General features: G+C 48.5%; 3 protein-coding genes across 17 annotated transcripts in view; all 3 read right to left on the bottom strand.

Moving 5' to 3' along the window:
• Positions 1–1,799: 1,799 nt before the first annotated feature.
• On the bottom strand, positions 1,800–10,413 carry LOC115335395 (Krueppel-like factor 15). 4 transcript variants are annotated; one of them, XM_041119943.1, is made up of 4 exons: positions 10,336–10,413; positions 8,763–9,502; positions 4,939–5,977; positions 1,800–2,190 (listed from the first exon to the last, which is right to left on the bottom strand). In XM_041119943.1, the coding sequence occupies exons 3-4, from the start codon at positions 5,868–5,870 to the stop codon at positions 2,013–2,015; spliced, it is 1,110 nt and encodes a 369-aa protein (XP_040975877.1). In that variant the 5' UTR covers positions 5,871–5,977; positions 8,763–9,502; positions 10,336–10,413; the 3' UTR covers positions 1,800–2,012. The 4 variants fall into 4 exon arrangements, with proteins under 4 accessions (XP_040975877.1, XP_029856845.1, XP_029856847.1 ...); XM_030000985.2 differs by having other exon boundaries at positions 9,952–10,384; XM_030000987.2 differs by having other exon boundaries at positions 8,780–9,502; positions 9,952–10,384.
• A 167-nt stretch (positions 10,414–10,580) lies between these two features.
• On the bottom strand, positions 10,581–42,279 carry SLC45A3 (solute carrier family 45 member 3). 9 transcript variants are annotated; one of them, XM_041119940.1, is made up of 8 exons: positions 42,201–42,270; positions 41,760–41,946; positions 41,545–41,654; positions 22,775–22,839; positions 22,268–22,695; positions 21,178–22,011; positions 19,360–19,625; positions 10,581–15,775 (listed from the first exon to the last, which is right to left on the bottom strand). In XM_041119940.1, exons 5-8 carry the CDS (start codon positions 22,437–22,439, stop codon positions 15,320–15,322), a joined length of 1,728 nt encoding a protein of 575 aa, XP_040975874.1. In that variant the 5' UTR covers positions 22,440–22,695; positions 22,775–22,839; positions 41,545–41,654; positions 41,760–41,946; positions 42,201–42,270; the 3' UTR covers positions 10,581–15,319. The 9 variants fall into 9 exon arrangements, with proteins under 9 accessions (XP_040975874.1, XP_029856544.1, XP_029856547.1 ...); XM_030000692.1 differs by lacking the exon at positions 22,775–22,839 and adding an exon at positions 17,955–18,066 and having other exon boundaries at positions 15,588–15,775; XM_030000684.1 differs by lacking the exon at positions 22,775–22,839.
• A 14,925-nt stretch (positions 42,280–57,204) lies between these two features.
• Positions 57,205–60,948, bottom strand: part of NUCKS1 (nuclear casein kinase and cyclin dependent kinase substrate 1) — a 20,502-nt gene continuing 16,758 nt past the window's right edge. For 2 of the 4 annotated variants that reach the window (XM_030000026.2, XM_030000027.2), the window contains exon 8: positions 60,553–60,948. This exon is cut by the window's right edge and continues 1,810 nt beyond it. The gene's annotated coding sequence lies outside the window, so the exon portion shown is untranslated. Of the gene's footprint in view, positions 59,582–60,552 lie in introns of those variants that run through there. The other 2 variants (XR_005931329.1, XR_005931328.1) reach the window with 2 other exon arrangements.

Genomic DNA, 60,948 nt, shown 5'->3' with positions numbered 1-60,948 from the left:
GTTTTTACAATGAAGAATCCAAACACCAAGCCAGCTTTAGTAGCGTTTCTCCTCTGCGGATGCATCATTTCTGCACACTGAAGTTTCCACTTTAGAGACACTTTTGCCATTTATAGGGGCCAAAGGCATGGGGGAAGTGGACCCTTCTCTTTGGTGCTGGTATAGCGACCTGCAGCACCCGGTCCTGGGCTGGACCGTGGCCCTGCAGCATTGGAACAACAAACAGCAGGAGAAAGAAGTTCATCATAGGGACCCTCAGTGTACCAGAGAAACTCCACGGTGGAAAGTGCCCTACCCCATCCGTCTCCAATCTCCGCAGCAGCAGCATCTCCTTCAGGGGCAGCATAAGCATCCCTAAATATTCTAGACTAAGAATAAATTAAGTATTTTCAGCTCCCTTGCTCCTTCTTTTACTGAAGCCACACTGCAGTAGCTTCTCAACAGAGCTGGAAGAGCTCCAGTCACTGCACTGGGGAAGGAGCAGCCACCAACAAGCCACACAACAGTTTCACTAGGACAGATTGCTTTACAAGCTCGTGTTTCTTGCACAGAAGTTTGGTATCTCCTCCAGAGATGCTTGTACCAACCCTTAGAGCAGGACACCATATCGATCCTGACCAGTCTGGCTTTTTCCTTCCCTGGAGTCATCAGTCGAAAAGGGCTGCAGGGACCAGAGAACAACCTCTTTGCTGTACAAACATGCCCTCCACAGGGCAGGGAAAAGAGTTTAGCTTATTTCCCTGCCCTTATTTTGGGTATGACCCAACACTCCACACTAAAGCCAGCTCAAGGGCAGCTTGAGACAAGCACGTGAAGTCCTGCTCTGGAAGAGTGTTGGGGTAACAGCAGAATGGCACGAGCACACCTGAGCTGAAAAGAGCCTGCAGGTGCTAAATATCAGCTTGAGACATGCTGGCAAAGCCACGTAGAAAGGGCACACTGCCTAGCTCAAACTCCTGACGCTTATTCTTTGTTTGTACAAGCACCTAATTCCCTCCCAGATGTTTGCAAAAGCTCGGGAAGTTGGCACAGTGGCAAGGAGTTGGCCTTTAATTAACCAGAAGTCAAATACAAAAAGGACGTCAGCAACCTGTGAGCTGCACTGCTCCCCTTGACCAGAGCGCACAGCTCTTCTATGGGTCCATACATGTTGGTGTCTCTCCATACCGCTGTTCTTTCATGCCAGTCTGTAAAAAAGGACTTTTCTGGTGCTGCTTACGTTTCTCCTGATCCCATTTCAACACGCACCATTGAGCGAGCTGAACAGATGCGTTTCCCACCCCCCTCAAACCGTAGCCGCAACGTCACGCTCCCCAAGGACGCCAGCATGCCCGATACCAGTCAGGTGAAAAACCACCAACACAGAAAAGCAGAGTTAGGGACAACACAACCACCATCTCAACCACAACGGAAAAGCTGTCCCCAACGTCTGCCTTCAGCCTCCGCAGCCGCTGCACAACACACAAACACCCGCCCCGTCCATCCACGGTTCTGCCTGGCTGCCATCGGGCCAGATGGGCTCATGCACGTGGGTTTCTGAGCAAGTCCAGCCAGAACAAATCTTCTCTGGCTGTCTCCGAAATGCTGCTGACCCAGAGCCTTGCGATGCCGGTGTGACTCGCAGCTGCAGCAGCCCAGGGGATGCCCCATGGTGGGGATGGAGAGCTGTAAGCCAGTTCTTGCCTGTCACGCTGCAGCAGGCAGGCGACACCTACAAGCTGTGCAAAGGGATCTTTTGTAAAGCTGTCCCCTACCCCAGCCCCCACTCCCTTACATACACACACTCACCCGGAATTAACTTAGGTTTCCATCACCTATATTTGAGAGAGGGACAGTACTACCAGAAACAGGCTGTGAATGAATCCAGGTCATCCTTGAATAGAGGTATAACGCTGGATCTCCTATAATTCGTTAGAGTCATTTCCCCCTTTTCATTAGTGTAGTGTTTTTTGCATTGTTTGCCTGGCTTCAGGGCCTCCTGGACTCAGCCTCGCAAGGATGAGCAGCGAGACTTAATTTCTGCTGCTGCCCTGAAGTGTCCGCTGGCCGTAAGGCTGGCCCCGGTGGATCTTCACATGTTTGGCTAAATGGTCACTGCGGGCAAACTTCTTCTCGCAGGCAGCACACTGGTACGGCTTGACACCAGAGTGGGAGCGCTTGTGACGGGAGAGCTCATCCGACCGGGAAAACCTGCAGGAGAAGGGAAGCATGGTGGATCCAGCCTTCGCTGCTAGACAGGACAGGGAACACGAGGACCCTGGCAGTGGGAGGCTGAGGTCTGTCTCTGCCCCAGCCTCTTGGGGTGACCCTAGGCAGGTCGCTTCTGCTCTGCTCCATCCAATCTCCCAGTGAGGCACAGGTACCCCAGGCTCCTGCTGGAGGAATGGAAAGGAATAAACCCCTCCAAGGGGTGATTTAGAGATAGGAAAGAGAAAAAGAATTCACCCACCCACTGAGATCTTAATTTCTTTCCACTGCTCTTAAAGAACACTGTCCACCTACTTCCTTCATTTGTTTTCAACTTGCTGAAACCTTTTGGGGGCTGACAGCCCCTAGGCCAGATGGTGAGAGAAATTGCTTTTTGGGGCATCAGCCTGAGCTGGCAGTGACTAAAGGACACGGTTCAGGAGCCCAGGTGGAAAGGCTTTACTACAACTCCCACATCTAGCCAAGAAGAGCATCACTGTTGAGGGGAGGTTTGTTTTTCCTGAGAGAGCATGGGTTCTCCCTGCAAACTCTGAGCATCCCCTTGTTTCTCAGAATGGCAGCGAGTTTTCACTGTCAGCCTGGGCTGGATTGGGAGCTGGGGAGAGAGAAGCTGCCTGTGAGCTGGTTTAAATACCAAGCACAAGGGAGGAAAAGCAAACGCACCCGGCCTGGAGCACAGCAGCAGAGGTTTCCATGCCGAAGCAAGTTGACTGCTGTTCTGAGGATGCAGTAACAAGGACCACAGGAATACCCAGCGTTCTGACTGCTTGTCTGTGCAATTCGCACATCTGGAGCAGATCAGCTGAACAGCCTGGAAAGTCCCTTTAACCACGTGCATGTCCCACTTAATTCTCCTGCACCCTTTCTTCCACCTGGCACACACAGAACCAGACCTGGGGGCACCTGCAGCAAGTTGGTCCGCAGGTGTTTTGAGTGCCACCTCGAAGATCTCAACAAGGCCTGGGAGCTGGTGTGACTTCAGTATGCTTTGCATGTCCGAGTGTCAGGGGAGTGCTGGAGAGGAGGACTGGACAGGATTTACTCCTGTTCTGCCTCCAAGGAGCCAACACAGATGGCAGGAGTATTAGGACGGAAGGGTTTTTCCATCTGGCTGAAACATGCCCACGCAAAGAAGCACAAAGCAGGGAGCTTCAGATGTAACCCCAGACTCCCAGCGATAGGATTTCAAGCTCACACCTGGTACAGTAAATACTGCGGCTGCTCACAAAAGGCTCTGCAAAAACAAAATGTGTCCCAAGGCCATCCTCAGGTCTTCTGTGCAAACCACTGACTTCTTTTCCAGCTTTATTGCGAGAAGCGAGTTCCAAGGTCTCAGCTCCTCATAGAAAGCAGGGCCAGGAAAAATGACATATATATTTGTAGTTAGGGCCACATCTAGAAAAGAGAGCACGGCCCAGAGAACCCCAGCCGAGTACATCACTCCATAGTATAACTGCTCCCATGGAGGGGGAGGGCAGGGCAGCAAGGGAAGCAGAACACAGCGGTTCAGTGGGCAGCCTGCAGGATGCTATCGTACAGGGTAGCACCATCCCCTTCCTCCTTCCCAGAGGGAAAAGTGATGCTTGTGTGGTTGCCATTGTCACGTTCCTCAGTCCCCAGGGTCTGAGCATCAGGTGCAGGAGGGTTTCGCAGTACCGGTTTGTACTACAAAAGGAGCCAATGCCTATAAATCTGTACCGCGGTTCTAGGTGAAGTGGAGGGACAGACAACTGCTGATGGCAAAGGGACAGCAGCTTGGCAAGAGGGAGTCCCGAAATTCAGATCTAGTCTCATACCTTCCAGAGTTTCACCACCCTGAGACAGAAGCCATAACACACCATCCGGGGAAACAAGGCAGCGAATGTATGCCAAAGCATTGCATAAGAAACGAGGAAAGCTCAGTGCTGCCAGCACCAGTTTTCTTTGTGATACGCTTTGAGATCTGCTGATGAAAAGTGCTATGCAAGACCTGAGGACTATCAGCCCTTCTTGCCAAAGGCTGTACTGAGCATCCTGCCCCCCAGGACAGGTACACGGTACCAGGAAGAGAACACCACAGCAGAAAAATAATCAGAGAAGTGCAGCAAGATTAAAAAGCAGGGTTAATTTAGGGAACACAGATGAAAGAAAATGACAACCATCATCATGCACAGAGCAAACAAAAGTAAATGCAATATGGAGATACGCTACAGGCCCACAGGTGTCTGAAGGATACAAGCAGCCAGGGCAGGCAAACAGCAAGAGAAAGCAAAGGGTTGCTAAACATTAAACACAGAACTACGCACTGGCTCCTGAGGAAGCGGTGAGACTCCTATTTCCTGGGACAAGTATTAATGGGAAAAGCCATTTTTGTAGCCCAACTGCAGAAATGATCCTGAACTAGACAGAGAAAGCTTGTAAAATTACAACATCACTTGGAAAAGCTGTATTGCCAGAGGGTGTTTAGGCATCCAGTTCAAGGGGGATTTGGGGTGTTTGGGAGAGTGTCAGCTACGCTTCCCCAGCTGGAGGTTTCAGCATTTTTGGACTCAGTGAAAACTACCCAAAGCGCTCAACAAACTTTACTCCTCCAGGCCTCCTTCCAGCTCTCACCTATAATTCACTCAGGAAAGAAAACTTGTGATTTTATCCTGGATTTTCACGAGCCAAGAGCTCTCCCGCATCTTGGCAAGCAACGGCAGGCCTTTGGTGCAGACACCCGTTTGCACAGAGTCCCCGGCTCCCACTTACCGCCAGCCACAGTTGGGCCAAGCACAAGTGTAGGGTTTCTCGCCGGTGTGCCGACGAAAGTGAGCCTTGAGGTGGGAACTCTTGGTGTACATCTTGCCGCAGCCCGGGTGCGAGCACTTATGGATGCGGACGAGAGAAGGGGGGGCTTTCTGATACTTGGGGTTTGCCTCCACCTCTTGCACATCCCCCGGCACCCCCGGCCTCATGGCGACTGGCAGGGGGGCAATTTTGACATACTTTTGGTCCATGATGGTCACAGGGGGCTGGACCTGAGGGAGGAGGGACAGGTTTTGGCCCTGCAAGCTGATAACCAGCTGGGCCACCCTGACACCACCGGTAGCACTCTGTGCTAGCGGGCTGCCACTGTCCATCTGGAGAGGCTGGATTTGGAGGACAACAGGAATGCTCCCAGCGGCTACTGCCTGGTCACTACCATCAGCTGTCCCTCCAGGCTGAGCAGCGTTTGAGACATCGTCTTCTTGAACCACACTGGAGACAGGCTGTCCCCCAGAGCTACCTAAGCTGATCTCAGATTTGAACTCGACTTTCCCTCCAGCTGGGCGAAGCTCGCTTTCTTCGTCTTTGAGGAACTCGGCCTTCTCCCTTAGGAACTCCTCAATCTCCTCCAGGGTGGGAGTGAAGTCCTGGGAGAGGCTGCTGCAGAAGTCAGGCAGCCTGAGGTGAGCCTCGCAAATTTGGGGTTTTGTGTCTTCCCCCTTTGCACCGGCCAGGGGGAGGAGGGTGCCTTCAGGGTGGCTGGTGCTGCCTGCAAGGAGATGGCCAGAGCCTTCTGGGTGGCCGGACGCCCTCCCGCTGCCGTGCCCCGGCAGAAGGGATGGTGGCATGCTGCGTTGCAGAGCGCTCGCAAAGCTTTCGAGGAGGGAAGAGCTGGTCAAGGAGGGTAGCAGCTCCTGGCAACTCACAGAGACCATTTGTTGACTCACGTCCTCTACCCCCACAAGGCTCTTGGCTCGGCTGGATCAGAAGCTTCTGTAAGAGCTCAGCTGGGGCTCCTGAGGCTGGGGAAGTCTTGGTTCATCTGCAAGGGAACACCACCAAGGTTATTTCCAAATTAAAAAACAAACAAGAAAACCTCAACCTTTGAATAAAATGGACTGTGCATTAGAAAGAAAACATCAAAACTAGTCAGTGGCCTTTGTTTTTACAGAGTCTGTTGCTCAAAAACCACATGCTAACCATTTTCCTATGCAGGACGCCAATAGGCTGCAAAGAGCTAGATTCCCCCCAGAAGCAAACTTCTCTGGGGAGTTTATTAAGGTAAAAATACGCAATGAAACACTTCATCCCTCTTCCCACTATGCCAGAGGGCAGGTATGGGCTGCTAGATGGCAGAGAGGATGACTTGTGGCTTACAACTAGGAGTTAATTGAGATCCAAGAGAGGGTGCTGGTTTCTCCACACTGCAAACGTTGGTACAACCACAACCTGACGCAGACCTATCATGGCTGGAGTAAAGCTAACTAGTTTGGCAACAGATAACAAGACAGCTATGAGAGTGCCTGCTGCCAGACTGCTTGGGGCTCTGGTGAGCATTCACCAGCAACCACGCTGCTGTGGTTACACTGGCTATCAGTGCCTGAACAAGTGAGTTTAAAACCAGTTCAGGCAGGTCTGCCCCAGCTCAGTCACACCTCCAGAAAGCATCGCAGACAGTCTGGGGTCAGCTCACAGGGCCCTTGAGGACACCAACACCACGTTTCAAAACAGGTGAGAAAGATCACAATATCTCCAGGTTAGACCTGTGCAGTGTCCAGAAGGTGACTGCTCTCCCACGATTCAATACATCAAACCGCACAGGCCCTGCTGTGTGGCTCGTGGGGTTGTGAGCACAGTGCCTGAGCGGCCACACACTGTCCCTGCCCCTGCGAAAGGGCAGCCTCAAGGCTGCATCCTCCTCCTGCAACACCTAAACCACCCAAGAAGGCAGGATCTTTTTACTGTTTACATTTAATGCAGCAAGTGAGTTTCCAAGATAAAGAAAACCTATGCCAAAGTCCCCTATGAATCTTTTCCAGAATAAGTAAGTCCATGAGATTTCTGCAGAGCTGCAAACCAGTCAATCCAGTCCTTGTTATCACTGCTTCCTGAGAGCTCGGAAAGGGAATTTTTGAGAAGCAGTCTGGATGTGATATAAAGGCTCTTCCCCTTAAGAAGAAATAATCCCCACGTTGTTCAAAACCTGCGAAGAGCAAGATGCCACATTGCTCAGGGCCATTTGCAGTGCTGCCCACAGTCTGTCTCCAGCACAACTCTGCATCAACAAGTCATGATGAGCAGAGACCGTCACTGCTCACACGTGAGGTAAGAAAGGTGTTTGGGCCAATCTCAACCTTCAGGCTTCAAGTTTTCATCACAACACAAATTCACGCTCTGAACCATCACCTTCAAGGCAGCACCCAGTTCCACTCCTTCCTCCACACCAATTTTATGATCTCTTTCTGATCTCCGCTTCTCTGACTCTTGTCTCCTCTTTCTACAAGCTTCAGAGGCTAGAAAAGCCTTCCCCCTCTGGCTACAAAACACTTCTGTTTACCTCTTCCAGAAAGTCTTAAAACCTGATTTTCCAACAAGGTCTCCTTGCAGAGCAGCTCAGGAAGTCTCCATCCCTTCAGTGTGCCCCCAGGACAACTGAATTAAACTATAAACTCCTTAGCTCAGGAGCCTCATTTAGTACATATCTTGCAAATTCAGAGTGAACAGTTCTGTTGAACTAACAACACGAAGAAAAGCACGACCAGAGGGCAGGAAGGTCTGGTGGTTAAGCTGCTGGCTTGGGACTGAGGAGATCCGAGCAGGGTCTCCTGCTGTGCTGCAGACTTCTCATGCAACCTTGGGGTAGTTGCTGGAGTGCTCTGGACCTCAGTTTCCCATCTAAGTGGGGGCAATAGTAACATTCTACCTTGCAGAGCGGTGCTAAGGGGAAATGTGTAACCTGGTGGCATGCTCCATTACTAACAGACTTTGTAGATACCTGTCACAGATGTCAGTGCCTCGTCAATCCCAGGCATTTTTGCAAAATGCACGTCAACAGTGCTGTCATCCCAGATAAGCTACTGCAAGAAAATGGAGACCTGACTTTGGCCTTCAGCGAAGCATACTGAAAGACAAGGTCAACGTCGTTTTCAAGCTTCACTTTGCATTTCTATTCCTATAGTTTTTCAATTCCCTAAGAGCACTCAATTACTGCATGAAATCAGCAGATGTGCAGTTTGAGCACACAGAGAGAAAGTAATTTGCCCAAGGTCAGCCAACAAGCAGGAGCTGGGAACTCAGCCGAGGGTTATGACTCTCCTCTTGTGACTGAACAACACGAACAAACACCTGTAACCTCTTCAGAGCCGTGAATTACATTCACAGCGTCCGTGCAAAAACCTGGACGCACGAAGCCTTTCAGGACAACTCCAACATGCTAAATAAGTCAGACACTTACAGCCAGTGCCACGTGTAGCAGATCCCCCAGCGATAAAGGGGGGTGCCCCACGCTTCGACCCGGCCAAGGACAAGCCAGCCTGGCACGACTTCTTCTCCCCAAACCCCACCGCGGGGAGCAGGGCCAGGAACAGGCTGGAAACCCCCGGGGCCGAGGAGACCGAGTCTGGCCCGGTGGCTCCCTTCACCCCCCCCCCACCCCCGGGTCAGGGCAGGGGGGAGAGAAAAAAAATTTTTAAAAAAATTAAAAAAAAAAAAGAAAACCCGCCCCAGGCCGACCTTGCCCCCGCCGAGCTGCCCCTCCGCCGCTGCGGGCAGCCTCCCGGAGAGAGCTGCCCCCCCCCGCCCCCGCCGAGCCCCCCGCTCCCCCTTACCCGGCTCCGGTCCATACCGGCGCGGCGGCTCCCGCGGCGCGGGGGCGGCTCCCGGCCCGCCCCGCCCCGCCGAGGGCTCGGCTCCGGTAGCCGGTCCCATTGGCGGCCAGTGCCCGGCCCCGCACCGGGCTGAGCTGGCTGCCCGGTGGGGCGGCCACGATAAACCCCCGGACCGGGGAGGACAAGACGGGCCGCCCGGATTCGGGTTGTCCCGGGTCTGCTGCCTCGTCCCGACTGCTGGAGCCGGTCCTTGAGGAGATGCCTCGGACCCCGCTGCAGTTTGCCGTCGTTTCCTCTCCCTGATAATTTACGCTGGGAACAGTCCGGATTTCTCCAACATTTCGGGGAAAAAAAAAGTCGAGTCCTAGCAGGTAGCAGCAGCCACGGCTGCTGCCGGCGTCCGTTCGGATACAGGTTCTCGTTTCAGGAGGAATAGTTTTGGCAGGGCCATAGTGTTCAGATGTTGCTGCTGTGATAAGGAGGTGCACGAGGTCTTTGGCCCTCACGGTGGCTTTGCAGGCAGCTTGTGGCTTCCAGAGAGAGTCCTGGCAAGGCTGAGCTTGAGGGTGGCCTTGGGGCTGCCTTTGACAGCATAGGCTGCGCCCCACCGAACCCCGCAGAGGAGCGGACTCGCAGGCCGCCCGGGAGCAATCCTCTGCCAGCAGCAGTGGCTTTCCAGGCTCACGGTGGTCACTCTAAAATGCCTGGTGTTCCTTACGGCATCACAGGAGCCATGCACCCTGTGACGGAAAAAAGCATGAGAGTAACAAAAATGACAGTGTGCTGCCCCATGCACAGGGCAAACACACTGATCGGAGAGAGGAGTCATGTTTGCCTCTGCTCCCTCGAACCACTTATAGGGTTTGATGGTGACAGGGGTTTGGGGTTAAATCTTTCCAAGCAGAAGGACAATTTTGAGGCAGGCAGTGCCCCTATAGGAAAAGAGAGTTTCTCATATCTACCACAGTGAGCCCCATCAACCCAAGGAGGTGAGCGCAGTTTCCCTGCTTTGTAAGCAGCATGAGATTCTGAGCCTGAACAAAAAGTCCCAGACCAGAATAAGGCCTCACATTTGAAAAACCAAACCAAAACAAAAAAAAACCCCAACAGTGAAGGGGCTTCATCATTTGGAAAGGGCAACCCATAGCTATTCCCCCGACTCACTGCTGCGCCCCTGGGTGTCACTTACCCTGTGTCTCAGCTTCACAGTCTTTAACCTAAGTGCTGACAATACTTAAAATTCCTTGCAGGGACAGGGAAAGTCTTAGCTCTTCAAAATCCTCAGGTACTACCTACTGTGATACTGCGGGGTTCGAACACGAATGGCTTCGCTTTACACCACGTCACAAAATTACCGGGGATAACAAGAGGGAGCAGTTCTTCCTCTAGGTTTGTACAGCACCTAGTGGGGTAAGCGGGATGTTCACGCCAGGGATCCACAAGGAACAACGCTAAAGCGAGTCACAGGTAACAGCAGGCGGCTCTGCGCCTCCCTCTCCGCCTCCTCCCTGCAGACAAGGGTCGGAAGCAGAGCCAGCCCCTTCCCCGGGTGACCGACGCTCCGAGATCCCACCCTCAGCACACGGTTTGGTGTCCGGAGGGTGCAGGACCGCAGCCCGATGCTCGGTACCGGACCCAGAGCGGCCCGGGCGGAGGGATTGCTGCGGGTGGGAAGACCCCGCCCCGCCGGCCCCGCCCACGGCCCCGCCCACGGCCCCGCCCACGGCCCCCGCCCACGGCCCCGCAGTGGCGCCCCCCGGCGGCCGCCGGTGCAGGGCGCGCGCCGCGCCGCCGTCCGTTTCGCGACACACACGGTCGTCCCATTTAAACACCTTTTATTTCCTCCTTTTGATAAAAATTTATAATAGCCTTCCTCTTACATCGTATACAAAATATTTACTCTACTGAATAAATAAAACATGAACATCTCGCAGACAGGATATGATCTCGAAAGAAAAAACAGCGTCCACACATCCTTCCCTAACCTAGAGATTCGCAATCGTCTCACATTAGAAAGACACCCTCCCTTCTCCCCTCTGCTCCCCACCTCAACACCCCCATCTCTCAAAAGGAAAGGAGAGGCACAGCAGGATTCACCCGTGAGAAGAAAGCAGAAGCGCAGCTACTACCCGAAACAGAAAAACTCACGGTAACCGCCTCTGGAGAGCTTGTACCGATACCTGTCCGTTGGACAGTATAATCAAGTCCTAGAGAGATTTCTATGTTCACACAGGTTATATCAGTAACAGCATCTAAGGGATGCGCTTACCTTCACTAGAACATGCCTGTGTCCCTTGCCGGTCTATGTCTGATCCCAACACAGAGAAGCTGTTCTTAGCAGAAGCACACCAGGTTAGCCAGAAAGGACAATCTTACAAAGAAAGGAGCTTCTCAACAGACGCTCTGGAAAATCCCTTTCCTGTCAGCCCCAGCGACAGCCTGAACTAGGAAGAAAGGCTTTTGGTAATAACAGAGCACACGGACAGGGCCACTGCAGTGACAGCAAGCCCAACATCCCTTAGGGGTTTGGGGAAGGCAGCTGCCGACGGCCCAGCTCGGGACCTGAGCTCAGACTACGCAGCCAGCTCTCACGACACGGCTGGGATCATGCTGGCATGAGGTAGCAAGCATGAAGGGTTATGAAGTGCTTTATGGACAGGGCAAGGCCACAACGAGGGGCACGCTCCCACCCACTGCCAGGGCAGCGTAGTGCCAAAGGCCCACGACCAGGGCAATGCCAGCCCAGTTCCAGCCAATGTCCCATACCAGTCCCTCACATTGCTACAAACCTCAGATCTCCCCTGAACCCCCTCTTCCCCCTGCTCCCTCGCCCTGATCTCTCCCCATTCTCCTCTCAGGCTGCTGCCTTGTCTTCCCTCCCCGCTGAACTTTTGCGCAGAAAGCTGCTCCCCTTGTTCCCCAACTGCCCACCACCCACCCAGGACCTGACTGCATGTGGCAGTCCCCTACAGCCCTCCTCTCCTTCTGCAAATAGCCCCGCTCTCAGGGCAAATAGCCCAAATCTTCTCCTGGTGTAACAGGAGGGTAAGAAGGAAAGGAGCAATTACTGAATTTGCTGGGTTTCACTCCAGATGGAGAAATGGGAAGAAGGGTGCCAGGGGGAAGGGAGAAATCAGAGTTTCTTGGTGGATAATCAAGTAGTTCTTCTCATACTCGCTGAACTGGCTAAAACAAGAGCAGCGCAGCCAGAGGACAAGTGGATAAGGAGCCCCTGGTTCAGACTAGATCGTGTCTCTCCAGCTAGATCGGAGAGCTCCAGAGAACGAGCTCTGCTATCAGCCCAGTCACAGGTCAGGCCAAAGCAAGACGATGGGTGCTCGTCTGGGATGCAGCAGCAAGGAGCGAGAGCAGCTGGCTGCAGAGCCACAAGTTCAGTCGCTCAGCGGTCTTTTCTGAACATAAATGAAGTAAAGGCAGGCACCTCCCCAGAAGCATACCTGAATTATGAGAAAACTGGACAAACCCAGCCTGCCCTCTCCTAGGACGAGTGAGATCAGAGCCAGCACTCTGGATGCAGATGCCAGGCTTGCCGAGGAGATCTGGGTGCCAAGTCCGTGAACCAGTGCAATGAAGGAGATGGGAAAATAGGGAGGCTGAAGGCACACTTGATCCGTCAGTGAAAGACAGGGCTGAGACCCAGCCTGCACCAACTACTCCCAAGCCCTCCAGCTCAGCCAAGACACAGAGCCTGCTGCAGGTGCCATGAGCCCAAACCTACGAGTGTCCACCAGCTACAGCTGGGCTATAGCTGCACCAAAGCCACCTCAGCAGATGGAGGGCTGGTCATTTGGGGTAAGTCTTCTCCTCCTGAGGGACAGATACATGTTATGGATCAAGAACTGCAGCATCTTGTTCTCTCATGTTCCAAACCAAAGGACACTATAAAACAAGGCTGTCTCCCCCTCCAGCCCGCTGCTTTATCACTTGGATGTCTGTAATGAAGGATTCAAGGACTTTTCATCAAACCCGTACACCTGAAGTTTGGTGTGGAAGTACTCCTTAGGCACGTAAACAAATGGCTCATTTATCAAAAGCACTTAGCATCGTAGCAGCCTCCATGTGTGAAGGTTCCCCACATTTTATGTAAGAAAAAATACAAATAAAGGATTCTTCAGCACTCAGGTAAGAACCTGTTTGAAAAATCTTGGGTCAGAGGTTACTGATCACTAGGAGCATTCATCCAAGAAACACCCCACCTTTGGCAATAACATTTTGCCTCAAAGACTTCCTCCTGAAGCCTTAAGTGGACAGAGACCAGGGTAGGAAGTACAGACGAAAAACTGTTTCCGTAGGTGGTTAAGCAGCTGCCAAATCCATCCCCAAAACAGCCGCATTTCAGCACACAAACCTTGTTGTGGGAAAGGGAGGCTGGTAGGCATATAATTTGAGAAGAAATAAAACAAAAACAGTGACCCTTTACGGGAAAGAAATGTTGAAAAAACCTAGCAGAAGCCCTCTCAGGACCCGTCTGCAGACAGCAGGGGAGTAACCATGCTTCCATGCCAAGGAATAGTCTGACAAGACCTTGCAAAAATAGCAACATTTTGCCCTTCAGCCGAACCTCACAAGTGCATCTCAGTGCCCACACACCTCCGCAGAAAATTAGTCACAAACACTTTGTTTAGACCAGCCAAAGTTAAGGACTGTTGAACAACTTCTGCATACTCACAGCCTAGCCTCCAAAGGCCCAATTCATGCTTTCCTCTACGCATTGTAGGCAGAGTTTGGATCATTTCAAAGTCTAAGTGCTGACTGTGGGACAGGACCTTGACTCCTATTTGGTATATGGGTAGTCTTCGAGTGGTAGAAATCTGCCACCAGCGGAATTATTCCAGCTGGTCCACTCGTATGGAGAATGGTACTGGCCAGAAGGACACACAACTGCAGCCACTCTTCTGCCAGTGGAAGGTGACTCGCACCTGGGAGCTAAACAATCTGAACAATCCAGGAGCATTTGGTCTCAGTGCTATGGAAGCAAGAGGCACTTTGCCTTACTCTAACAGGTAACTGTGTTTACGCTGTTCCTCAGTAAGAATCTTGACTCCTGTCTGGAAATAAAATAAAATAAATAAATAAAAGCCCAAAGAAGCATAACATAGTAAATATGTAATCCAGATCAGCAAACCACAGGCACAAACAGCATCAAGAGGTTCTGTCCTGCTCCTTCTTTTGCCCAGCACACCAAGAACTAGGCTTACCCTGCTCTGTAAGCAGCTGCCAGAGTGGCTGTAGGCACATTTCATCCTACCCACCTCCTGTTTACAATGCTGCTTCCAGCAGCCTCTCAGGGCATGCTGGCAATGTGTTAACTCAGCCACTGTGCTGGGTACTGGGACACAGTCTGCTCTGCAAGGTGCACTCCTGCCAGCCTGCAAGCACAGCCGAAAGCCTTTCTGTCTGGAAAGAAGAGTCTGGTCTAGAAGGTTGCTTTAGAGATGCATCTTTGAGGGAAAACAGACACAGCCAGCGATCAACTCCAGGTACCTACTACAGCAGTAACTGCTGCTGAGTTCAACTAGTTGTCAGTGAACAAGCAATTCCTCCAGCTTCCTCAGGCCAGGTACACTTGTTCCCAGGTAGCCTTGCAGGAGAGCTCTTATGTCCTACTTCATTGTCACAGGACTGAAAACCCTCTGAGAATAGATTTTCCTTGTGATATGGCAGCATCTTTTAGGGGCCACGTGTGGAAGAGGCACAACAGTCTAGATCTGTTAGGGGGGAGAGCAGGCGGCGGTTCTGAGCGCTGAGGAGTGAGAGGTCAGAGTTACTGACAATCGTGTGAGGAAAGCTAAAAACAATCATTTTTAAAAAAAAATTAAGAAGTCCTTTCCATCTGATGCAATCTGGTACATAGGTAAAAGATAAGTCACCTTTTGGAATTGGTCCTAATGAAACGTTATTTGTTTTTCCGAAACAAGACATTGTAACTTTTCTCCTAAATGGTTTCTCCCAGTCAGAACAGAGGTGGGGAAGGACGGAAGCATGCACGCACCCATATGCACCCCCTTTGCTCCATGGCCAAATCTTAGCCACCCATCTTTTTTTTTCCAAGTAGATCTCCTCCCAGTGTCCTATTTGCAGAAGTATTGCTCAAGAAGTTGAGTAAAACTACAACAAGCAGGGGAAGAGGATACAGCTGTAACTGGAAAACAGGAGAGCCAATGATTTCCTCCCTCCCCATACTACTGCCTCTCCTGCTCAGAAACATGACCCGTTATTAAAAGAAAAGTCCATTTCCTTTCTCCCCCCTGTATAACCTCCTTTGGTGCTGGCTGTGCAGCGCCTTCTTTTCATAAAGGCACCTTTGGAAAGCACTGATGGCCCAAATCACAATGCCCCGATGCCTCCTATTTACACCTGAGATTAGCCCTGCTGCACCTCTCCTGTCCCCAGCCCCAGAACCACGCTCCAGGGCTACAGCAACAGCATGGGGACAGCAGGTGCCACACGAGGCTTCGCACAAACGGCCATGCGAACAACACACATCTCGTTTTGTCACGTGCAGGCACCCGCGTGCTGCCCGTGTGCCTTCCACATCACACTGAATACTTCGCCATGTCACTCTTATCAAAGACAACTTTGGTTGCAAAGTAAATGGCTACCAGGCCAAAGCCAGCAGCTGACACCATGTAGGCAGTCACTGACTGCGTAAACTGGACGATGGACCCCATGAAGAGGGAGGGGACAACCTGAGAAAGGAGGAAAGCACTGTCCAAAATAGCCAGGTCCAGGCAGATCCCTCGGCCAGGAGCCACTGAGTCCGGTTCTCCCACCATCATCATGAGCGAGACGTCGCAGGAGGAGCTGACGCACAGAGCCGAGCCGGCGGCTGGAGGAGAGGAGGAGGGAGAGGAAGAAGAGAAGAGGCTCCCAGCATGTCCATTCTGGTAAGGCAGCTTCTGGCTGGGAAGGTGGCCTTTAGAGAAGGCTGATTTCTTCTCCAATCGAGCTGCGTCTTCCTCCTCTTCGCTCTTATATTTATGCAAAAATACCTAGGGGAAAGAAGGAGGGCACGTGAGGAATGAGTCGGTAGGGTGGAGCACAGCAAGCGAGGTGGGGGGCAGAGGGAGCCCCGTTTTTTGTGCAAGAGAGCAAAACCACTCTGTGCTTTGCGTGCATTGGGTCAGGGTGTTAGAGGTGGGGAGTGCCTGCAGTGAGCCTGGCCCACGTGAGATGGCCTCCAGGAGCCAGCCTGGCTTTTCCCGACTGGCACGGGATTCAAAGCAACCCTGACTCACCGGGGGAATCTGGCCAAGTGGTGCCTTTGTTGTGTTGAAGCTGTGGGGCTCAGCAGGCTGCTGCAGCCCAAAGCCAGCCCAGGCTCTGCCTGGGGACATTGTGCACTGAGCCCTGGGTTGTCACCTCCTCACTGGGTGCCAGGGGAATCTGGGCACCAACTACAGCTCAGCCCATCCTGAAATCAGCTGATGCACACTTGCAGGACAGGACTGAAGGGCCAGAGCCCACTTTGGATGTATCACAAAGCCAGATAGTCCACTCCGGTGCAAAGAAAAGTGTTTATAAAGCAGCCGACTGGGAACCCAAAACCTTCCCGCAGAAGAGCCCAAAGAGCAGATGAACAGTTCAGAGCCCTGGATCCACGGCCACTTCTTAGTATCTGGAATACTTAAAAAGTGACACCAGCTGAGATGGCACAGTGCTGGGAACTCAGGAAAGAGCTCTTTTCTCAGCTCTGCAACAGACCCTGCATGCATGACCTCAACTGAGTTGCTTCATCTGCCTGACCTGAGCCTCCTTGCTCGGGCTAGAAAAGGGGGGCAGGGGGAAGAAAAATCTTTTTCTTCTCACCCTTTTTTGCCTCGCTCTGCTCAAGCTGTGAGATCTCTGGGGCACGGCTCACTCGAGCAGTATTCACACAGAATATTTGGATCAAACAGCTCTCCACGTTAACGCCAACAAATAATGGGCAGTCATGTGCAGACAGTGAAAACACTGCAGAGCTCCAGCTTTAAAACTCCAGGGCATTTGCAATTATGCATAACCACCGGTCTGCATGGGGTAGAGCAGATAACGAAGGACACGTTAATCCATTATCCGCATGGTGAGATTGAACAAACAAAGAAAATAAAAAGGAAAAAATAGCACCTGGTTGAGAACAGAGAGCACTCTACCCAGCTGCAAGGCTCAGAAGGGCTTGCCTGAACTATCCTCCCTTTTGCAGGAGGGACCCGGACACAGAGGAACGGGAGGGAACCGCTGGTGCGGGAGTGTGGGCACTCCAGATCTGTTGCAGGCCATCCCAAAGCTTTCCGCAGTCTTGGCACCCACCCAGCTACACCCAGCCCTGCCCTAGTGTATGTCAGCACCAGCCAGTCTCTGTTCATGCTGCCCCAGGCCATGGCTGCGGATCGGTAGCACAAACAGTTTCAGATTCAATCGGAGAAGAGAAACCAGATGAGAAGAGCTTCACTAAATAGCAATCATCTTCCAAAAGCTTTACCTGGGCTCTGCTCAGCTGCTCACTATACCTTTCAACTCCTCAATTCTGCCTAGGCTCATGAATTTACGCTTAAATGCATCAATCCAGGACCGTCACTTATTTTATGTGGAGCTTAAAAATCCTCCCACGTGCCTCCTATTGCCATCAGACTTCAAAGCAACTCAAAACCCAGCACAGAAAGGGCATTGTGTGAGCCAAACTAGGCTACCCCCACAGTTCCAGCCCTTCATATTTGACACTGATGTTCCCACAAGCCTGCTCAGCTGCCCTGAAGGCCTGCGCCACATTTTCTTGGTTTCTATACTTATCCAGGCTAGGACTTCAGAGGTATGAGTTCTGGCAGCGGTGTTTGAATACCTAGTGTGGAGAATTAATTTAAATCTAGAAAGAATGACTTAAACACTCACAGGAATGAGCTTAGTGAGAACTTATGCTTTAAAATCACCCCTTGTAACACAGGATAGAACCACATGAGTCACTGGTGTCTCAGTCAACAGCTTCATCACCCTCTATAGTTGATGGGGAGTGGTGGGAATGAGGAACCTAGCTCTCCCTAATCTCCTGCAGAAGGTGTGAATGCCCACCATGCATCTCACCTCTACCAAACTTTCAGCCACGGTTAGAACATGCAGATCTTTTCCTCCCATTCTAGACAAGGGTTAGTGGCCATGCGAAGAGGAGAGGGCATGCAGGAGAACAGAGCGACTTACAGAGCCTGTGCAAAGCAAGGAGCTCCAGCTGAGGTGGCCTTGCAGGCTTTTGCCAACGATCCCGCACAGAGTGGAAGCAACAGCCACTTTGGATGCCCCTTCTGCCGATTCGCTTCGGGAGGAGTGTTTAAAGTTAAAAAAAAGTGAAAAAAGGAGAGGGAAGAGAAGAAGCAGGAACGAGGGAAGGCAAACAAAAATGATGACAGATATCAACAGTTAAGAAAAAAGAAGAGAACAGAAATGGGGCAGATGGAGAATTTCCTGCAAAAGGCATTTTAGAGACTACTTCTTGTGGGGTCTCCCTGCAGCCTGCTGCAAAGTAGTTGGTAAAGGAAGGAGGAACTTTCAAATTAGGGCAACAGAGAGACCAAACCCAGCTACACCCCACACCTCACTGTACTAAGAGTGTTTCCCCGTCAAGCCTTTGGCAAACAGTTGGGCATGTGGCCTTCACATTCTCAGCCTGTGGAGTTTGGTTTTCATTCTGTTTATATTATGTCCATGGGAGATCCCAGCCAAACTGAAGTTTTTGCAAAGCAGAACACTCCCTTGTACCCCTATTTTGACAGGGTGCCTGGTGCAAATTGGGATGGGTTGGACAGAAGTATTTGTTCAATGTGAACATCTGGATGCCTGTGGTAAAAACTCCTACTTATTTCACTGCACAGTGAACCGCCTGCCATTGGGATGAAAGAGCTGCTCTCAAACCACAAATTAATTTTGCATTTGCAGCACAAGAGAAACTCCTATTAATCCAGTGTGCAACTCAGGAACCTCCTAGGACTTCTCCACAAGGATAACATCTGTGGGACAGGATTACTAGCTTTTGTTTTGGTGTCAAAAGTTTCACAACATTTATTTTTCTTGGAGCTAGGGGAATAGGAAGAACCTCAGTTTTCATTTTACTGATCTTCATGCTATGGACACAAATTGGAAAGCAGGACCTCTAAGGGCTGAAAATTCTTGAGTTTTTTAGCACCTCAGGTTGGCAGTGCTGCAGATGTGACTTGGTTGCAAAATGCACACAGTTATAACTAACCTGCACCAGTTTCCCTAAAAATATGCAGAACACAGAGGAACATAGGAGATCCCTTCTGGTACACCAGTCCTAGCTGATTTCTCCCATCTTACTCACTCCCTACTTTCTAAAATTGCATAATGCTTGTTGTGAGCAGGGGATGCCTAAGGAAGGAGATGCTGAACTCTCTTATCTCCCCCATTTCAGATGAATCTTCAGAGAAGACACAGCCTGGAGAGAAGAGGCACACGTGCAAAACCTTTACACACAGGCATGTGTTTCTCTTCCATGGGCTGAACTGACTGTACCAGCTGCAAGTGGCAAAAGAGGCTGGCCAAGCTGTCCTCACAGCTGCCTGGCACATAGCCCTCTGGAGCAGGTCCCTACCTGTTTTTCGTGATGATACAGTGATGCCAGTGTGTATGGCAGGATCTGGAGTGCAGAGAAGGTGAAGCCCGTCAGAGCAGCTGAGATGGTAACAACAGTGACGCTGTGGGAGAGGCACATGACGAAGGCAGCCACGGGGAAGAACACCACGCTGGCCAGGTAGACCGCCCGCGTCCCAAACTGCTTCACCATCCGGTCCATGATTGTCGAAAAGAAGATGGATGTGATGCATTGCAGGAAGAGGCCCAAACTACCCATCCGGACACCTGCAGGTAAAGCAGAGGTGGTGACAGACACTGCCCTGACTGCATCCAGGCTTCACCCAGCCAAACACCTTTGGGCCTCCTTCCCTCTCCTTCGGTGCCCAACTCAGTACAGTCCGCGCAGAGTGTGGCACAGCTGCAAACAGCCCTGACAACAACGTGGCTGGGTCAGGAAGCAGAGCAGCATCCCCTAACATACCGCAGGGTTGCACCAGCCAGACTGCAGCTCCCACCCTCCACCAGCAGCGAGTATTTCCTACACGTGCTCCTGGGCACCCCAGTCTAACCAGAGGGGCAATAGGAGATAGGAATAGGAATGCCATTCTTGTCTTTGGAGGTCGTTGTTTGCACCTTCCTACTCTTGCCCCAGGATCTGTCACCTGCTCGTGAACCAGGATCTGTTGTTATCTGATGTGAAAACCAGCAACAGAACAAAAGAAACAAGGGATTGTGCTTAAGCCAAGGTAAAGTATACAACATCCACTAAATGACTGCAGTATCCGGTAGCAATCCGGACCTTACCCTTTGCAAAGATCTATCAGATTTCAAGGAATTAAACCCTTTAACTCTTTGCAGCAAGGATCATTACTCAACACATGTTTCTATGACAGCTAGCACAATGGAGTCCTGACCTGCTAGAAGCTATACAGTGCAAGTGTTAAATAATAATTAAGCTCCCTCAAAGTTAAACAGACACTCAGCACAAAGAGGCAGTGTACTGCAGAGCTCACAGAGGCAGTGAATGGAAAACTCAGAGGGCAAGATATACAGCTGGAGGAGGAGGGCCAGGTAGGTGCCTCCAAGAATAAAAGACTTAGATCAGAGAGAGGAAAAGAAGGGCTAGGCAGCGAGTCAAGGCTCTGGCACAATACAGCAGCAAAAATGGGACAGCAGGCAATAACAGTAAGCAGGTAACGTGCTGCAGTGAGCAGTATCCCATGATGCAGACGTGGCAGCTATAGACTCTAGTGGCAAGTGCTATCAGAAAGCACTGGAGACAGGGGTGAGAACTGGAGAAGCTGCTCAAGGGCTCCCTAGATACAGATGTGAGAAGGGAATCTCACAGTAGCATGAAAGGCAGATGCAGCAAAGCCCACCTCACTGCTACTGACTGTGTCCAGGCTCTCCAACCCCTGCTCTCCAAGGGATGGGGAGCACCATCACACCTCATTTAAAAAGGAGGGAAGAGCAGTGAAAGGACCTGGCAGCGGTAACCACAGCTTGCAGACAGAGCCGGATATATCCTGTTCCGCATGCAACCTGCCAGACCGTTCTGCCACTTAACAATTCAGCCCCAGGCCAGGGCTGCACTGCCAGATCTAGTTCTGTTCTGGGTAGCTTGGAGAAGAAAGAGGCATTTCCCTATTTGGTCCTCCGTGCAATGCTCTGGGGGCCATGGGGGAATGTTTTTTCCTGATTCATCTTCAGAAAGTCTAGTTTCCTGTAACTTTTTTTTGCACTACTAGCAAAGCTGAGCCCATTCCTAGCTCCCACTAAACGCTCCAGCCCAAGGTAACAGGAGCTGCAGCTTCAGAGCAGCTGGTTTACTTCTCACCTTCATCGTAGTGGCGTCTGGCATCCGTGCCCGGCTTGGCTCTGGGGACGCCGTGGTACAGCCCTTCCCCGACAAAGTCTGTGTAGAACAGCATGAAAGTCATGAGTGCCATCCAGCTGCAGAGCTCGGCCACGAACAGGCGCCGGATGACCTTGGGGATGCGGCAGTAGAGGCTGTGAAGCCGCGGCACCAGTGTGCAAAGGTTTCTCAGGGCCTGCAGCATGTGCCTGGCCTGCAGCAGACATGAGCTCCTGGAGACCTGGCAAGAGCAGCAGGCAGGAGGTGAGGACTTAGGGGGAACGTCCTTCAGCGCGGGGCCATCCAGAACATCTGCCTGGGTGGCTGCCTCCTCTGTCACGAAGAGCGTGGCCAGCACACAGCCGAGAAAAATGATGGCAAGGAGGCTGAAGAGGCACGTCTCCTGCCCTCCCAGGTACGGGGCCAGAAAGCTGCCACCCCAGTCAATGGCTGGAAGCAGGTAGCCGATGCAGCCCCCCAAGCTGATCATGAAGGCATACAGGGAGAAGGCCTGGCGGCAGTTGTCTGGCTCCTGGAAGAGGTCTGAGAGCAGGGCCTCCAGTGGAGTAAAGCAGACCTGGCCGCAGAAATCCAGTAACCCGATGCCCAGGATGAGGAAGGCAATCTCCAGCGGCCGAGTGTTGAGGGCAAACAGGCTGGCCAGGCTGCTGGCATGTGGGATAACAAAGAGGCTCAGCAAGACCCCCAGGCAAAGCATCCAGATGAAAGGTCGCCTTCGACCATAGCTGCTGTGCCAGTGGTCGCTGGCGGATCCGATCAGTGGGACAAAAACCAAGCCAAGGACAGGTCCTATCCCTGGAAAAGAGAAAGAGGTGGTGTTAGGGGCACAGATCTGGAGAACACTGGTCTATATGCACTGTAAAAAAAGCCTGGGATGTTTCAGGAACTCAGTAAGCTTCACTGCGTGACAGCCCCCTCCTCCAAACACAAGGCTGCCCTTGGTGTAACAGTAGCCCTGCACCCACCCCGCAGAGACAAGCCCTTATTTGCCCCTGTCCTCCAGACTCAAAGGGTAAAGAAGGACCTCGAAGACGAGAGAAAAACTGCCTACCCAAAACCATGGTCATGAACTTCTCCTCCACGCCCACTTCCAGCAGCAGCGGCGGCACGTAGGTTATCCCTGCAGCCAGGCAGACCTCCAGGCCGAACGTCAGGGAGTTGACCAGCAGGAGCTGGGTCTTGCGGTTGTGGAAGAGCATGCTGACCCAGGCTCTCTGAGCCATGCTGCCCCGACACCCCTTACTGACAGAGGGCTGCGTCGCTCCGGCTGCGGCACTCCCAGGGATGCCCCACAGGCAAGGTCTGGAGCTTCCCTTCCTGGTCTGCTGGACAGATGCTGCCTCCCATTTTTAGCGATGGTGAATGAACCGTTTTTTCCTCTTCCTCTTATTGCAAGATGTGGCCCCAGCAATGTCGAATCCAGGCGTGGGCAGGCAGGGGTCCCGCTCCGCGATTCCCCTTCTGCTCACACGCTGTGGTCTGAGAGAAGAAAGCTTGTTAGACACAGCGGGGTCCAGGGCATGGGAAAGGGCTAAAACCAGGTAGGTACCCCACAGACATGTCATCGCTGAAAGAGACAGTCCCCAAAAGGCTTGCAGGCACGGGAGGATGAAGAGAGGACATCTGGGAGAGCAGCAGAGTTAAAAAACATGAGCTACATTGGTGCCAGGTTTCTCTCCAAGGGCTTGTGACAGGTGAGACAGGCACCTGTCAGACATGGTTTGGGAAAATCCAATCCCGCCTTCAGGCTAAGGGAGGTCTAATGACCTCTCAGTGTCCTGTCCAGCCTCATCTTATAGATGGGCAGTTGTAGCAGAGAGACAAAGGATTTAGGGTCCCCTCTCCCAGTGAAATCAATTAAGTGTCCCTTCAAGGATCAGGGCTGCAGGCACTTGCCTGCAGTCACACAGGGTCATCTCTAGAGACCCACGCCACTGCCTAATGACCGGGGCATCTTCCACGGGCTCCCAGGGAAGCAGTTTTGCCCAAATCCTGTCTCCAGCCCCTGGGACAGGGCACAGAGAACAGATGGTGCCTCCATGGAGTTTCACAAACAAACCTGACCCACTTTAGCCTCATCTAACAGTGAACGGCAATTACCTCACTCATTAGTCTGAGTCATTTATTTGCCCTGTAACATGCTCCCTTCTCTCCAGCCTTCTTCAGAGGGGAGAGGCCAGCAGATCAGGACAGGGGCTAACCAGCTAAGGGAAGAGTAACCAGATGCCTCTTAGTAACCTGTTACGAGTCTGCCGCTGCGTCAGTCTACAAACGTAAGAAATCCTGCAAGGTTACCAGCATCTAGGCTAGTCCACCAAACTGCCGTCTTCCTACAAGCATCTCAGGAAGATGCAGTTGCTGGGAAAGGTAGAATGGGTTAGCAAGAAGGGTGACATTAAGCTCCTGCACAGACATCGATTTAGGAGTAAAACAAACTGCGGTCTAATTCTCAGGATTCACATGGTCTAACTTCTCACTCTAAATGAGCCACCACCAAGTTTCTCTGTGGGGACAAGGCATAACAGGTCCTGCTGGCCTGAATGTGCTTCAGCTTATGACCCACTTCTGGACTGTGCAGTGTGCTCCCAGTTTGCACAGAAGCTTCTGGCTTCTGCCTCCTGTCCCACCAGAGCACAGCCCCCAAGTCCTTTGGATGAAGGAGGCTGAACAGAATGTGAGACACACAGGCGGAGGAGTTTATCTCCACTTGCTCCCTCCCTGGCTGCGGGGAAGCTGTAACTGCATACCTGCCTGCCTATACACCCCCTCCATGCCAGAGCAGCTAGCTGGTACACAGTTTCCCTTACTTAGCTGCAGAGAGTGAACCCATCAGAAGAAACGAGGTAAAAATCCAGTTTTGCAGCCTGGTCCCTCTCTAAATTCTTTGCCCCGATTACAGGGGAGAGGAAAAGAGTCCTACAGGGAACATGTCCAGGCCAACACTTGCCTCCCTCCTCAGCAGCTGAGGCAACCAGTGCTGGAGACCATGCCTGGCAGGGCGGGTCAGACCTCGCAGAGCTGGAACGGCTGCTTGTCAGAGGTCCAAGCGGGATGCAAAGTGTGTACGCAGGAGGAGCTGCTGAACCACCAGTGTGCTGGACCATAGCCTTGCCACTGTGCAGAGATAAAACTCCATGTTATCACCAAACATGGTGCAAATGGTGTTCCCTAACTTCACAGAGCACATACATTTGACCTCCATCACTGCACAAGTGTTAGTAGACAGGTACAGTTGGGACAGTTTCCGCATTCTCACTTTTCTGTTCCTTCCCCTCTTGCCATCAGCCAAATAACCCACACGGAAATGACTAGGTGAAGCTGGAAGTGTGGCGATGAGGTTTTTACAAAGATGCAAGCATTGCTCTCCGCCTCTTGCTGCTGCGGAGGAGAGGCACCACTCCTGGCCTGAGGAGTTGACAGGCTGCCAATTACACACAGTAAGTACTGATTATTATTTCCTCCCAGGACCCCTCACCTTTCCCCTCCACGCTCACTTGGACCTTGACTGTCGCAAAAGATACCACCTTTTAACAACTGTGAACATTTAAATGACTTGCCCAAGGTCAAATAGCAAGCCAATGGCAGAGAGGGAAGAGCAACAGTTTTCCTTTAATCACTAGACATGGCTTCAAAGGAATACTCAGAGGCCCCAGATATGCTCAGCATTACTTCAGATGCACTCTATCTGCAAGGAAGCGATTGGAGGCAGCAACCACCTTTCTTAGATGTGGGCTAGACACAGGATGTCTCAGCCTTGTTCGTTTATGATGGGTGCCCAGCTGGCTGACAGCCTTGGGGTAGGAATTTAAGCTGCAGCCCTGCAGCTCCAGCAGCACAAGCCTCGGTGCTGTTAGCTGGAGGAAGCAGACTCACAAGCCAAAATTAACTGAGCCACCATCACTCTAAGCTAGACCTGGAAAGGAGATGTAATGTCCACTCTCTGCTGTAGTCCAGGGTCTGGAGGGCTTACAGAGGGGGACTTATCCCAAGGTAACCCCTACACATTAAGTAAAAGATGTGTCTCACACACACACACACACACACACACAGAGAAAAAAATGGTTTTCTTCCTTTTTGTCGCAGTGACATCTCTAGCACTGGGGAAGAAGCAGGAATCTGTCCCTCTCCCCGGCTGCCTGAGAATTTCAGTTTTGAGGCAGAGAGGCTGACTTTCTTATCCGTAGGTAAGAAAAGACCTGTCTCTTCCCCCCTCCACACCCTCAGAGGGCTTTAACAAAAAAATAAATCCCAGTGTACCCAGAAGCAATACTCATATACAGCCAGAGATGAGAAGTTGTCAACAGCAATCAAGTCGTAGACCCTGTTGCAACAGATTATGAACCCTTTTCTATTTAAATTGCATTTTGTCCCAGTACCCATCAATTACTTTTTTTATTTTGTTCACAGAATACAGAGAGACGGATTGGCTTAGCTGTTAAGAAATGCCAGTGCAGACCAGGAAAATCATCTGAACCGTTGATCTGTAAGGACAGGGGCAGAGGGATGGAGAAGGAAGATTTGGGAAGCTCACCGGAGCCAGGCTGAAAGGAAGCCAGAAGCCAGGACTCACCTCCCTCCACGCAGAGCAGTGACAGTCCCCGCCGCTCTGCCGATCTGCGCTCCCCAAAGCCAGCCCAGCCCAGGTACACAGCATTCAGGAAAAGCTACTTAAATAGTTTGCAGGCAAGCAGAGGTGGAACCGAGCTGCAGGTACACACGCGGGTTTGGTTTCAGGGCCCTCCCTGCCTCCTGATAACACGGCATGCCGGTGTGTTATTAGCACCACAACCGCACCTGCGCCTGGGCCCCTCGCGCAAGGCGCTGAGCAAACACAGGCTGCGGGCACCAGCCCTGCAAAACCCACTGTTCGTAGAGTGCTTCGCCATTGCTGCCCCAAACCAGCTCAGAAGGAAACTCCAGGTCTGGACTCACGGCTGAACTTTGCCCGAAGCCCTGCCCTGGTGTTAGCATTTGTCACCTTTCGTTGCTGACCTGCTGGCACTTCACAAACAGCCAGCAGAGAGAGGTTTAGTACACGAGATTATTATTTTCTTTTTAAAGACAATGAGATGTTCCCTGCAGCTTTGCAGGTAACAGTCTGGCTCTAAATAACAGTCCCAGCAGCAAAACCAAACGCTTCATTTAAATTGCTAATCTCTTCCAGGACAATTTATCTGGCAGACGATGCAGGAGGACTGGTTTGCGTCCGGTGCTCTGTAACTTTGTCCTGATGTGGAAGGAGTCAGTTAGGCAAACCATCTCCTAGCTGGGAGATCCTGGTCTAACAGCAGCATTTATACATCACACCCAAGTGAGCTGGCAACAGCCTGTCTAGCCCAGTGGGATTTGGCATCTTGTGATGGGGAGACCTTTCACAGTCAGACGGGGGGAGTGGCTGGTCCAAAAAGCTGCATAACAGCAGGCACTTCTCGCCCTCTGGCCTCAGTTTCCCTGAACTTCTACCATAGGGACAGTATTTGTTCTTCCCTACGGAGCACAATGCCAAGCACCTTGACAAGGATAACAGCCAGCCCCCCCCAACAAGGGGCATACCAGCCCTTCTGTGTAAGATTTTCCGCGCACAGAAGCAGAAGGGAGCCACGTGTGGGGCTTTTTCACAGCTGCTCACCGAGCTGTCATGCCACGGGGACATCATCTGCTGCTGAGCATTCAGGCTCTTTCTCTGCTCTTCCTCTCCCCCGCCAAGGAGAAGTAAAGCATCTTTAAACCCAGGGTTTCTGTTTTACTTCTAAGCTTGCAAACCGATTTTTTCCTTTCCTTTTTCTGCAGAGAAACAACAGATCAACTCAGAGAGGCTGGTTCACCTGGCAGCCAGGTAGGAGGGCGGGTCCTGGGGGCAGGAGCAAAGCAGCACACTGCCGGACAAAGGCAACCCGGAGAGGAGAGGGCTCTCTGCCACCCACCTGGACAGAGGAGCCTTTTCAGCAACGGCAGCCAAAGCAGAAAGGATTGCACCTCCTGCAGTCCTGGTGTCTCCTGCCCTCTCTCTCCTTTCCTGCTTAAGCACCCAGAAGGACAGGGAGGAATCCAGGCAGTCTGCCTCTGCGGAGTGCGACTCACCTAGCAGCACTAAGAGGGAGCAAGGAGAAGGAGCAGGGATGAAGCCAGGGAAAGCGGCTTCCGAGAGTCCGTTTCTCAAAGGCAGTGGGCCAGCAGATTGGATTCACACATTTCCCCTACTCAGAGTTTGTTCTCTGTTCACGTGCTACAGAAGTTTTGACAAATGTGTTCCTGTGCTCAATGTGGTACAGAGACGCAGCAAGGCCCTGCTTGAGGAAACCCACGATCTGAATTTGAGAAAAGCACCAGCAAGTGCACGGACACACACACGGAAATAGGACTGAATTTACTAGCGATGTCAGATGTACGGACTCATTTATGAGAAGCAACACCATCGCCAGTGGAAGTTCAGTTCCCACTTCCTTTCTCTCAGCCGGTGCAGTCGTTGCTCTGTGTACCCTCGCTAACGGACTTTGAACCACACCTTTCACTTTTAGAAGAAACAAACCCTGAGACACCTGAAGAAAGTGGACTACGTGCAGGGCGCTGACGAACATGCACAAACAAAGACTGAAAGAAGTCTGTCCTCCTCCCAATCTCCTCAAATCTTTTCAACATAGGATCTGACAAGTAATCACATCTAAACAGTGCTTAGACAGAATGAAGATTGAGGGATGGACATTTTAAAAATGAAATTTGCGTGTAATTACGTGACCGAGAAAAACTCATTTATTCCTTAGAAGAATCCATACCCTGCCACTCCATAATCCTTCCAGTCTCTCACATGGGTGCAGAAGGGACAAGAGATGTTATTAAACGTGGTAGCAGCCTCTCTAATTTATGGCAGCCGTGCACCTACCCTGCAGTTCAACAAACAGCCACAGTAATGATCAGACAACAGACAATTAGATTCATCAACTATTTGTGACCTGTCAGGGCTCTGTAATAACCTGAGCCCTGTCTTATATGGGAAAAAATTACCCCATAAAAGCCTTTGCCTTAGCAAAGCAAAAGGAAAAGCCTTAGCTTTTTGGAGAAGCATCCGAGGCAGCTGGTACTGGCCAGCGCTGGAGGCAGGAGATGGTGCTGTGCGGGGAGCTCAGGCAGGGGCTGCTCCAGTCCAGCAGCTCCCAGGCGATACGGACCCGCACCTTCCCTCCCCGCAGCACGGCAGGTTTCGTGCAGAAACCTATTCCCAACGGGCAGCAGAGAGAGGGGAGGGCGAAGGGTATTGCTAGCGATTGGGTTTCCATTCATAACCACACCGTTACATTTCCAACCTTCCGAGGGGCTCTTTATGAATGTTATTAATTCCCCGCTCCCTGGAAGCCCTTTGGAAGAAAGGGTGGGAGACAGCACAAGAGCGAGTGCTTAGGGAAGGGCTGTTCATACAGTGCCAGATCCTTTCACAGCTATCAGTGTCCATTCACTGCAGCTGAATGTGAAATACACCATGGAGAATAGCTCTGGCAGGCTTGCGCGGGATGAAATGGAAAACTCACCTGACCTCTCCTGACCCTCTCCCCTTCCCCCTCCCCTCCCAAATCTCCTTGACCCCATTCACAGTGTGGGGAGAGGGGAGTGGTCATTGAGCAGGGATGGGAGAACCGCGATTTATTTAGTCTCTCTGAATTAACTCTGCGTTTCCTTTGAGCTCAGGGGCTCCATTATATCGGCCTCAGCAGCTCAGCTTAGGGAAAGAGCAGCGGCGGGTGGAAATCCCCTCAGACGAGAACAAGGAAGACCCAGGCGCCCCAGCCCATTTGAAATTCCCTCCCACACCCCACGGTGCAGCGTCCAGCAGCCCAGACACCAGGATATATTAATCCAGGGCAAATGCTAGATGCTACAGATGTGTCCAGAGTTACAGCAAGGAGCAGGTCCCCACGACAGCTCAGAAGACCTTCCACACAGTTTGGTTCCAAGGGAGACATTTGTATTTGGCAGGACTGGAGCTTGGTTCTTTCCTGCCATGCTACAATTGCTTTGTTGCAGCACCTACAACATGATCACCCTGCTTTCAGGGCTATCTAAAAGCCAGAGCTTAGCTCGGGCCCTTTTGTGCTCGCTGCTCTCCGGATGCACAGACTGATCCCTGTCCCAACAGACACATGCGCTAAGACTGAAGGCAGTTCACTACCATCTCCATTTTGTGAATTGAAAGAAGCCAAGGAGAGAAGGGGACAAGTTTGAAGCACCTGCAGCTAGCAGCTGATTTTCAGGGGGCTGCATCTCCCACTTTCTGTGGGCCACTAAACCAGGCTGCGCTCACTCAGATGCTGAGCACAGCTCTTGTCTTCCATAACTGCCGACCCACTCACCTTCCCCGCAGATGGCTGGGGCTCACCGAGATGGAGTTTGAGATGCAATCTCAGGTCCTGCCAGGTTCCCGCTGCCTTGACCACAGGGTGCAAGTTATTTCAGCACTACCAGGATACATCTGCAACTGCCAGAGAGCAAAGGTAGGGCACAAGCCACCCAGTGACCTTCCCTCTACCTTTGGCCCTCCTAAACCCAAGAGGCTGGTTAGTCCTGACGGCTAGCAGGGTTGGGCTGTTCCAGCGCCAGCCCGAGGGACTGGTTCACGTCTGCAGAAGCTTTGGGAAGCATTTTTTTCTGCTATCAGTGGTTCCTTCAGGTAAAGGTGCATGTGTGAGGGCAAGTGACTGCTGAGTGTCTTCTGTATTTTACAGTAAGCAGCAAGGGCGTGTGAAACAGGTCACTGTTTGTCCCACATTCATCAACTGGATAAAGCAAAGGCACCAGGGAAAGGCAAACGAAGGTCCCTATGAGATGGATGAGATGGTCAAAATATTTGTTAAGAATGGAAGTTATGAGAGGATGCTTTCCCAGCCTGGCAGGCTAACAGCACTGTCCTCGCTCAGCCTGTCACAAAGAGAGGATGCTTTCCAGGGTGGAGAAAGATCTGTCCCGGTTGCCCTTCACTCTGCACATCTCTGGTATCTCACGCTTCTTTCAGGAGCTGTGCCAATAGCTCTATGGACGCTCTATCCTCGCCCCACAACACGAACGTCAAACAGACAGCAGGGCAGCCCACAGGCTCCACTGACCTTCTGTCCCACAACCTGCTGCTTCCTCTGGCAGGCAAAGGGATTGCTCCTGCCAGAAGGCTTTCTCCCAGGCTTTGGCTGCTTTCGCTCCCATGCCCACCTGTTTGACCAGCGGAAAAGATACAGCAGCAAAGAGTGGCCAGCCCATCCTCCTCCTCCTCCTCCTCCCCTCGCCATTACCACCAGGAACCGCCTGACTAACGAGGTCACTGACTCAGCAGAGGCCACGCTGACGCTTTCGGAGCTTGCCACGCTTCTCAAAGGGACAGACATCAGCCCAGCACACACCACGATGCCAGCGGGTGTCATTAGCTCTCCTGCAGCTGGCAGGCGTCATTGCCACGTTCACCCTCCCTCGAAGCCGAGCGACAGCAATAGACTTCAGGCTGCCTGGGAGATCCTGCTGCAGTCCCTGCTAGGAGGAGCGTGGCCAAGATAAGACAGAGTGCAAAGAGGAGCTGGGCACTGTGCTTTCTGCGGACAAGCAGGGGCTGAGGCTGAAGGGCTGAAACCTTGCCTTGCTGGTCTGTAGCTCAGCCCCATTTCCATCAGGGATACCGCAAAAGACAACTGCACTGGAGGGCCAAGTTCAGCTGTCATGTAATGAAGAACTGAGTGCCCCAATAAATACCCCATAGCTGAGCTCAGCTGCAGAGGGATCTTCAGACTGCACTGAAGGAACCGCAATGGGACTGCTTCTGCCTGCCACACGTTAGGATGGTCTCGCAGTGTTTTACCTGCTCAGGACTGGCATCTAATCACCAAACTTCATTAAGCACACAGAAGCCTCACGTACTCCTAAACACATGCAATGCAACCAAAGAAGCGGCATTTTCATCCTCCGCTCTCAAGAGCCTCACTCCTGGTCACCCTTTCCTGATTCGGCATCAGGTCTGCTATAAACAACTCAAGACCTCCAGACAAGGTTGGCTGGGTCTACATCAGAGCTACAGCTTTGTTTTGCTGCTGCATGACCCAAGCTCTTGCTTTTATTCATGAGAGGAGCCCCTGTTTTGGAGCAGGAGGGGAAATGAGAGACGATCTGGTTCCGCTTTTCACTTTAGCTCATTTTTGGTGTTTAAATACTGTGCCCATCACCCTGGCATTTGGTCTGAGCCTGCCTCTCCCCCGCCCCCTCTTCTTCTTTTATTATTTTTAGCAGAAGAATAAAAATGTAAATTGAACTGGAAAGGGAAAAAATAAGCCCCCTCCAGGTGCCCCCCTTCTCTGCAGTGTGGTAACGGGCACAGATTATATCCGGCACCACATGACCAGGGCCCGTATTTATATGTCAGTGTGTAAAACCTACCCTGCTGAGCCGCCTTTTCTCTGCCTGAGGCTGGGGGCTTCTGCTACGCGTCTAGTCAAACAGGCCCACAAAGGGGATTAAGGAGAGCCCCTCAGCCCCGCAGAGTAATCCATCAAATTATCCCTTGTTGGCGTTGCTGTCCTCTTCAGAAAAAAAAAAAAAAAAAAGCAAAAAAAAAAAAAAAAAAAAAAAAAAAAAAGCCCTCCAAAGGCTTTTAAAGGCACTGAAATTACACTTGAGCCTGAAACACTCCACCCAGCTGCTGTAGCCCACAGCACAATGGGCTGGTTGTAAAGGGAATACCGGGAAGCAAGGGGCGAGGAAAAAGAGACGGACACTGTTAAAAAGGGCAGCAGCCTCCCCATGTCTGAAACTCCAACAGGTGGCTCAGACCCCTCCGCTCCTGGGACCCTGCAGCAGAGCCGGCCCCGATAACGCTGGGCTGCACCTCCCGCCCACCCACGCTCCCCTGTGGAAGGAGGCTCGGGGCTCTGGGATGCATTTGCTGTGCCCGGACGGACCCACGGACACGTCCTCATCACAGACGAGGCTTGCAAAGGCAGAGTCTGCACCCAGCCTGAGCCTCTCCTGCCGGGGACCAGGGCTGGGGTCCGGCAGTGCCCCTGACCACAGGCTGTAGCAGTGTCACCCCACGCTACCTACAGAGTCCCCAGAGCCCTGCAGCCGGGCGGTCCTTCAAAACCCCTGCAGAACACCTAACAGACAACAAGCTTGTCTAAGGCTCACAGCTTCTTCACCAGTGCCCCCAGAGGCAAAGCAAAGCCAAAGAAAGACCACACTCAACAAAACTCTGTGAATGTCTACTTGGACATTGAATCTGTATTTTCTTCCACTGCAGCTACCTAAATTGCACGTGAACTTTTGTGCTGGTTATCACCGCCCTATATGGAGGTATGAAGTTCTCTGTCCACCAGCTCTGCCTAAGCAACTACATGGGATTTCATAGGTTTGCATTACTGTAATCCTTCTTAGGGAAAAATGATCCCTGGGACTGAAACAGGGAAAGCGGATAGTAAAGCACTTACCCCAGCAAACTGGAACTGGCAAAGAGAAGAGCAAACCAGTTCTGGTGGAAGGCTGTTACTGCATACAGAGAACACATGGCTGTGCCACTGCACGCTACACAGGTCACCTTAGCATTGAGAACAGTGACACACAACTTCTGGGTTTTAATCACTAGTGCTGAGTAGAAGAAGCATAATTTGCCCATCTGTCACAGAGAAGAGATGGGAAGGCAGAAACCCTAGCTGCTTTACTGCGTCCGCTTTGCAATGCCTGTTCACAGGGCTGGGAAAACGGGAAATGAAATTGGAACTTCTTGTTGCCAGCAAAAGCACAAACGCTGCATGATGGGACATCTGACTTCTCAACAAGCTAATGCCGTACTTCGGCTCCTCCTGCCAAGGAGGCACACTGTGGCTCCAAGGCAGCTCTAGGAGTTCTACCCCATGATAGAGCTTCATCATTTCTGGCTTTATTTGGAAAACACTGACAGTCATGGGGCCAGCTGAATCTCAGGACCAGCCTTGGGATGGAGTTCTCAGGAAACTGAGGAGGACAGTTCTGATACACTAGCAAAAACCAGGGTCCAGAGCAAAGGCCACGGCTGGCACTGACACGTGAGACCGCAAATCCAGACTATCAACTATGGATCCTGGCCAGCAGCGGCCAGGAGCTCTGCAGAAACAAACTGCCGAGCCCCAGCAGGAGGACTGAAGGGGTGTTCGTTAGCCCAAAGAGCACCCCAACAGCCTGGTGATAAAGCAGCAGTGAGGGGTCTGGCAAATTCAACCACAGTGGGAGCTGCTGCCACCCAACACTGAAATCTAACCTTCCCACATTTTGCCAGAAGTCATGTTTGCCGAGGTCTGTGCCTAGGAAAGAGGGAGGGCAGCAACCAGCTAAAACTCCACGCATGGTAGTCCTCGGAGAGCAACAGGCACAGACTTACACAGTCCCTTTTGCTAGAAAGTTTTGGGAGCACGACCTCGTGCTCTTCCTCAAAGGATACACTTTCAGTCCTAGACACACACAGAACTAATGGGCTCTTTTGTAATCACATGGTAGTTAGTCCATTTTTTCATGGTAATTTTCTGGTCTGCAATTCCAGTTATTTGTGTCCCTGCCGGAGAAGTTTGATGCTAACATATCTCTCAGCAAGCCCTTTGACCTCCACTGGCAGGTTGGTGGGTTTCTCCCTCTCTGTTTTCTGTCTCTAAAATGAGGTCATGGCTTTGAATGAGACAAAGAGCCTTTGCAGCGTGAGGAATAGCCCCAAGACAGCTGTGAGTACAGAACCCCCATCAGTCACATCAGACCCCGAGTGCATGAGAGGCAAGCGAGCTGGGCAGCAGCCCACAGCTCTGCTGGGAACGGCTGGGTTTTACCCCCCTGCTCTGAGAAGATATCGCGCAACTGCTCGTATCAGAGCGGGTGCAAGAACGGATGTGGAACCCGCAGCCACCCATGGTGGAAGCATTCAAAGGGGGAGGGAATAAAGCAAAACTCTCCAAATACTTTGGACTGGGAGTTGCTGTAAGATATCGCTGTCCCCGCTGCCTGCCCCTCTGGCAGAGTTACCACTTCCACGCTGCTTGCTGGCTTTCCAGCCACCCGTGTTCCCAGTCTACCCTCTGGGCTTCAGCAGCCAGTGGAAGTGGGTTTATGCCAATATGCCAGACTGTCAGCAAGGCACCTTCTGTCACACCAGCCACAGGCCAGCATCCTCTGCCAAAGGGAGAGGCGAAGAGCACGTGTGCAGGGAATAACAGGATTTCTCTGGGGTGCTTTAAGGTCAAAGACCACGTATCAGAGTCCTGAGATCTTTCTTATAAGAACAGCAGTTTTACATGCCTGGAGTAGCAAAAACTGCACAAGCTCTCTGACTTCTGCCTGCAGCACACCGATTTCTCTGTGTTAATGAGGGCCCTCAGATCACTGCTGGAGCAGAGTCTTCTCCTTATCATGACAGACCAGTCATGAGGCCTGGGTCTGAAAACATGAGATTCTGTGATTTTACTTCTGCCTGAAATTGTCTGGATAATTGCAAAGATAAGCAATCAGATTTTATTTTTTAAGACAGATAAGTTTCACCGGAAGATCTTTATGGGAAACTTAAGAAGCCTTTTCCTTTCCCCATTCTCACTATCAGTTTAATGCATTACGGACTCCAAACATGCAGGGATTTAACATTAAGCTGTGGCCATTCACACAGAACACACAGCAGCACAGAGTATCTGGAAGGGGAGTTTTCCACTTTTCAAAAGACAAGGCTCAAAGCTGCCATTTCTACAGGAGGTGAATGGAGCAAGACATTTTTACCACCCCCTTCACTCCCCACCCCATCTCTCCTTATGAACAGGAACCTAACTTCTATTTTGAGCCCTGGAAAGAATATCAGTCCTAAATTATTAGCTTTTTAGTAATTAAGCATGGAGTTCAAGTTCAAAGCTCCCTGGATTTTGCAGAGCCCTCTGAGCAGGGGTGCTCAGGCTTTTTGTTGCACATGGTTAGTTTCTTGCTCCGATACAGAGTACAGACGGCATCTATCAAGGAGGACAGTCAGGAAAGTGGTCTGAGCGCTGAAGTTACTTAATGCTTGCTGAAAAAGTCTGCTGTAATGGCAGAGGATAAATGAAAGTTTATGCAGTTCAGACTCCGAGTAGAGGCAGAATTTCCTCTCCACACTGGGCTCTCTCTTGCCCATATTTACTGGAGTAAAGTTCAGTGAGCTACAAATGAAGCAGAAAGACCTCTGATATTCCCACAACATGCTCTGGGCTGCCTTGGGCAAACAGCCAGGGCACCCGGGCAGGCACAGTGCTGCTCTTGCCCAGTACAGCCAGGAAAGGGCTTATCACCAGCACCGTCCTGGGCCATTCTGGCTGTGCATCAGCATGTGCTAACTAGCCTCAGTTACAGTCTTCTGTTAGTAGAGGGGATAGCTAGCATTCCCTGCTCTTGCCCAAAAGGCTTAATATGCTGCTATCAACATTGGCCACAGACAGTGATGAATGGGAGTATCTGGGGGCAGCACAAACGTAGACTGTGTTCACAGAAATCGAAGATGAAAGAGGCCCTGTTGAATCATCTTCCCTGGGGCTGCTGCAGGACTGCTCCCAACAGCACATTCTCCAGTGATTTGTCCAGCCTGGATGGATGGATCTTGAGCACGGAGGTTGCAAGAATTTCCCCTGAAACAATATCCATGGGCTAAGAGATTTAATAGCTGGGAAGCGTCCTTCCTTCCTTCCTTCCCTCCCTCCCTCCAGTTATCCCCTGTGCAATTCCTGTGCTCTCCTTTTTATATGCATGGTCAGACCCCTCTCCAGACTACATTTAGCCACTCTCCTAAACCTGGCTTTAGTCAATTCTCATGAAAAGCCACCCTTCCAGGCCCATTAATTGCTCAGTCGGCCTTGGCTGTAGCACAGCAGCCTTTTGTTCTAGCATTGCTCCAGCTGCTCCCACCGCCCCTCGCACACAGGAGTCGTTTGTCATAAACATTCCCAAACACACCTCTGGAGTCCAACAGCAACAGTGCCCGCACAAAGCCCTCCCCTGTCACACCAAAAGCCAGTACCTGGTACGCACAGACTGCTGCCTTGGAAAGCCACTGTCATCTCATTGTTCCTTTGTGCTCCATCTCTTTGTATTTATAAACTGCTTCTCACCACAGACCTACAAGGAAGCTCTCTCTGTGGCCAGAACAATCCTCTATTCTGTTTGCACAGCTCTAAGCAAAGGGAGAATTTTTTCCAGAATCCAGACCAAGGTAGCACAGCAATAACCAGTACACCACACGGGCAGAGAGAGCACTAACAGAGAACACTCAGCAACAGCAGTCTCCACTCAGGTCTTGCAGATCCCTGAAATGCTTTGGGTACCCCCTCTCCAAACAGAAGATCACAACAGAAGCGGCACTACAGCCCTGGGCAGAGGGGAAAGAGAGCAGCATAACATCCTGAATCAGTGGCAGATGCTTCTCCAGAGGCAGAGTACAGCCCAACATTTCCAGACAGAGCATTCCTGATAGAAAAAGCATAAAATCACCAGCAGGGAACTCTCACACAGGTTCCAGAGTTATGTTTTGGTCTCTGTGCAGAGATGACAGAGAACTGAGTGACTACACTTAGATCCACTTTGAATGTAACTGAAGAGCCATCCAGTTCTGCCCATTCCTGATAAATTAGAAGCAGGCAATTGGGAGGAGGTGGCAGATAAACGTTTGATTTGAGGTTTGATCACTACCTCAGTTTCTTTGATGTAGCAGGTCAGATCCCAGCAGGAATCACTCCTAATGTTTGGTAAAGAAAGCGTGATCCATGGATTTTATTGCATGCACCATTTCACTGAAAGTCTTAACCCATAAATCTAAAGCAAGATTTCGATGTTACCCACAACTATGTACACACTATTCCTGAAGTTGGCTCTAGCCTGCTCTGCAAGAACATTAATGTCTTTTGAGTGCTGACAACTTGCATGGATTTGAGTCACTGCGCTCATTATATTTGCATTTTTCTTGAAGTCCTAGCTCCTGGAGACAAACCACCATGGAGAACTTCAGCTTCCAACAAAATGAAGGTGGAAAAAAATCTGGTCCCTTGATTGAAGAGAAAAACCTTAGACCTCACAAACCAAACCCAGTGCCCATCATTGTTTTAAGTTTCTTTTCTCAAATAAACCTCATTATTTTGCCAGAGGCCATCCTTACACCTTCTGAGCATTCAAAACCTGGCAATTATGAGAATTCATCTGCAAGTCACCCGAAGCTGGTTCTTTCTGAAATCGACAGAGCTGATTTCATGTGTTACTCAAACAAGGCTTCCCTGGATGTAAGACAGGGCCAGGTCCTTGAGATTTGGACTAGCAGCAGCTTCTTTTAGTATATATACAGTAACATGGAGAAAGAAAAATGGTTCAGAGCTGCAAATCAAGCACCTGCTTATTGCTGTGTGTGTTCCAGCCACCCTCCAGCATTGAGACAAAGAAGCCATTCGGACCACATTCCGACATTACAGTTCTTATTTTGCCAGACAATATTCACGGGGGTCTGTTTCTCCTCTTATGCAGGCTGGCAAGATGTTAAACAAATATTTTTGAACTGCAAGAGGAACTGACATTTTAGGATATGAAAACAAGGAGGAAGGGCACAAATTTGAGGACCTCCAAGGAACAGCATGCATACAAATAATAATAATAAAACGGTGACTTTATAGTTCCACTTAGTTATGTTTTTTGAACAAGCAACTTGATAGCTTATTTGGCGGACACATCAGCAACTTCTGCAGCTCTGTAATACAAGATCAGACTCAGATTCTTAGAGCAGTGAGGAGCAACAGCAGTACAAGAAATAGAACAGGTATCAAGGGATACATAGATTCAACGTATTGTCAGTCTTAGATAACTGAACAACACAAGCATCAGGACACAGAACTGCAAAAATAATCCTTTGGTTTACTATCTTCCTGTTCTTTTGTTTGTGGCGAGTGCAAGATTTCTTTTATGTTATGCAGATCCGTGCTTATGGGCAGTCTTCCATGAGCACATACATTGCTTGACTACCTTGCAGAGACTGCTTTAAAGTTTCCCTGTTTTTTAAAAGCAAGGATTCCTCCGTGAGGGTCTCTGACCCCTTTCTTAGCTGAGCCCTAGGGTTCCTGTTTTTCACACAGATAGTTTTGATGTCTGATATAAAGCATTCAGAAATCAAGTCAACATTGAAAACAGTTGACAGCTGCTCACAAGCTTCTCATGACTCCCTTGCTCCACTCCTAGCACAGCCTCGATCATGAGGTTAACTGCATGGCTGAAGGATCACAAGGCTCCACAGGTTGGCTGTCTAGGGTTAGTTTTAGTTAAAAGTAGCTGTCTTATGCTGACTGCCCCCCACCTCCTGCAGAAGCCCCAGGGCACAATCATATGATGTAATTACTTGCAACAGCAGAAGCGAACAGAGGAGATTTGCCAGATATAACTCTTTTTTTGGTTTCTGCATACCCCTCTCCATACCGTCTGCCGCTTACTTCTCTTGAGGTACAAGGCTTTTCAACTATTATTGCCTGGTCACCCCTACTACCGCTACCTGCAGCTGCTCTCCTCCCATCCCTCTGGTCCTTCTGCTTCTGCTCCCTTGTAGCCTCGAATCCATCTCAAACCAGCACAACTTTCACCCAATGGGTCAAGTGTTTTCCTTGATGTTGCCTTAGCCAAGATAAGGAGATAGCAACACGCACATTAAAGAAACCCCAAAACAGTCAACTACCCAAACAAGACACTCCTTGGATGAACTGCTCCAACATAAAGAAAGGTGGAGGATAAACACAAACAGATGTTACTCACACCGCTTACAGCTCATCTGAAAAGCTCTACAATCCCACTGTGACAAAAGTGGTATAAGCCTCTGAAGAGACTAAAGTCAGAGGAGTGCATTAATACTATATCCACTGCTGTGTATGAAATATGCTTAAATTGCCTGAGAATATGTAGCTGTTGAGAAAAAGAGAGACCATCAGCAAATTACTCTGCAATGTCTGCTATGTGCTTTTTCTTGTCATTTAAGCAAGCTCCTAGCACTGGTCTAGCCTGGTACCAGACCTGACAGACTAATAGGCAGCTTGAATCAAACCAACTGCTAGTCATGTCTAGGGAAGAATACACAAACCCAGCAGTATTTTGAAGTTCCCTCCCTTAGAAAGGGAGCAGCCAGGAAACTGCCACAGGCATAACTTTTCACGCTGTCTTCTCTCAGTGTAAAACTGTGGAAGCCAGAGACTGAGGCTAATATAAGATAGTAGATTAGAAATATCACATATAAAGACTACCTTTACAGAGCATCGATGTTTGTCTTCCTTTGCGTTTGTACATTCCTCGGAAGTAATTTGCAAACCCTCAGAGCTTCTTGAGGATCCAACACAAAAGGCTCTGGGTTAAGATTTTCAGAGCGATGCAGGCACTCTGCAGACAGGCTAATGTTTCTAAAGAGGCTTTGCAAAAAGACACACAAGGAGACCCACGCAGTTATGTTCGAAGAGCAGTTTTTGCCCTGTCACTTCATCATACAATGCATTTGATGCTTTTAGAACCAGCTTTTTTCGTCCATGCTCTGAACAAAGCTTCTACTAGCAGCTTCATTACAAAATTGAGCAGCTAAGGTGATTTTTTGTTATTTTTAAGAGCACACACTCACAATGCCATCAGCCACAACAGTCCAGCTGTCACCCTAAACTCCATACAGAGGCTTTAGTCAAAGAGCAGAGATGTATAACTCAGGGGGGAAAAAAACAAAAACAACATCCTCCCCCAAACTGCCACTTGAGTGCTCCAGCAAAATAAACAGTTTGAGGAAAAGGTTACCAAGAGTTTATGCTAGACATCCATGTTTTCTAGGGACTCTGGCAAAAATAAAGCAGACCAAAGCCAGTGATTTCATCTTCTCACACTATGGATATAGCATTTCTCACTGCCGACAAAAATTGACTGTGTACCTTCAAAAAGATGTTGCCAGTGGAGTTTGTCCAGAGTACATTGCAGTACCTACTATTACTGTTATATTACAGTGTTGGTAATCTTAGAGTCTGTAAGACTACTGCTTTGTTCACAGATAACTGTTACCATTATCTCTAGGCAGCTTCTACACAAAGCCATGTGGCTTGGGCCTTCCAGCAACAATGGCTGGGGAATTCCAGCTCAATGTTGGGGAACACCTTGAGGTTCAGGTGCTTTAACTGGAACCCCTTCAAGGAAACAAGACACTCACAGATGACACTGCACAGGCTACGTACATAACAAGCTGTAGGGGAATACACCCACAAGCAGACAGTGCAAGAAAAATCTCCCTACAAGGAGAAGTTTCGTACTAAATCCTAAGATTGGTTTATGCCCTGAAATACAGGGATTTATATCCCTCGTAAAGCTCTCATTTAATTTGCTATTAATTCTGGAGATTCTTGTTATCCATATCAAATTTCTAATCCTTTTTTCAAATCCCATAAGCCAAGCACTCTTGGCTTCCATGATGTTTTGTGGTAGTAAGTTCCAGAGTTTAAGGCACTGCCTGGAATCCAAGCACAGGGCTGGGAATCTGGCATTCCTGGCTCTACCACCACAGCCACTCCCCACCGAGTGGAAGGGTAGTAGCTATGGATGATGCAAGAAAGTCCAGGTAGCAGCACACATTTTAAAAAAAAAAGAAAGAAAATTGCAGGTAGGGCGAATAATAGAAAATGTTTAAAGGCTGGTACACGTTTTTCAGGAGTGCCTGCATGACTTCAATGCCCAGGTCATTTGGGTACTTTTGAAGTTCTTACTCATGTTCTATTTTTATAAATTTCTAGTTATTCTCATGTTACACATACAAACGCTGCTCCCTTGAACCCACATCTAGAACTAGAACAGTGCCAGAATGAGAAATGGTTTGAGCCTGGCCACTTTCTCTGTACTGCTTGTGAGTCTGACAGATCTAGATGAGAACCGGGAAAGCTGTTCCTGATACATTTCCCTTCCAATTTTTTTTTTTTTTAAACATAAGCATGAAAAGCAAGTGTCTTGCCAAGTCTGGTCATCATCAGTGTAAAAGTATTAGTTTATTCTAGTGCTTTTCTCTTCCTCCCAAAGCTGTCATCTGCAGGAAGATGAATTAGTCTTTTAGTTTATGTTTACCATACAAAACTAAGGCATTTTACCACCAAAGTCTCTAGCGATGCCAAAGTCAGTAATCAATGGAATATCCACATTATGACATTTAGGTACCACTTTTAAGACGACAGCCTCCTCAAGCTCCTGCTACAGCTGAAGGTGGGAGACAGGTTAACCTGGCAGCAAATCTAGGCAGAGGCTACAATTAGGTGCAATGAAAACTTCCCTTTGTCAAGTGCTGGCTTCCTTTGATCCTAAGGATTCACTGACCTGTCCTCACAAGTCTTCAGGGTTTCTGGAAGTCCACGGTCACATCACACTTCCCAAACTCCTCTCCCGTTCAACAATCTTTAAAACGAACTTGGTCACGGCAGATGTCTCTGTAACAATGAAAAGCACGGAAAAACCACTCATGCCACATCCACGCACGAACGCGGCTGAGGGAGGCCTGAAAAGGTGCAGCACGCACGGCTCGGCAGCCCTACCTGCAGCCACTCTTGCTCCGCTTCCTGATGCGCGAGGGGGTTTTGGGTTGTTTTTGTCTTCCCCCGGCAAAGCTAGCGCCGGATCGCAAAGCGCATCGGCGGGACCAAAGCCGAGTCTGCAACCGCCTCGCCCGAGCAGAGCAATCGTCCCCGGTCGGGACCCGCCGGAGCACCGCTCTCTTCCCGGCTGCAAGTACAAGCGCTGCCCTGAGCCCCTCCGAGCCGCCCCGGCGGTTCCCCGCTCCCCGCCTTCGCTCCCCGCCGACCCTCAAAGGGGAAAGCCGCTCCCGCCGCCCCGGGACTAACAAACTTCGGCGACCGCATCCCCGCCGCCGGCTCGGGCTCCCCCGCTTCGCCGCGACCCTCCGCGGGGGCTCGGAGCCGCGGGGGGCTCCCCCCACCCACCCCAACACCCCCCCCCCCCGCGACCCCCAGCCCTACCTCGGCGGCGGCCGGGGCTCAGCCCGGCCCCCGGTGCGGCACTCGCGCCTCCGCCGCCGTTTAAATGGGCAGGTTCAGGCCCGGCAGGGAGCATGCGCTGCCGCGGGCGGAGCGGGGCCGCCGGGGGCGGGGGGGGGCTCCGCCGGACCGGGCTGGCCCCCCCCCGCGCCGCCTCCTTCAGCCGGCGGGGAGAGCAGCCCCTCGGCCGCGGAGCGAGCGCTCACCGCGCCCGCAGCGAGTGCCGCTGCCGTCAGCCTCGCGGGTTAGTCACTGAGCGGGGACGAGTCATTCCACGCAAATAACTTGCATTTTAGAAAAGCCCTGCTGCTTTTTTTTTTTTGTTTCCCCCCCTTTCTTTCTTTCTTTCCTCCTTTCTGCTCGAGAATTACTCGCGGTATGAATAGTTTCTTGGTTTGTTTGGGTTTACTAATCTATTCATTACTTGTAATTGCTTGGATTGTATGCAAATGGATTCCATGCTATGGGAAGCTTGTGACCTGGCCCCTGGACATTATTCATGGTAGATGACTGCTTAAAATCACATGGCGTGTGTGCGTGTGAGGGAGAGAGATAGACAGAATATATATGCTTGTACAGAGAGATCTAGACAGTGTATCGGTATCTAACTTGTCTAACAATAGCTGGACGGAACCATGAGTTGAGGAAAAATGAGCGCTCTTATTCATACATACACCCCTTGAGCTGAGAACCCTTAGAAAGAACAGCTTTCCTTAAACATCTGCATCAACAAATATCTTTTTTTTGTGTGAACACTCACGAACAGAGGATAGGAAAAATGAGACAAGAATGCAGTTGACAAAAACAGCTGTTCTGAAATTAATGTTTGCAAATGCTTGGGCCAGTTCTTCAGCTGATAGGTCATCAAAAGACTTGTGCTAGTTTATGCTATTTAAAGATTTGGCCCTCTGTTTTGCAATGTATTCATCCAGCTCTACTAGTTGCAGAAGCATTATAAAGATTTAGTTATTTTTAATCTTCACAGGGTCCCTCCTTTGAGCAACTTTGTACCTCTCAAGGTCAAAAATCCCATTTCCATGTCACATTTCAGCTTGGATCAGCAGGATAGTCTTGTTTTCACTGTGAGCAGCTGTTCCCTCCCAAAGTTTGCTGAAAGGACTCACCCTACATGGAAAAAGCAGAGAAGCACCTGCATTTATTGTCACTTGAACTGATGAGAACTCACTCACTGGGGTGGCTGACAAGGAGAAAGGACACTGCTGTTTCCTGCAAAAAGTTTTTTGGCACTCCAGATACAGCTAGGAACTCACTAAAAAAAACAACAACAAAAGCCACCCCCAAAAAAATCCACCCAAAACCCGCTGAAGAGCTAGGCTATGACTTAAGTTGGTCAAGTGCCAGAGTCCAAATTTGGGTGGGGAGAACTGCCCCTGTTTTCTAGTCAGGGAAGTTCACAAGCAATTAAATAGCTGTTAGTGCTGGGTTTTTTTCTTTTTTTTTTTTTTTTTTCCCCTCCTCTTTTGCACTGGAGCGTATGACTCTCACTAGGTGGATTCCCAAATGCTGTGCCTCCACTGAGCTCGAGGAGCTCGGCATTGTAGGGCTCAGTGCTTAGACTAGCAGCTTGAACTTGAGTTTCCTATCTTCTATTCCCGGCTCTGACTCACTGTGTGATCTTGGTTCAGGCACAAGCAGCCAGTTTTAAAAAAGAAATTGCAGGCTGTGGTGGTGGATACTCCTGGACTGTCACTAAGAGGAGGCTCTGCTCGTTTCACTGAACGCCACAGTGTGCTGGCACTGTTTCAAGAGGCCGGGAGTTCTGCGAAGCTTTGCGAGTCGGAGAGCAAAACAGCAGCTCCACGTATCATCTACACTAACAACAGGAGACAGGGCAAGTCATAGAAAGTCTCGCTTGTTCCTCTCAAAAGTCATGAGATAGATTAACGTTTACAGTTCCATACCAGTACAAAAGACCAATACCTCCTGGAGACGGACAGGGTTTGTTCAGAAGTGGTGGTCCAGACCAGAGGCAGGGGAACTTAACATTGTTAGTAGGCAGATCACATTTTCTAGATTTACCAGACAGAAAGTGGGTTTAACTATGGCTAACAGAGCCGATCAGGACAACTGATGCTCTGCTACTTCAAGTACTAGTTCATTCATGCTTCACTTAAATTCCTAGCACATATGACCAATGCCCTTCAATTAAGGCACTATAGAAGTTAGGTGCTACTCAAATATTTCAGCCTTCCCATCTCTCATCTCATTTTCCCTTTAATAAAGTAGTGATAACAATATTTATGCACTCTGACAAGCACTTGGCAACCTGTTGATAAAGGCTCCAGTTGGTGCGATGTATCTTTATTGCAATAATCTCTTCAAATTCCAGCCAGAGACTCTGCCCCTCGATGGAAAGCATTTGTGGGTTCTAGCCGCAGGTAAACACAGCTCTAGTTCCTCCCTCTTCAGCAAGGCATTTTCACATTTAGCTTAAAGCACACCTTCATCTCACCTGGCTTCTGCTGTACAGGACTAGCTCCATCCTGTATTAGTTCCCAGTACAAGGAGCGCAGACGGAATCCTGAGCTCTTCTACTTGATTTTTCTTTGCACAACTTTTGCCCCTTCCTCTCCACAATGCCACTGCTTTCATTTACTGCCTCCTGCTCATGACAGGTAAATTCTTTGGGACAAGGCCATGCTTTTTTCTAAGCTGACTGCAAGGTACTAGTCCTGCATAGATAAAGAAGGAAACAAAAAATTAACAAAAATTACTCCCCTCTGGAGGAATAAGCACTGGAAGCTACAGACAGAGACATATAGAAGAGAGACTAAGGTGGCAGCACATCGGGGACACCACTTGCGTGGCTGTGAGCAAGCACAAATTTGAGTTTCACAGTCCCGAACACAGCAGGAACAGCTGCAAGGGCATCTTTTCCCCTGCACTCCCTCTCACCAGTTCACGCACCTATGCAGTGTTTGAGTGCCACTTTCCCAAACACCGATGCTTGCCTACAGGGCCTCAACTAGGGCCTTCTGCGGTCATTTTATAAACATTACCAGAGGGAAAGGAGGCACATGTCATCACGAGAAGTAAAATACAGCCACGCAGTGGTGGAACTTCCACTCCTCCCTGCTCAGGTCCTCCTTCCTTCCACTACAGCTTTACAGATCTCACATCTGCCAGATGACAACTCCCCACAGCTGAGCAGGACCAAAAGGCTAGGCATTTCCTGAGCCGCCTTATGTGCTCCTGTAACTCATCCACCAACCAACCAAAGATTTCAGAGCACGTTATACATTGTCCTGTTGCAGGGCTCCACGCTGACAGCTACTGAGGATCCCACACCTAGTTCCCAGAAGCACTTTGGCAAGGGCCCAGTAGGATCTTTTGTGGGATCAGCAACTCCGAAAATTTAGACCATATACTTTGGTACCTGAACATGGCAAAGAGCCTGACATTGTGTACACTACTGATTTCAGTAGATCCAGTCCTTGGCTTATAAATGGACCTAATCATTTTGCTGAAGCAGGACTAGAAGGTTCAGAACATTGCGGGATTGAGGCATCATGGGAATCTGCAAACTAGATTAATTTATCAAAAGGGGAAATAACAGAGTCAACTGCCATCTCAGCTGGTCATGCCTGATTAGATCATAGCACAGATTTGCCCTGGTCTTATCTAAATCTCATGTACCCGGCCAAGTAGAGCTCATGGTATCTGCTAGAATATTGACAGGGGTTAGGCACCATCACATGTGGCAAATAAAACAAGGAGCCAGAGAGCAGGAGAGCATCTCAGCTTTACCCTCGGCACAGGGTACGCTGTGACAGCTCAGACTCTTCTGCCGCAGCTACACAGAGAGAATGCACAATCCTGGTCTTCTCTACAGATCTTAATCTTGCTGCACAGAGGGATTTCATGGATGCTCTGATTTAGTTCGGAAGCCCCAACAGCCCCAGATTGGCCAAAGGTAGCTTTAAGCCCATTTTGTGCTTAATTACAGAAAACGTGAGTCCTGAACTTGATTGCAGACTGCTGACTCACAATGCAAACCTTTCGCTCTCTGTAAGCCGAGAAAATAAACCCATCCTCGGCACCCCACCCAGGGAGGTTAGGAGTAACTATTTACAGAGCACTCAGATACCAAGGTGGAAAAGTGTTAGAGAAATGCAAAGTAGAAACATACTTTGGTGGTGCTTGGGGCTGTTGCCTCGAGAATAAAGGTGGGAATTCATGCTGGACACTGAGGGCTTTTAGAAGGATCTTTCCTGACAAGCCGACAGCCCCAGACCTCACATGCCAGTCGGGAGTGATGCTGCCAGAAAATGGACTTGGTATAATTGTGTCTAATGCACCTTTAAAGAGAAAAAGCCACTAGAACAAACAAAAGCAGCGCCCGGCTGCGCAGGCTGTTTATACTTGAGGTAGCCAGAGCAGGCGGCTGCACTTCAGGGCTTATCTTCGCTCTCTTTCTAAACAGGAAATGTATTTTTGTCTCAAGCATTTCAGGAGAAGCCACCAGGCTATAACTTTCAGAATGTGGGCTGCCAAAAATGAGCATTTCAACTCCCTCACGAGACCTGAGATATGGTGGGTGGGTACCCAGAAGAGCAGGGGTATCACCTCTAACCTCAATGGCAGGAACTTCCCAGGGCCAGCTCTGCTGTGCACCACGGGTCCGCCAACACATCAGCTGTAGGAAAATCAAGGGATGTAAGTGGGGCTACCAGATCAGCTCTTGTGCATGCAAAAACTGCTACAGTCAGCATAATTGAGGAGGGAGAATTTTGGGCAGGGAAACTACAGAAATTGCATTTTCCATGGCAGTAGGAGTTCTTGGTAGAGGCATTACCTCTGGTTGGAGCAGTGCCAGGCTGGAAGGTGCCCGTTCCTGAAGACTGAAGAGAGCGTTCTTTCTTCCTCTCTGACAGCAAACTGAAGCTGCAACATCCCACAGGTTTACTATGTCCTTGCTTAGCACCATCATCCCCAGCTAATGGTTCCAGCAGCTAGTTTTCTCTGTGTAAGACTGCAGGGAGGACACTGTATCAGCACTGTACTGGTTTTGCACAATTTTTAGCTCCCCCAGTTTTGCCATAAGTTTTACGATATTTAGTCTCAAAGCACGTGAAGTCATGGATTCAGTGAGGTGGGTTTTTTGTTGTCTTTTTTTTTTTTTCTTTTTAAAAAGATCCATTTCCACGTCTTTTGATTGTAGAGAAAGGCTTTGGCCATACACTGCCAAAACCAGAAGGCAATTTATTCTTTTTTTAATTGGGAGTCTCAAGACTTGAACAATCTCATGATTTTTGGGACTCTGCAACGCCTGTCTCATATTGGAAGGGCTGGATTTGGTTAGGGAGATTTTCTTGTTTGGTAGGGAGATGGGGTCACTGTGTACTACTTGCTGGATTCCAAGGCCTTTGCAGCCAAGCAAACAAACTTGCTCCCTCGTCAAAATTCTTATTGATACTGGAACAGCTCCCACTGTTTGCCGCTTAGCGTCAACGTTATTGTCCCTGTAGGCGATGCAGAAAGAAGGAAGCTGTCCATGAAACTCTGTGTGTACGAGTGTTGCTAAACTGGGTTTGAAATCCAGGCATATCTCCTATATTTACAGAGTGCAGGACAAACATTTTAGCATTGCCCCTGCTGTTCCCTGGTCTGCATTCTTAACCTCTGCCTCTTCTAGCCAACCTCCTTTCCCCATACACAGCATCACGTGCTCAGTTGCCTTCCCTGCCTTTCAGGATGTAGCCAGAGTTTTGAACTGTGCCACCCACCAAGCAAGCTGTGGTTGCCCCTTGCCCTGCCAGGAGGACACTGCAGAACCTGCCAGCGAGGGACGTCCTTGCTATGAATGTACAAGGAGAAACAGCTGAGCACAACAGCAGCACAAAATCCAAACAGCTTCACTAAGGGGAAGTTAGAGAGGAACTGAATAACAGCTCTGCTGAATCCTCTTCCCCCTGCCGTTGCTTTGCTTTTTTTTTTTTTTTTTTTTTTTTTGCTGTCGCCTCCGGTGTGCAGGTAAGCCCAAATTTCCCCTGTGTAAAAAGGAAAGCACAGCTCTGTTTCGGTCCCCTGCCTGGCAGCATGCTCTCTGAACATCTGGCTACTGTGAACTTTAATCCTTAGCATTGCACTGCCATGCCCCCCACACCTGGCCTCTGGCCACAGCGAGCTCTTTAACACTCTGCACCCCAAGGACAGCCAGGCACCACTTAGGAAGGCCACTGTAAAGATAAGGAACCCTTTGTACCACCTTATTCTACAACCTACAGTGCATCTCTGATACCACCCTGCCTCTCCTCCCCTGATACATCACTCCTCACCCACCTCTAGTCCTACAAAGGAGGCAGGGAAGAATTTCCCGGCCAGTACCTTCAGCAACAGCCCAGTAGATGCCAGGTTAGGAAGGGTCCCGCTGTCCTCTGATGTAGCTCAAGCCTTCCTCACCAGAGTAATAGATAATTGCTTGCATCCTGCCCACTTCCCACTCTTACCCCAGGGGGGTAAATTTTATTTCACTGCAGCCCAGAGTCACATTGCCATGGGGCAAAGCAGACAACTCTGGTGTCAGTTTACGATTTCTAGCTCACAGGATAAGATTTGAGGGTCTTCCTTGTGAAATAGCCTATTTTGATTCAAATCTGGTTAGAGAAAGCTGCATATGGATTGAGCTCATTCCACCCTGCATGTCCGGTACCTGCAACTTAAAGCTACTCTCTGCCTTGCCGCCCTTTAGTTCTGCTAAGCTAGAGACAAAGCAATGGATTTCTTTCTGGTTCGGGTGCCAAGGAAACTGTCAGCTCCCATTCAGTCTCCAAGCCGTTCCCTGCAACACATTTGCTCAGCCACTTGCAAATGATGCACCCCATGAGCCATCCAGTCAATTTCCCAGGACAGCTTCAGCAATGACTGCTGGCCATGGGACCCTGGGACATTACGTAGGTAACAGATGAAACCAGGGGCCCTGGTATGCAAGAGGCTGATGACCTTGACTGAACAATAATTTACTAATGCAAGTCCCTCTTGAACAAGGACAACTGGATGAAAAAGCAGGTCTTGCTGTTTGTTCCAGTTGGGGGCCATCTCATTTCTTTAAAGAAATTCTACTTATTTGCAAAGGGACATAAAAAGTTCCAGTTCCTTGAATAAAGCAGGGCCTAAACAATGAGAAATGCCTTCTTTGATTATAAATCCAAACCCTTTCTCCAGGCAGTACCTAATGCCACAGCACTCAGCTCACACTGGAGGTGTCCCAAGACTCGTTCTGACAGTGCCCTTGGCTTTTCTGCCCCACTCAAATTTTTTTCTTCCCATCCCTGCTTCTCTTACATAGCCACAACTCCTCCCCTTCCTTAGCTTCTGCATCAGCAAGCCCTGCTGCTTGCATGACAGTTCTCAGCTTTGCCACAGTTCTGTGCAGAGCTTGGAGTCAATTCTTTCAGAGTAGTTCTTTGGCTCCATCACAAGCTCACACGCTCCTGCAGATGTCCTAACAGAAAACAAAAAGGTGGTCCTAGGCCTAAATCTTGACATCTGAGCATAGGAGGAGATAGGACAGATGGGAGTAAAACCCTATACAAACCTGAACCGTCACAAACCCATTCACTAGCTTTCAGCCTGCCATACTGAACAAGGCCTGAGCTCCCAGTCTGAAGGAGCTGTAGGAAATTATGTATGTCTAAATATACATTTTACAGCCTAAACTGAGATCAAACTCCATCCATGAGGTGAAGAACTATGCTTTGTTGTGGATACTGTGGTATTTGCTCAAGCAGCTCAGCTGTTAAGAGCAGTAATAAAGAAGGCAGAGAACTGCCACAATTCATCATTATTGGATGAAACAGGAAACTTGAAACAGAAAACAACTATAAAGTATTTACAGAAACCACTCTAGCCATATTTGCTCAAAAAGAAATTTGTCAAACCTGTTGATCAAGAAAAATAATCTATGAAACTTTACAAGATTAAAATTTCCCTTTTCTTGACTATTTTATTATACAATTGATGGGCAGATATTTGCTTCAGGTAAACAACATGCACCCTGTTTATAGCAGACAGTGCAAATAGTTCCCAGCATGTTTATTCTGAAATACTTGTACTGTACAGAGAGGAAGTGACTGCAGAAGAAAGACACCCAAGCTATGCTCCTTTCCAAAGCACTGGCTGGAAGCAGCTGTTAGATAAGCTGCATCTTTGCTGGATAATGAATCCTGCCTTAGAGGAACTGAGATAGTAGAGATGAAAAAGAATGAGGCTATACACCTGTCTGCAAAGAAATGTGAAGAATCCTGTAGAATTGGGAGAACCTTGATTCTATTTCATTAATTTAAAAAAAAAAAAAGGAATCACCAAAAGAATAATAAGAGTTTTCCATTCAAATGTCACAATGACAGAACAGGGCAAACATGGCTATCTTATTAGCCTACCATCATCCCAGGTTTCTGTGTCTTCGCAGGTCTTGCCCTTCTCTCCCTTTAATCTCTCTAAAAGCTATTTTTCTTTCTGTGTTACATTTCTCTAGAATTTTTATTGCTATTTGCAGCACCAGGAGTCAGGAAGGAGGTATTCTAGAACCAGCCAAGGCATCAGCTCCTTTGCTTCTGTTATTCCCAAACAAAATAAAAAGTATTAATAGTGAGCATGCATTGATAACTTTGTGATTAATTCACCTCCTAATCAGCCTCACTACCTTTAAATCCTAGGGATGACTTTGACCTGAATGTTAAAAATTGTTCCATGATGAACCCTACCAGATATTACTATTGACAATTCTGTGTCACTCCCAGCCGTAGCAGCTCAGGAGACTTACTAAGGGGTCACTGGCATTCAACAAATCACTTTGTTAAACAAAGGAAGAATGGAAGAATTGCCTGGGGTCAAGACACGCAAATATCATTGGAGACTTTCCCCAGCAGTGGTCCTAGACCGAGTCCCCCCTTTTTCCATATGGTAGAGTGAGTGCTCAAATTTGATGTAATGAGCACTGTCAGAATGGGATCAACTACAGAGGACAATCTGTTACCCTCCCTTATTCCCTTTTTCTAAGGGGCCAAGAAACCTCTTCTGGAGTGGATTTAGCTGTCACTTGCCTTCATTTTTATAGGGAAATTTTTCTCTTGCAGAAGGCTAAACATGAGAGCTAGAAAAGGTCAGAGAGCCTTGCCACCAGAATTAACACAGGACCGCTCGTTACCATGTCTCCTCTACAGCAGGACAGCTCAAAAGTCACCAGCTGATAGGCCATGGCCACTTCTCAGTAAAATTCAGAAGGAACATCTTCAAGTGCTCCAGCTGTGTACAGAGACAAAACACATGCTGAGACGTGCACACGATTCAGACAGCATCCGAGTCAGCCTCATGAGGACAAGCCTCCTTGAGGTTCTTTCTCCTTTTCCTGACTTCTATACAGCATTTCTCAACTGTTCCACCACATGACCCCCCGTTAAAGAGAAAGAGAGCAGCTTCCCTCTCACTCAGCTGTAGCGAAAGGGCAGGGCTACAGGGAGCCGACATCAAGTCTGTTCCTCAGTTAGATGGAAATGATTCCCAAGAATACAAATAATTTGTCTCAACTGGCTTTCCCCCCTTTTTTTTTTTTTTTTTTTGTCATGGTATCTTCAGGTATATTCCAATGAGGAATGTGCTGTAACTAGCAGCAGGTTGAGTCCAAGTTTATTATCAAGGCTCACTACACACCAGGACAAACTTTGTCTACACTAACAAGTTTTTAACCTGCTATACAAGCATAGCCCCCTAGAGCAGATGCAACACGTGCCTAGAGATGGCATTTCTCACCCCTTCCTTGTTGTAGGTCCACATACTTCAGAGAAAAGCCTGGAGATCAAAGTAAGTTTTGAGAAATATTGCAGTATCAGTGAGGAAAAGGCTTTTTTAAAAAGTATGTTATGCCAACAGCTATTCTGCCAATGCTGCCAGATAGACCAGGTTTATGTTTAAAGCTTAGTTATTTGTTTTGGTGTCAGCAACGCCTTCAAGCATTTAAAGTCTTGGGAATTTTTGTTTATTTTAATTAGTACAGTGTTCTACCATCAGATCAGAGAACTGGCCTCTTCCTTGTTGGGTTTGAACTAAAATGACTGAACGTGCAAAGAGAGTAATTCCCTACAGCCTACTTCCCACGCTGCACTCGTCAGGCACATTGGTCTCAGTTGCTCTCTTTCCAGCCATATGGAGTACTGCTTCAGGGCCACCTACATAAAGTTGCACCTGGGGAAGCAATACTAAGAGGCAGAGCTATCCTTCAGCCAGTAAGATTTGCCAGGGGTCAAGGGAGCTGGTTTCTCCTCCCCTAACTGTCTTAGGGTCCAAGCTGTAACATGGCTTGGGCCCGTCTTAAAGGAGAGAGACTTCATAGTTTCTGTCCTCACCTACACTCAGCACAGCCGTCCAGCAAAGACCTGGCCAGTGGAAGGCAGAATCCATGAATTTAAAGCAGACCGAAGATGTATTTCTGGAAAGAAACAAATATCCAACAAGCTTACCTTAGAGCTGAGCCAAGATAGCAATATTTAGCACTCATAAAACAACTCGCTTTTTCAAAGTGATCTATTCATGTTAAGAATATTTATGTTTGCATTTAACTAACTTGGGAAAGTGAAATATAAGAGGTAACACAAGTTGTTAAACTCTGCAACTTGGTCTCTTACACTTAAAAGCTCTTGGTGGTATGAGGAGAAGATGCAAGAGTGAGAACAAGGACTTACACCCAAGGGTATTTTCTTTTTCCTTTTGGCACCCCTGCTCAACAAAAGAAGGAAATGGGAAAAATGTTTAAAAAGTCACTTAAGTGGTATTACGCATTTAAAGGTGCAAAAACAGTTTAATGTGAATGAGACTGAAAGAACTTGAGTCACTTCCAATACAAGACCTAGTTTGCCTTTGAGAAATGTATCACCTATTAAGTTTAAAACTAATGTACTGAACTGTTTCAAATGCAGTATCATAATCAGCAATGAAGTAAAATAAAAAAAAGTGAGTTTAGGGAAAAAGAAATGATGGCTCCATATAATAAGTAGGATTATACTCAAACTATTCCTTCCCTTCATTCATTTCTCAGGAAGTGAAGCAGAAACACAGAGTGTGCATTAGGAGAGAATACAATAATATCCTCTTTATAAAACAGTCAGAAGACCATTTAGGAAAAAAAAAAAAAAAAAAGAATATCCAAGCAGAAAGAGATTTTTTTTTTTTAAATCAGTACTAACTTCATCTCACAAGAAAATTAGGACAGAAGTTCTCGGACATAAAACACTCCAATTAATCAAAAATGTTTGTAATGAATAAAGCCAACAGACTCCACTGTTAGGGAAAGCCACTAATTGATAATGCTAACCAATACCTCCTAACAAGGCCAACTACTTAGTTAGAAATGCTTAAGGAAAAAAGAGAATGTGACAACAGGAAATTTATTGCTGCTGGAACTGCTATCTTATCTACTCAAAACACAAATGTTATTCAACCTGAAAGACAAGAGATTATTCAAAATACCAGTCTCTCTTCAAGCTACAGAATTTGCAAGCAAATATAAAGCAAACCCTTGAATATAAAACAAAACTTATAATTTTGAAGGGTAAATGAAATATTATTGAAGAGAAAGAATAGGAAATGGCTTTGACTTTGTGAAAGATTGTTTTCATTTGTTGTCCATCAAAAAACATGCCACGCAGGAGACCAAACTGCAACCACGGTTTAAGGCCAAGGGCTGACTTTGTCCTAGAGACTTTAATTCAGCACTGACTTTAAAAAGGAGCTATCCTTCACTGGTCTTTTTTCATTCATGGGGGGAGACTGCATTCCGATGCTTGCCCACAGTGGGATAACAGCACTTGAACTTGACCTATATCTATGGAAAGAGGAAAAAAAACCCAAAACACACAAAACCATTTCCTGGTCTACATAAAACTCTAAAGCTGGAGATGTGTGTTAGCCCAGGATGTGGTTATGAACAAACAAGCAGCACTCCCAGATCAAATTCAAGTCTAACATATCACACGTTACAGACGTTTGGGGCTTTTCAATCAATGCACAATGAACAGACACAGAACAGACACCTTTCAGAGCTCTACGTTCTCCTTACCCTGCACTCCCAGATTAGACTTTGTACCAACTCCACAGGAGTTTAGGTTATTAGTGATATCTTTCCATACTTGATTTATCATATTATATGGTACATAGACCCCAAATACCAGTGAAAGAAGTAAAAAACCTCAAACCATTCACTTTGTGGTTTGCTACATCAAAACTACACCTAAAAATACTCTTTTAAAGTACAGGGAATTTGCTGGGAAATCTCTCCATTTCCACAATTTTTCCAGGTTTCCTTCAACACGCAAGATGGGCAAGAACAGAACAGCAGCTCTTTACATCAACTTCGTCCCATTTACTTGCTCTTTCAAGGCCACCTATAGGGCAAAAACAAGCCGTATGGCAGAAAACAGATCTAATCTCAAATTCCACCTTTTGACTTTATTTTCATCCTATAACCAAATGCTACCAAAAGAAACACAAACAGGATATTCCTGAGGCAAAATTCTGTTAGATTAAAACTTGACAGCTAGTATTCTTGGCAAAAGGAATCTTATCCCCCCGGTTTCGTAGTGCTTGCTGTGTGTCCACTTCTCAGATGTACATCCATTACATGTGAAAACAAATAATTTGTTTCTGGTATTATTTCCCTGTAAATACTACTACAAAGTCAATGGGAACTTTTTAAACTTATGCTGGCAGAGCATCTGCCTACAGGACCGAGCAGTCAGTAAATACACTGGGTTCAAAAGAGCAATACTGAGGAGAAAAGCAGCCAAAGGCTGCATATACTAATAGGATGGTCAAAGACTAGTGGCAGTGGGGAAGAAGAGTAACTCTTTTTCAAGAGTTCACAGATACTTAGTATTGCACCACATCTTAGAGTAAGTAGTGTTTACCTCTGGGGACAAAAGAAGTGCCACACCTGCTAACTGCTAATTAATCCTAAAACTGAAGTAGCATAGCAGTACCTGAAGGTAACCCTACAGTTGCTCCAGATAAAGAATCCATGTCAAGACTGCAGCATATAACTGCAGATACCATAGCAGTGAGGTAGAAATACCTGTCAAGGTTAATTGGCTGGTACATTTAAGAAGAAGAGAGGAATGCCATAAGCTGCATTATTAAACCACTCTGTTCCAGAAACCTGGAGCATCACTGTCAACAGCAGTATCCAACACCAAACACACCTATGTTACATAATCTCATTTTACCACACTATGGACTAAAATAGAACAGGTAGAGAAGCAGAACCTGCAGCCAGGCACCAGCTTATGGCTGTCAGCAAATGTACAGGATTTTGCGTTGGGCAACAGAGATGGCATTTCACAAAGTACCCCAAACAACCTCTGAAAACAAATACATTAACCAGCCTATGCTGCAACTGGGGACAACGGCAACCCGGTCTCCTGTCCAATTCTGTTGAGCACCAAACGTCTCGGAGACCACCGTTTCATTACGGTCGAGCGTGCTGCTGAACTGGGGCAAGTACAAGACGTACCAAAATTACTTGCTCAATAAGGTCATGAGTGTAAGTGTTTTGCCACGTGGAACCCTTAGGAAAACTAGGTCCCTTAGGATCCCAGAAGCAGCTTCATCCTAAACCCCACTGGAAACAAACCACTTCCAGCTGTCCGTCCTGCAGAACCCAAACTTCAGCTTTTAAACCACAGGGGCGCGCACGCCGGAGCAAAACACAAACGTAACTACGAGATCCACGACTCATCGCGCCGGTGACGACAACAGACACCCCCGGCCGACACCCGTTCAGCGCAGCCTTTAACGCGGGGCGGGGGGGAAGCGCTCTCCGCCTCACCCCCGGGTCGGGGCGTGGCCGGGGCGTGGCCGCCGCACCCCCATCGGGCCGGCGGAGGGAGCGGCGCGCCCCCTGCTGGCGCAGCGCGGAACCAGGCGCGGGCCCGCGGGAAGAGACGGCGAGGCAGGGAGAAAGGAGCGAGCGGTTGCAGGGCTGCCGCCCGGCTTGCCGTCCTCCAGCATGGGAACCAAGATTCTGCAGGGAATCAGACGAAAGCTGCTACGACGGATTTCTTAAAAGCACCGACTCGCTGTGCGCCATAACCTCCGGCGCATGGGACAGCGCACCGGGAAAGGGACCCCTGCCCGGGTCACATCAGCTGCAGCTGAAATGATTTAGGGCACGTTCCCGATGAACACAGTAGTCCTCTTTCGTACAACACCCACAAAGAACAGGCTGTGTATTTACTGTCATTGCTGGGACATACATGGCAAAAGAGAAAGGCTAGCGATTGCTGAGGGATAGCGAAAAGGCGTGACACGTAAATGACTTCATCTCTCCTCATCATCGCTTTGGTTTTGAACCTGAAAACCTCAGCTCACAACTCAGGCTCTTCCGTGACAGTGAAACCAAGGATTGTGCTCTTTACAGCCAATATGACTTCATTCTTTAAATCTTCCCCTCCACTCACAGGTAGTAATGGGAAGGTCGTACTTGCCAAACTGTTCTGGCCAAAACCTGACTTACCCTCCTCAGAAAAAGCACGAGCTCTGCAACGGAATTAATCCCAAAACTACCAGACATCATGAAAGATGAACACGTTTTTACATCTCACCAACACTCACAAACCAAAAAACAAACGCAGAAGAAGAATACCTTTGAATAGCAGAAAAATTACACAAGTCATGTTTATGGGTTATAAAAGCCCTTTTATAAAGCCATTTTTAAACAAAACCAAAAAGTTTACAAAAGAAAATAAAAGATACAGAAGAATGAGTTGCTTAATATATTCCAAAAAGGAGAAAAATAAAAGAGGGGACACAATTCCAACATGCTGAACAATAAAGGGTTCTTTTTCCTTGTGGTTTTTTTTAATACAAAATACAAGCGAAGGATACACATACTTAAAACAGAGCTCAGGAGCAGGTATGCAGTCCTGGGAACCCTTTCAATAAAAGCAAAGCAGGGTTTTGTTATTTTTTTTTTTTCTTTCTTTGCAGGTACATACAGAGACTGGAATATGTAAAATTAAGTAGCACAAAAGACCATCACACAATTCTACCAATGAATGTTGCATCTATAAATTCACGAACATGGTCAACAGTCATGTTCACTTCAACCCCTTAAAAAAAAGTGTTGTTTTTATTTTAAATAAAGCATTAATGTTACATTCAGACTTAACTCCTAGTACCATGCGGTAGATCTCAGTATTGTCAAGGTATTGCAAGCGTAGCCACCCCTATTGGGCCCAGTGATGACAACCACATCTGCACCCACACACCGATCACCGACCAGCAGCACTGGACACTGTTTGCAGCTGCCCCCTTTTCTGTCTGCTCTTGAGATTGAAAAAAAATTAAGGGGGGTGGAGAGGGGAACTGCAAAGAGCCTGATTTTTAGAAAAGCTCAACAGGGGATTGCAAATACTCAAGACAAATATTCATTGCATACCATATAATGATGCCTTGCTGATAGCCAAAGGCCCAAGGCCCTACCTGGAGTCTCCTCCTCTACCTTCAAAGTGATTATTCAGGGTTTGCTGTGACACGATGTTCATGGTTAAACAAAAATTATGTAGCTCTTATATACAATTTTTTGTAACAATTGCTTCTGCAGAAAAAAAAAAAGTAAAACTCACTTCAGAACACAAAGGGAATAAGATGTCAGACACTCCCATGCGCGCACTCACACCCGCGCACTCACACACAAAATACTTCAGGGGCTTTTACACACATTATTCTGGCTTAAGCTGATTGAGTATTTCTCCATCCCACCCACTACCCCTCCCAAAATATATATATAAAAAACCCTTGCCCCAATATACAAAGCATATGCACAATGGTGTTTTGCAGTCACACTGAGCATGCTCAGACTGATGGACCCACTCGATTCACCGCGGCTGAAGGGGGCAGGCAGTCTAGAGAGTCGTTTCCAATAGTGGTTGATACACAGAGTCAGCACATGGTGAGAACTTGACTAGACTTTGAAATATTTGTGTTTTGTTTTTAATATAAAGAGTTCAATGAAAAGACATTCAAATGCCAGTCATCTACTGAAGTGGGAAGTCTAAAACGAGGATACACTTGATTTGGGGAGGTCTCAAAAGGACACTGTCATCTTTCAGAGCTCTCACACTCCACATAGTACTTTAAAAAAAAAAAAAAACAGTCAACTTGGACAGGAAGAACAGGATAGTTAGTTTTGCTTCCTAGTTTCATTACCAGAACTTGTATTTAAACCTCCCAAAACTGTAGGAAAATATTCAGAGTTCAGGGAAAATTTTCTATTTGATCATATACATATAGAATATATAATTTCCACATATAGATGTGACCCCCCCCCCCAAACTAACATATCCTATATGCCAGCAACTATTTTGTGACAGTGTCCCTTTAAATATCCATCTGCTTACATTTTCATATCCTGCCTCCCCCAACAGATGAACGTCCACTTCTCAAACATTAAACTCATGGATCAGTTTGTAGTTTTTAAGAACCATGTGTTCAACAATATGATCTGTTATAAAAATAAACACTTCACAAACAAATTACATAAAGCAAAGCACCAGTTTCTACAGCTCAAAAGCTTCCAGCATGTTACAGTTTACTTCCCTCCCTCCTTAACCTGGGTGCCTCAGTGTCTATTGTACCTTTGTGACCATCACCAGCAGAGGGGAGGGGGAAAAAAAAAAAAAAAAAAAAAAAAGAAAAAGAGGAATTTAAGCGCATCTTCTGCCACTGCCCTGGTAGTCCATCACCTGCAGATGCAGCCATGTGGTGGCACAGGAGCTGAGCACGCTCAGAACAGTTACCTGGCATTGGTGAGGTTCCCCTAGCAGAAGTCACCCAAGGTGTGCTGCTTCTCTCCCCACACACTTTTCTGCTTTGATGAAGTTAAAACAACAAAATTAAAAGCTTCTTGGCTGCCCCATTTCTAAGTCTTGCTCTCACCCACAATCCATTCTGAAACCCATTTAGCTTGGCATGTTTGGCATTCTCAGGCTCATCAAACAGAAACTGAAGCAAATAATTTTTAGTATGAAATTGCAACTGAAACTGCAAATTTTTACTGATCAAGCCTTGTGGCCAGTTAAAGGCAGGACTATTTGCACATAACTGTGAAAACTCAGTGTGATGGTGTGGATTCAGGAACAGAATGTATGAAAGAATATATAATGGAAGTTAGTTATGAACTACTGTTTTAAGAGTAAGACCAGGGCAGGGCACTAGATTAACTGAATTTTGGAATAAATCCATTTACCTCTCTGCAAAGGCTCCAAAACTACAGCTGTGTAACAGAAGACAATCTTTTCAAAGCCTTCTTCTGTGAATGAAACTTTCTGCTCCATGAAGAACTATTCATGCTCCTAAAGAAAGGCATTTTTACAGCTTTCCTTCAAGAAATCAGAATGCTTAATACAAATTAATTAAAAAGGACATTTAAAAATGTTAAGTCTGCTGCTACTGAAAAATGTTGTGTACTAAAAAAAAAAAAAAAAAAAAGTATTAACCTTCACAATTTTCTTCTACCTGTAAAAATGTAAACTGCTGTATTTCTAACAGAGTAACCAAAAGACCGTTAGGGCTTAGTGTTTGCACAAATCAGCAAAACAGCAAGATATAGAAAAAGTTACAAAATCCCAGAAGTAGTACAGGATTTACATAGTGTTTGGGTTGTGACAAACTCAAAGATAAGCATCATGCAGCCTCTAACAGCCATGAGAGATGAACATATGAGAAAGCAGAACAGTTTGGTAAGATAAAGGGCCAAAATTGCCAGGCATAAAATAATCCAGTCCAAAACATGAACTGAGAACAACAGAAACAGCCTTTAGTTAACTGTGTTAGAAAAAAAACCCCAAAAATATATTTTAAGTGGAACTTACAAAACAGACTCTTCAGAAAAAAAACCTGGTCTAGCGGGTAAAGAAACAGCTGTTAGACCAGATCAGCTAGAGGTATTCTACATTTAAGTAATCCTTGTACATTTTAATACCAAAAAAACCCCAAGAACCCAATAGACGAGAGTAACTTGAAACATAGTCTGGACTGAAGGGGAACAACTGTGTGGACCAGACATTCACAAAAGTGTATGCTCACCCCAAATTTAATCCAAATGTTTTTTAAAACTTGGCCATTTATTTTCCCATATTACCCAAGAAACACTGGACTAGGAGTGGAGGGAATGCAAGAGACTCTGCTCTCCCAGAAATCTGGAAGGTGGGAAGAGGTGTGGGAGAGAAGAAGGGATTACATTGCTTATTTTTCAAGACTGATACTTCACTCCAGCCTTAAGCTGTTCTGCAAAATTAAACCACTTAAAAAAAAAAAAAAAAGATTTACAATGGAAACACCGATCATCTTTATTGTAACGGCAACAGTAGTTTCATTATAGTAAAGAATGTTAGAGAACTTAAATTTTTATAAGCCAAGGTAAAGTAATTTATCAGCCTCAGTAAAATCCATGGCTATGAATCACACACGACAATCACTTGGCTGTTATATTAATATTCCGTTCCACATTTTAGGCTCCACACTGTGCTCAGCATCTTCAGGCTCCCTATGCCATTCAGCCAAGTGTCCTTCCTGGTCATATTAGTGTATCACATCTAAAAGCTCTCTAAAATCCAAACAGGATTAAAAATCTGGTAGCATGCGCACCAGAAATCCAACTAATTAGCTGCCTTATGTTACCTTCAAGAGGCTGGTTACAAAATGTGTAGTTCTGTGAAAA

Source organism: Aquila chrysaetos, chromosome 24 (genome assembly GCF_900496995.4).
Source record: "Aquila chrysaetos chrysaetos chromosome 24, bAquChr1.4, whole genome shotgun sequence".
NCBI lineage: Eukaryota > Metazoa > Chordata > Aves > Accipitriformes > Accipitridae > Aquila > Aquila chrysaetos.
Note: the sequence above shows the minus strand (reverse complement) of the source record. Positions and strands in the feature narration are given on the sequence as shown.

Excerpts from the sequence above, each read along its gene's own strand:
- LOC115335395 (XM_041119943.1), bottom strand. The coding sequence starts at position 5,870 with ATGGTCTCTGTGAGTTGCCAGGAGCTGCTACCCTCCTTGACCAGCTCT. Across the intron at positions 2,191-4,938 it reads TGGCCCAACTGTGGCTGGCG|GTTTTCCCGGTCGGATGAGC; the intron begins GTAAGTGGGAGC and ends CTTCTCCTGCAG.
- SLC45A3 (XM_030000686.2), bottom strand. The coding sequence starts at position 22,439 with ATGGCTCAGAGAGCCTGGGTCAGCATGCTCTTCCACAACCGCAAGACC. Across the intron at positions 22,012-22,267 it reads GTTCATGACCATGGTTTTGG|GGATAGGACCTGTCCTTGGC; the intron begins GTAGGCAGTTTT and ends TCTCTTTTCCAG. Across the intron at positions 19,626-21,177 it reads CAGACGCCACTACGATGAAG|GTGTCCGGATGGGTAGTTTG; the intron begins GTGAGAAGTAAA and ends CTTTACCTGCAG.